General features: G+C 42.9%; 1 protein-coding gene across 1 annotated transcript; it reads left to right on the top strand.

Annotated features, from left to right (window-relative positions):
• The first annotated feature begins 29579 nt into the window (after positions 1-29579).
• On the top strand, positions 29580-70213 carry rtn4r (reticulon 4 receptor). Its single transcript, XM_047592308.1, has 2 exons — positions 29580-30169; positions 68124-70213. Exons 1-2 carry the CDS (start codon positions 30148-30150, stop codon positions 69506-69508), a joined length of 1407 nt encoding a protein of 468 aa, XP_047448264.1. The 5' UTR covers positions 29580-30147; the 3' UTR covers positions 69509-70213.
• Positions 70214-72089: the final 1876 nt, after the last annotated feature.

Below are 72089 nucleotides of genomic sequence, written 5' to 3'. Positions count from 1 at the left end.
TATTCCACGCTCCCTGTCCTCCTCCCTCCGCTTTCTGACAGATTGATGAAGTTTTTCCCCGCCGTACTTATCTCCTCCATCCTTATCTCCATCCTTCCATTCCTGCTCACCGTTCCAACCCCGTATCCCCGCGGATTCCTTCACACGCATTAGACAGCCTCTTAGTCATCCACGCATTGTGTCCCCTCTTCAAATGTCTCTACGCCGTGGACTTTGAACTGCGGATGCCCCGGGCACCCAGCAGAGACCTGAGAGGGCCTGTGGTTTGGCCTACAATCCATCATATCTCGCCTGCAGCCATGAAGAGACAGACTCCCTCCATCCAGCATCAAATGTTAGATTTGCTGCACACTAACACACATCACAAATATTGATCCCATCAACGGGCCACTGAAGCCCAGCGCTTCTCAGATTGCAGTCAGATCGAGCTTATGCGTGTGTGGCAGCATTAATAAGAATCCAAACAAGATGTAGTTAAAAACTTGACAAAGTTGAATTTATTCATCTTATATAAAACCACAGATGACTAATTAAAATCTCTTGAGTTAAAGTTATGCTGAGGAATACTTCTCTGTAACCAAGCATTTGCTTTTCTTGTCTAGGATTATTACAATAAATAAATTCACTGAATGAGGACACAACAGACTTTGTCAGACAAAGATGGCAAATAGAAGTGGACATTGAAACAGCTGAAGGCACATGGCAGACTGCCTGGACAATGCAGTCTTCTTCCACCAACTCTTGGAACTGGAGAGATGTCTGTTGGAAAAACCTGATCCGTTAATTCGTAACCCCTGATACAGAAACTGAAACAAACTGGCACGCGATGCGGCGGCCGGAGGGAATGTGGAGGAATCTTGGCTGATCATGGACATGGATTTTTTCTGGTCATGTCCATTTATTCATTTTTTTTTTTTTTTTGGAAACCTTGGGTTGTAGCATTAGCATTCACATCTCACCGTCTTCAAATATCTGACAGGTTCAGAGGGTGCTTATGTCTTGCGTGTGATCACAGCTTAATGAAATTCGACTTTCTGAGTGTGGTCCTTGTCCGGGTTTACATGCAAAGGAGGAAATCAAATAACTGAATGGAACATGTCCTCCTCCTCCTCAACGCTAGATGGCGATATGTGACTTTTCAGTGGTTTAATACCACATTTATATGGCCCCCTTTCTGGTTGACCTGTTATGTCATATAACATGTTTACATGCACTTTCAGTTGTCCAGTTAAAGTCAGATTAAGGCAATAATTTTTTTTTTTTTTCATGTGCATGTAAACATGCTGTGCGTTGGTCCTGAGATAGACTGAAGACCCCGCCTCTTGCCCAGTGACAGCTGGGATAGATTTCAGCCTCCCTGCGAGCCTCCAGAGGACAAAAGGTTACAGAAAATGCACTGGAACGAATGACCTACTCCCATACAAAAGAATAAGCTGGGGAAAGCTAATAGGACACATGCTGACTATGGAATATTTGGTATGTACCACGTACAGTCCTTTGTTTTCTTTGGAAGTTGCAGCTTTGACTGGTGCACCAACCTGTGACCCTGGGGTGATTCTAGGGTCCCAGGGTGCTGAGTACCCCCCACCCTTAAAGACTTAAACATATGTAGGTCAATAAAGATAGACGACCCTGCCAAAGAGACAACAGCATTTTATCTTTGTCTCTCTGTCTGGACTGAACAGATCCTGCAGACTCCAATCTATGCCGTCTCACCTTGAGAGAAGCAAATCTGTCAGTTACTTTTTTTGTGCTTGACTCTCTCAATCGCCTCCTTCTCAATGGACACCACAGATACGTGCTGGAGTCTGGTTTGGCCTGTGGTCCTTCTCAGCCAAGCGTGTTTAGCTTACAGGCAGCATTAGTGCATTTCCATATTAAAATGTTATGTATAAACCACATACTTTCTGCTATTGTGGAGATTTTTTTTTTTTGTGATTTAATCATAGACAATTTTTTTTTTTTTTTTGGAATAAACAAAAACAACTCGTATATTTAGAGGTGCTCTGACAAAGTGTGGGGATGTTTGAGCCCCCCATAAAAATGAGCTAAACACACCAATGCTGCTTAGATTTTTGTGTGATATTTTGTGTTGTTTGTTTTGTATCTTTTTGCACATGCTGGCTCGCACATTTAATTATAAAAAAGCTAATGCACCAAAACGCTAACATGAAGACCAATGGACTGTTAAGTAATTAATTCAGTGCACAGTTTTGATTTGGTTTCTGTTGCTGTGCTTTGAGTCAATAACAAAAAAAACAACAAAAAAAAAACAACTTAGTTTTGCAAGAGTTTTGTATTAAATGATTTAAAAGGTTTACCTTTGTGAGCAAAATAAACAATCATATTCAGCTAGCGTATATCAGAACGGATTAGGGAGCAGATTGTGGACTGGGGTGGTGGGTTTGAATTACTCAACAATATGCCACGATGTAACGCAATGTAATGCTCACAGTGTAAACATTCACATAACTGTAGCTTGTTTTGATATTGATGTGTTTCTAGTCAGTCGGCATGAAGCTCAAACTGTGTCCATACTCTGTGACCGTGAAACATCTACAAGGAAACAGCACAGAGGAATTACAATAAAGATGAAATGAGCTCTTACAAACAATCTGGATAAAGATCATTGTTACATTCTATGGATTTATATTTATTTAATTCTCTCACCGTATTAACATACTGCTGTCAAAACCACTCCTCCTGTTCAGCTCACATTAATTAATGTATTCATCTGTGTCCTCTAGAGGGTCATGGGTGGGGGACTGGAGCCTATCACAGCTGTCATTGGTCCGGAGGTGGAGTCCAGCCTGGCTCTCAATGAGCATGTGTTTGGACGGTGGGAGGAAGCTGGAGAGAACCCACGCAGACACAGGGAGAACATGCAAACTTCACACAAAGAGGAACCAGTCGGCCAATGGATTCAAATCAGAACATTTGCTGTGAGGCATTATTGCCACCTTCAAGTGAAAACTTTGTCACAAACAGAAACCCAGCCCTGCCAGGCCACTGTCTAACTGACCACTGTGCTCTCAGTTAAGAAAACAAGTCCTTCATAAGCATCCTTCCTCCTTCCCCATCCTGCCAAAGAAGAATTACAAATGGTCCATTTAGCCTGGGAAGACTTCCATGCTCAGGTCTAATATGGCCTTAATATAGCCACAATATAATGGGTCGATCCAACTACACAGAGCAGCAGACATAATCTGCAGAAAACCCCACAGATTAACGTGCAAAAGAAGAAATTAGTGTCAGGAAAGAAATCCAAGCCAATAAGCAACAATGTTATATAAAATTATAATTGAATTTTAAACTATGTTTTTAGTTATTAAAATGTCACCTTGACATTTTGCGGCCCACACGCTAATTAACATAATGCACCAGATTTATGCCTGAGTGAAGGTTGGCCTGCCCTCCTCACAAACTTCCACAACTCCACCACTTATCTGATCATCCATTCTGGATGCAGTGCTGGGCGTTTAAACATCAACTGCCTGTAAACCTCCCTGACAGGAGAATGAAGACATATTTCCCTCATCTGTCCATGTATCCCTGGCGATTGTCTGGGAGGATGAGAACATCATCAATAACGTGACGGTGGGAAGCGTGGAGGGTGGAGGGCGGCAGTCGCAATAGCTACACAAACCTCCCACTGACACCTCAGAGGGATGAAGTGGCATTATGATGCTGGTGCACACACACACACACACACACACAGGCATGCATTCACAAAGAAAATGTTACACGCGCAAAAACAAAGTCTGGAAATGCTCCATCCCAATCGCAAAAACGGAGCGTCCTCGAATTCTGTGAATTCATTAGCACGAGAGGAGCGTCCATCTGTCTCCCAGCCTCCGCACGTGGCCAAGTGTACGTTTACCTTTTGAAGACGTGCGCCGAGTCAATGCCGGCGAATTACAAAGAAAGGGAGAGAGAGGCAGGAATTGAAGGCTCAAACCATTAATTTCCCTGGAGAAAGAGTGCACTCTGCTTGGAGGGCCAGAGTGACCTTTCGCTGACAAGACTGGAGCGGCAGAGACAGGAGCAGTGGACAAATGAGATATTAGAATACACCGGCAAGAGGGCATGGAGGAGAACACCGACGGCTGGGGCTGGAGAAACACTGCGAGCGTGGCTTTTTGACTCAGAGGAGAATTAGAATAAGCAGTTCGAGGACGGTTTGTGTGATGAGAACCATTAGAGGATATAGAAAAAAGAGTCATACATAGTGGGGGGGGGGGGTGGTGTAAAGTAATAATGTTTCAAAAATGGAAGTGTTAACAAAATGCAGTGAATGAAGTGAAGAGAAATCTAAATGAAATCAGTATCTGGTGTGACCACCCTGTGTCTTCCAGGCAGCATCAGTTCTTCTACTTGGACACAGTTCTTGAAGGAACTCGGCTGGTAGGTTGTTCCAAACATCTTGGAGAACTAACCACAGATCTTCCTCAGATCCTTCTGTCTCTTCATATAATCCCAGACTCACTCCATGATGTTGGGCTCAGGGCTCTGTGGGGTTCATGCCATCACTTCCAGGACTTCTTGTTCTTCTTTCCTCTGAAGATAGCTCTTAATGACCTTGGCTGGATGTTTGGGCTCTTTGTCCTGCTGCAGAATAAATGTGGGGCCAGTCCTCCTCCTCCCTGATGGTGTTGATGATGGATCAGTATCTGCCTGTATTTCTCAGCATTGAGGACCATTAATCCTGAACCAAACTTTCCAGGAGCCTCCACCATGCTTCACTGTTGCCTGCAGACACTCATTATTGTAGCTCTCTCCAGTTCTTCAGTGAACAAACTGTCTTCTGCTACAGACACATGTTTCTGAGCCCAGTTCCTTTGTTTTGGTGCATAGCTGAGTCTCTTGGCCTTGTTTCCATGTCAGAGGGATGGATTTTTGGAACCTGGGTCCCACTGGTTTCTACCAGCTCTGAGCTGGTGTCTCTGCTGGACGTCTTCAGATTTAAAAGGGAAATAAACTAGATGTGTTTTCTTGGCCGACCACTGCATCTACGATCCTAGAAAATCCCTGACTTAGTTCAAGTGAACCTCTAATGATTGATGCTGGTTTGAAGGCAAAGTGTAGTAACATCAAATATTGATGTGACTTCGATCTTTCTTTTGTTGCTCACTTTGCATTTTGTAAATTGATACTGTAAATAAACGACAAGACAGAAAAGAGAAAAAAAAAAATATATATATAGCATAGGGCCACTAGCAAAAAGCCATACTGTCCCTGACATTCATATCCTCTATCAAATGGTTACAAATGGTTGCCATACAACATAACACCTGTCAGCGCCGCCTCGTGCAGAACAGTGGATTGCCTCCAGTTTCAGATGATGTGTACAGTCTTTAATCCACAGCTTAAAAGTTGGAGGTGGTTGTTTTTTGTTCCAGTTTAACAATGTACGTCACCTCGTTAAGAGAGATGTGAAGGCTGTCGTGTTTTTTTAGCTGGTGGCTCAAACGTGCGTCTTTTGGGGCTGCTCCTCCAAATACTGCTGTTAAAGCTGAGGGCTGTTTGGGCACCTTTCATGATACACGATAAGGTTTTAAATATTGACACCCAGAGGAGATCTAGTTTGAACAAAACCAGAATATGTGTGAATGCATGGCTGTGTCAATCACACATGGGGTCCACATTAGGGATTTGACTGGATTTACTTTATACCAGTGCAGCCGATGCACAGCATTATTAGCTGTAAATACCTTCTTGCCCGGCCATTCATTCAGCAGCATTAGAATAAAAACATGCCTGTACAGTGTCACTCTATAAAACAAATATGACTTTTTCTCCCTGCATCTTAGAGCATACTATGTGTCAGTCACAAAGCTACTGAAGGCACTCCGACTACTTTACAGCTTTAGTTAGTTCAATTTAAAATAGCAGCAGACTGAGTGTGCTCTTGCATCTTGTTGTTGTTATGCACTATTTTTCCAGGTGCAGAGAACGAGGTTTTTATGAAAACTCACTTAAAAGTGTACCCAGTCGTGCTGATGGCCTGTCACTCAGCGTGACGCACATGAAGCTGGCAGCACAGATGTTGCTTCACTTTTCACCATGAATAAAAATGAAACCGCAGCAGTTGTGCCCTGTTAGATTCATTTTTCAGGTTCTGCTTCTACATATGATTGTCAGGGAATAACTTGACTGAATCAGAATGTATATAATGTGCTTTAAACGTAGAATTCACTTTAAATATATTGACTTCTTTCCAGAAGGAAGGAATCCATTTCCCCAACTTGCAGAGTGAATCCCCATCTTCACCTCATGCTCACAAGGAAATGGCTGTTTTAGTCAGGAAGGGGAAGGTTGTAGGTGAGGACCCAGATGCAGGACTATAGATGAGGCACAAAGTCCAAACAAAAAGTATTTAATAACAAACAAAAGGCGCTGCAAGCATGGCAGGAAAAATACAAAATCCAAAAATCAAAAGAAATCATCAACATGACATGGAAACATGGAAGGTGGAACAAGATGTGAAAACATGAAACATGGCATAAAGACCTAAGCTAACATTAATGACGCGACAAGGAACAAAGGGAAAGGCAGGGCTATATAAATGACAAGACACAGGTGAGACACATGAGGACAATCGACACAGGTGAGACAAATAACCAATCAAGAGACAAGGAGGCACAGGACAGGAAATCCACAACTTAACAAAATAAAACAGGAAACTTCAAAACCAGATCACAAAATAAAAGACAGACATAGAACCTTGACAGTTTTGTCCCAGTCCTGGTCAACTTTAGTTGTAGTTTAACTGTAGTTCTACGTGCAGCTCTCCCGTATGTTAAGAATTAATATGTTATATACGTGTGCATGTGGAAGAAGATAAAACAGAAAAGGAATAAAAGAACGTATTATGCAGAAGAGATAAAAAGAAACACACGGGAGGCTATAAAATGCCTCAAAATAAATAAAGACACACACAAGTTGGGGGGAAAAACTTGACAATAAATAAAAAGTGTTTGAAATGCAATGTGTCTCAAGCTAGAAAAATATTAAAAGTAATAGAGCTGTATAGTTGAAACCCAAGCCCATAACTGTTCCTCGGACCATGACCATGAGGCACTTTTATGGCTGTGGAGCATGTGTCATTTTGATGGACAAGGTTACCCTAAACAGGGTTGCCAGTCTGTCGGAAGTTTCCTTCATTTTTCCTCACGCGGAGCTCTCCTGTGAAATTTATGTGTGTTGTTTGCTTTGAGACCGTACTTACCTGGGCAGGGCTGAAGCTGAGAAAAGTAATAAAAGTAAGAGGCATGGAGCCGACGTGGAAGTTATAACCAATCTGTGAGTGGAGGCCGGGCTGTGGAGGCTCGGCGCCTCTGGAGCCTGGTCTCAAAGCCACTGAAGTGGCATGTTAGAAGCCTGATTTCACTCAGACATGTCCTCATTTCAGTGAGCTTTGTTTACACGGTCCTGTGTATGCACGATAAATGAAAACTCTGGCTCAGTTCAACTTGCAAAAAAAAAAAGAAAAAGAAATTTATAGGACTCAACGCGAATCGGAGGGTCCCAAGATGATAAAAATGAATCAAGAATAAGCATGTTTTTTTTTCCATGTCTTCATATTTTCATCTATTTTTCCAATGAAAGTCTGGGTTTGGTTGAACAGCTCATAATAATGTCCAAATAAGACTGTGGAGATGTTTTATGAACCAAATAACGTGGCACTAACATTCTCATATCCAAAAAAAAAAAAAAAAAAAAAACTAAAGAACTGCACTTGTACAGTTTCTTGATTTTATCCAAGTAGCTTCTTCAGGTCTAAAGGACTAGTGGAGGAGATTTGGCTTTAAATAGGAACATCTGGGGGTGTTGCCCATCAGAAACTTGCATAGTGTGTGTTAAAGACTCTTTTGAGGAGAATGTTTGACCCTGTGCTCTTTCTCCAATGAATGGAGCCCTAGTGCTTCAGAGACACTGTTTTTTTTTACGTTTTTTTTTAATAAACCATAACCTGGACCATGACATTACCGTAGTTCCTCTAAGTACTGGAGGAAGTTCCTCTTTAAATGTGTGTCTGTGCTGAAGTATCGTAGTGTTTTATCTCTCACACATGGAGCACAGACATAAGTGTACGATGTGAGGCTGCAAAGAAAAGCTTATAACTTTGCTTTGAATAATGAAACCAAACAGAGAAATGTTCCGAGATTTTATTAACTTTGTGTGTTGTACAGTTATAACCTGCCTGTTCATAACTTGAATAGACAAAAAATTATGGAAGAAAACGGTTGTAGTAGTGCAGTTTTCAGCAGAGCTCCTCAGCTGGTAGTTTTAAAAGTGCCTGCCTGTGCAGCTTGGTTTGTTTTCATCCTGTATTTTTTCAGTTTGACTGAATTCCTAAATGTCAATCCTCATAACAACACAACCTGGCCTCGAAGTCAGTCCAACATCCACAAATGTTGGCAGCAGAAAGGAGGTCTGGAGTTGCTCTGTTGGGAACCGACTACACTCTGGCAGATCAATCTCTTAGGTGAGCTTAATGGGATGATGGACAGAAGAGTAACCGTGGGTTGAACTAGTTTACAACAAACTGTCTCTGACTAGTTGTTGTGTTTGTGTACCTTGTGTAGTCCAGTTTGGTTTCCTGTTTTATTTCGTGTTCTGATCTGTTGTTGAGTTTTTACTTATTATCTTTATCTTTTCCTGCATGTGATTATACTCACCTGTTCGTTTATCCATCAGTGTGTGTGTATATACACTCTCTTGCCACTTTATTAGGTACACCTGTTTAATTGCTTGTTAACACAAATAGCTAATCAGCCAATCACATGGCTGCACTTCAATGCATTTATTCATGTAGAGGTGATCAAGAGAACTTGCTGAAGTTCAAACCGAGCATCAGAATGAAGAAGAAAGGGGATTTAAGTGACTTTGAACGTGGTCTGGTTGTTGGTTGTTGGTCTGAGTATTTCACAAACTGATGATCTACTGGGATTTTCACGCACAACCATCTCTAGGGTTTACAGAGAATGGTCTGGAAAAAGAGAAAACATCCAGTGAGTGGCAGTTGTGTGGACGAAAATGAGGTCAGAGGAGAATGGGCAGACTGGTTCGCAAATAATCACTCACCACAACCAAGGATTGCAGAATACCATCTCTGAATGCACAACCTTGAAGAAGATGGGCTACAGCAGCAGAAGACCACACCAGGGGCCACTCCTGTCAGCTAAGAACAGGAAACTGAACTGAACTACAGTTCACACAGACTAAGAGATATATAAAAATGTTGCCTGTTCTGACAAGTCTCAAAGGCAAAAGGGGGTCCAACGTTTTACTAGCAAGGTGTACCTAATAAAGTGGCGGTGAGTGTATAGTTCTGCTTTACCCTTTGTCAAATCCTCAGTTGAATTACCTGCATGTTGTGCTCATTAATCTAATCAAGGAGGATTACCTCCTTGTGTTTCTGTTCAGCCCCCCACGTTTCCCTGTTTTCTGAGTTTTGTCTTGCTTGTATTTATTTTTTTATGTATTTTATTTCATTTTATCACCCTGCCTCCCAAGTCAAGTCTGCATTCAACAAGACATATCATCCCTTGCTTGTTTTGTTTTTTTTTTTTTTTTTTTTTTGTTTCTTGTTTTTCCTGCACTTTCTGTGTCTGGTTCATATCATCTTGCAACACATCATAAGAGTGACTATAAATTTGCACGCAGAGGTATTCTTTCTCTGTAGCACCCATAATCAAATCTGCACAAAGCTAAAATTATCCCCCACGTTGGGCCTTAATCATCCTGAATGCTATCATAAATCTGACCAAAATGTTATATTTTGTGTCATGATGGTGAGTTGAAGTGAAGTATTATGATGGAATGCATTTAAGTCTACTTCCATTCTCGATGCTCATATGTGGATTTGTATTTTAAGATATCAAATCACCTACAAAGGCTCATGGCACTGTGCAGAAAATATGATTGGAACACAATGAGCTAAGCCCTGACACTGTCCAGGAGACCACTGCATCAGAGATCAAATAAAAAACCTCCACATGGCTTATCAGAGAGAGAACAAGCACCTTGTTGGAGGTTACTCTAGAGAGTTTTCATGGACTAAAACCCAGCAAGCTTTCAGGCAACCTGCGGTCGTGCATTAATTATAACTGTAAGGATGTGAGGATCAGTGCAGTAATCTCATAATATACATCCCCTACCCACACAGAGAGAAAAATCAACAGCAATCCCAGCAGTGACTAATGACTAACACCCACTTGCTTGGTCTAAAGAACCCAGTAGCCACTTCAATTCAGTGGATATAGAGCACTAATGCACACTGCTTTGTTCTCTGTTGAAATGAAATGACAGGCAAGGAAAATGTGAGGAGGTATTTAGACTGGAAATCTAAGGCTTTATAATAAAAAATAAATCAGAAAGCTAAAGCTACAGTCGGTAACGGTCACCACAGACCTGCAGCAGCAGTCACTCACATTTCTACCATTACATTGATTTTTCCAAGCATTTTAACCACACAATCACTAGGAACAACACAGGGTGTGATGTTGGATCAAGGCCAAGGGTCAAACTTTGGACTCCAGTGGATTGAAAAAGTCACGACTGATACAGACCATCTGCATTTGTTAATTAAAATATGCCACAGTGCTCAGCCTCCGGCTCCAGCGCAGGATCAGGAAAACACGGAGGAAACTCCACCGTTTCCCCAGTGAACAAAAACAGAGGAAGTTATGGAAGCAGAAGATTAAAAGGAAGAACTGGATGTCAACTGATTTCTCCCTATTATGTGATGAGGTAAATGAAGTCTGAAGTTAACCTAGCCTTATGCTAGCCTTAATACTACAACTAAAGGCTTAGAAAAAGCAGCTACTATCATATATACTGTGAAACCCATGTGTGCATATAATTTATGTCCATGTAGACAAATTTAATTGACACGAAACTTTGCCTCAGTTACTACTAAGTTATCATGGCTAGCATGCTAATGCTATAATGATAATACTAAATAACAGTGAGACTAGTTAAATTTTCACTATTTCTGACAGGTTCACTCACAGCGCTAGACTAGCCTGGACCCGTCCCTCCAATCCTCCTCAGGCCAATCACCATGCTGCATGTTACACACTGATCCTTGTGCAATCCTTTTTGAGGTACAGTGGGGGAAATAAGTATTTGATCCCCTGCTGAATTTGTAAGTTTGCCCACTTCCATAGAAATGATCAGACTCTGGTTTTTATGGTTGTTTACTGGTTATGGGTATAGACAGAATATCAATCGAAAATGCATAAAAAACACACAATCTAAAAGTTATAAATTGTTATGTATTTTATTAAGGGAAATAAGTATTTGATCCCCAACAATTCACTTAGAATTCAGGCTCCTACAGATTGGCTGGTGCGCATGTGGCACACAGCTATGCTCAGTCAACTATTTACCAATACTCCTGATCTTAACTCGTCATGTATATAAAGCACACCTGCTCTAAGAATCAGTTTCTTACATTCCAACTTCTACAGCACCATGGGCAAGACCAAAGAGCTGTCAAAAGATGTCAGGGACAAGATTGTAGACCTGCGCAAGGCTGGTATAGGTTACAAAACCATCAGCAAAAGGCTTGGTGAGAAGGTGACAACTATTGGTGCCATTATTCGCAAGTGGAAGACCCATAAAAGGACCATCAACTGTCCTCGGTCTGGAGCTCCCCGCAAAATCTCGCCTCATGGAGTGAGGATGATGATGAGAAAGGTGAGGGAGCAGCCTAAAACAACACAGCAGGAGCTTGTTAATGATCTGGAAGCAGTTGGGACCTCCGTCACCAAGAAAACAGTTGGCAACACACTGCGCCGTTATGGATTGAACTCTTGCAGTGCCCGCAAGGTCCCCCTGCTCAAGAAGGCACATGTACAGGCCCGCCTTAAGTTTGCCAGTGAACATCTAAATGACTCAGAGAAGGCTTGGGAGAAAGTGCTGTGGTCTGACGAAACCAAAGTTTAGCTATTTGGCATTAACTCGACCCGCCGTGTTTGGAGGATGAAAAAACGTGAGTATAACCCAAAGAACACCATACCCACGGTTAAGCATGGAGGTGGAAACATCATGTTTTGGGGCTGTTTTTCAGCAAGGGTACAGGGCAACTTCACCGCATTATGGGGCCAATGAATGCAGCCATGTACTGTAACATCTTGGACAAAAACCTTCTTTCCTCAGCAAGAACACTGAAGATGCCTCGTGGGTGGGTTTTCCAACATGACAATGACCCAAAACATACTGCCAGGACAACAAAGGAGTGGCTCAAGAAGAAGCATATTAAGGTCATGGAGTGGCCTAGTCAGTCTCCAGACCTTAACCCGATCGAAAACCTGTGGAGGGAGCTGAAGCTCCGAGTTTCCAAGAGGCAGCCAAGAAACTTGAAGGATTTAGAGACTGTCTGTAAAGATGAATGGGCCAAAATCCCTCCTGCGCTGTGTGCAAACCTGGTGACCAACTACAAGAAACGTCTCATCGCTGTGCTTGCCAACAAAGGTTTCTCTACAAAGTACTGACTTGTGTTGTGCTTGGGGATCAAATACTTATTTCCCTTAATAAAATACATAACAATTTATAACTTTTAGATTGTGTGTTTTTTATGCATTTTCGATTGATATTCTGTCTATACCCATAACCAGTAAACAACCATAAAAACCAGAGTCTGATCATTTCTATGGAAGTGGGCAAACTTACAAATTCAGCAGGGGATCAAATACTTATTTCCCCCACTGTATATTCCTGGCTAAAACACAGCAGCTCCTACACACAGTAGCCCAGTACTGAGGCCAGTATATTACTATGGCAGGTGGACGGACATTGTTACGTATGTTAATGCATGGTACTCATAGGCCATCACTCATCTTTTATGCTTAAAATAAAAATGTCCATTTGAATAGCTTGACTTTGGCCCTGTTATCACTTGACCAGGTATAAATGGCAGAGCCACGGCCTCCATATTCACTGAACCTCACACAGATTTAAAATAAAAACTAGAATATGTGAACCTGCCTATTATACGAACGGCTCAGTGCTGAATTCACGGTAACAAGGTGCGTTCACACATGGCACAGAGCCCGGTTCTATATAATATGCTCCATGTCTCTATTAGTTTGGGGATCCTTGGCCTGAGTTAGAGGTTAGAGAAGCGAGCTTGTAGCTGAAAAGATTACCAGCTCGGTCAGGCTGTTTGCAGAGTTACTTGGTGGGTGAAAGTGAAAAAAACAATGCTCTCTATTAGACAAATATGCACCTCATGAGCTCCTCCACGTTTTGCTCATTACCATGTGCCAGCGGTACACTCCAGCAAGGCTCTTAGACCTCTACTGTTCCGGTGGATTCGTGCAGTGATTTTTTAGTCTGTGTTTTCCACCTATTTTCTGGAGCTCCGTCCTCTGTACATGAATTTTCTTTTTTTTTTTGGTTGGTTTAATTTTAAGATTTGGCCATAACCCAGATTTTTTTCCTTCTTTGGTTATTGGAAAAACTCATTTACTCATTTTCAGGAAATTTCTCCCAATCAAATCTTGCTGGAGGAGCCAGCTGTTACGAGTGCTTTGATAATAATAAAGAGCATCTTAAGTGGCGAGAGTATTGCTTGCCCATCTATTTTCATTTCCCTACCATGACTCATTAGTATTGGAGAGGAATCGCTTCAGCGAGGAGGAAATAATTCAGTCAAGTTTATTGTTTTACTTTACATTACTGTGCAAGGAAGGGAAAAGGGGGTTTCTCTGCCTATCAATAAAAAAATAAAATCACACAAAAATAACATTAATGCAGTAGTTTGTGTGCTCCATACCAAGGATCTTCAGTATTGTGATAATCCTTGTCATTATTGAGATGTGTACTTAGTTTTTTGTTTTTTGCTCTGTATGAAAATCTGTATGTCAGGTTACATGTAAGTTGTACATGGTGTTCACATAATTATACATTAACAGATCGACTTCAAAGCATATTAAAATCACTCTACGTACTCTTGCTCAGAATAACTGACACACAAAGGCATCTCTTTATTGCTTCCTGTTTGATTCTCCACACTCTGCTTCTCTTATTCAGATGTCACTTTTACATAGTCGTTCGTTTTGTTTGCTTTTCTGTAACGCAAAGATGCGTTGGCCCGGCGCTGCTTCCTTCTTCTCACAGCTTGTTTAGCATTTCCATTACTTGTCATGACTACATTTCTTAAAACCCACTGAATATCTGTGGAAAATCCACACCTGTTCTCTCTCTCCCTCTTTTTTTTTTCTCTCATTCCTCCAGTCACAGAGTTGCTGATCACGGTTTTCTTGTGAGAACGTAACCTAGCCAATGACCACAGGTGCGAACCATCATCATGGATGATTGAACGCAGCTATTGTAGTCACAGTTGATCTTGGATCTCTTTTAAGTGAGGTGCAGAGAATGGGCCCCAGGTGTGGACATGTGGCAACTAAATGATGCACCTGCAAAAGAGCAGCAGGCTCTTAGTGACACTGTCCCAGATAAAAAAAAAAATAAGAAAGAATATGTAAGAATATATACTGCTAGATTTCGGTGCTTAGATGGATAGCGTCACACCCCTCCCCACCTCCACTGGCCCTGCAGTGACAGTGCATGAGCTTAATTACCTTAACCAGCCACATCTGAGGTGTTTGAATCAGCTGCAGCCCATCACATCTCCTTTTAGGGAAATAAACCTTCCATCATGTGTCTCCATGTCGTTGTGTTGCAGCCCTTGAGCTTGGGTCAGTGACAAAAGGCTGAACAAGAAAGTGACGTGTGGATCGATACTGAAATATCAATACTTCCGATACCAGGTCTTTATGCCCCAAAGTCGATTCTCAAATCCAAGTATCGATAGTTTCGATACTTCAGTCATTGGAGGTAATGTAGGAACAAAGTGAAAAGTAACCAAACTATTGAGTTGTGGCAACACAACAAACCTTGTGAAACAAAAACTCAGGTTAAACCACAACACAGAATATTTATGATGAGGAGGAAAGAAGAGGAGAGAACAGGGTCACAATTAAGATGCAAGTTTTTATTTTATAGTAGTTCTTAATAGTTAAACAATCATTTATTTTAATTTACTTATTATTTTACTTCTTTTAGTGTTTGAGACAGCATTTTCACTTATTTTGTACGACTGTGTCTGTTTAAATTAAATAAATAAATTACTCTGATGTCTTGAATTCTTTATGAAGCTGTGATTTGAAATACACTTATCATTTTTTTAGGTTTACCAGGCACATTAGGGCGTATTTACACAAAATATTGGATTGGTATCGCTGATACCAGCCTGAATTTTACTCGCCATCAGATTGGAAAGGAAATCTGTGATATCAAACATCATGTGCTGTAGAAAGTATTGATCTAATATTTTGGGCAGTTCAGTGCATTTTGAAATCATTTACTATAAACGTACAAGACATTCAAGGTAGAGCCCTTTATGTAATGTTCAGTACAGCTGTTTGTTGTTGTTTGTTGTTAATTACTATAAAAAGTTTTTTTTTTTTTTTTCTGGAAAGATGGGGATAAAGAAAATGTATCTGTCCCATACTCGCTGAGAAGCCTGAGGTCTCTGTGAAGATGACACGAGTATTAGTAATTCGTTCCTGACATTGTGTTCACATTTACAGGTAGAGCCAACTTTACCATTAACGTACATTATACAGTCCATCAAGGCACTTAAATAAAAACCTTGGTTCATTTCGGTTTGTGAACTTGACTCTTGACTGTCCTAGTTGATTTTCCACAGAAATTAACAACTAAAAGCTTCCATAGACAAATTTAGGGGGGAAAAAGTGTGAGTCAGTGTTACATTTTTATTTACTTTGCCTTTTTCCAAGGTGCTTGGAAAAAACATCCACTGCCAAGTGAAGTGAAAATGAAGCGGCAGAATGAGAAGACTTGTGCCAAAAAAAAGGTGTTGGTTGTTTGGGTTTGGGGACAGTCCCTGTTGTGGATGACATGTCCCCCGGGTAAAGCTGTCCCCAAAAATGTCCCCAGTTTTAGCTTTTTATGAATGAAAAGAAAAAAATGTTACACACAGACTACAATAATTATGGTAGCTGGGTGCACTGCAATTGACATCACAGACATAGCAGTTTAAATATGAATAAATATGTCAAAAATAATTGAAACTCTTCATCATGATTTTTTTTTTCCTCTGAACTGCAAAAATGTCTCCAGATTTCTGCATCAGCAGTCAGTGCTAACACGGAGCCATGACAACCTGCTATACTACTAGTGTGGGATTATTCTACAATATTTACTCATCATCACAGTCAATCTACTGCATTAATTCCTCTCTCAACCAGTAGAATATGTTGTGAACACATGATTATGCATGAAAAAATTTAATTTTGAAAAATACCATAATATAAATGTTTGGTCATGCAGTCCCCTCTCCTCTCTAGTTTGTTTATTGCTCTGCTGAAGCAAACTGTATCACATACACCGGCTTTGATGCATCTGGTCAATAGATGGAAATGATTATGTTTTACATCATGGGGGGAAAAAACAAATGAAAAGAAAATATCTGTTCTTTGTCAAGGTGGGAAACTGCTGGAAGCGATCATCCCGATATTGTGACATTTCGTTTATTCCTGACACCTTTGCAATGATTTAGCAGCCACTTAGTGCAGCTTTGTAACCAGCCACATTATCACCACTGACATTATTAATATACACAATGCAATATATAATATAACCTCAGACGGCAAGAAATGTACTGTGGATGATAAACGCCGCAAAGTATGCGAAGTATGCTGGTACTGTGAGTCTATACATACAGAACCTGTTAGTGGTGTGTTATACTCTATAAATGTCAATGAAATTACACCTGCCGTGTTCAGGCAGGAGCTTTTAATTTTAATTGGATCTGCGTGTATTGACCACTGTTGCATTATGGGCGGTCAATACAGCGGGGGTAGTGGGTGTAGCAGTCGTAGGCGAGGGACCCTGCCCTCCCGCCTACATCCTCATTCATGGTTCTGCTCAGAGGTCTGTCGTGACCAAATTAACGACCTTTTCTGATTTGCTTTGTTTTCCAGATTTACAATCAGTGTTTGCAAATCTCAAAAAATTATATTCACTATGTACAATTCATTAAAATAAGTAAAAGTAACAGTAGCGAGTTTAAAATTAAAATGCTCCAACAAACTCCAGCTAAGAATCCACTGCTGCATCACAAATTAGATCATCGAGGGAATCGCCGCACGTGGTGAATTTATCTATTCATTTATTTTTGCAAACCCCTGAGCACGCCTGAGATGCTGCAGACATGCCTGTGAAAAATCTCAACATGTGTTAACACAGTTCCGCCTTCCACGAGATGAAAACGGATCACGACGCTGAGACAGCTGTTTACTAGCCCCGACAATTAGACGGAAGTGTGTCTTCTCCGAGTGTTCAAAGGAGAGGTGAATTGCCATTTTGCATAACTTCACACCAATTAAACGGCGTGCGTGAATATAAAGTAAGCAGATTAGTTTACATAAAACATGTATGCAATGTGGGAGTTGGCAAAAAACATTTCCCACGCAGGGGTGGGGAAGATAAAAGGACGTGCAGTGAGTGGTCGAAGACGGCAGCTAGAACATCTCACCGTTGTGTCACCGTGTGTGTGTGTGTACATGCACCGCTGAGCTGTACTTTACTATGTCCACATGGTGTGAATAACGCTTGGTTATCGCAGCCTAATTGCAGTCAACAACACGGATTAATCAAAGTGTTTTTCCGGACCAGCTGGAATTGCCTCTGTCTCTCATCCAATCATGACATCACAGGAACATCACAACAAATTAGCCGGGGCGGTTTCCATCTAGTGTTGTTTATCACTTGATGTGTAGATGCGGGGACTTAATCACATTTCCTTCTCTTGGTGTGAAACTAAGTGTTTATCCTTGAGCCGGGCTAACGCGCTTGCGCTTAGCGACGCTGTGAGTGTTGGAAATTTATCTGCACGGGACGTTCAATTACGTCCTGACAGGTAGGGGAGGTTTCTCAAACTCCACGCAGATGCTTCTCCTCTTTAAGCCAATTAAGGGATTTTGACGAAAGCACTTCTTTCATTATTCATGATGAAGCGTGTCGGCCCTTGTCAGGCAGGTCCGCTCTCGTCCCGATCCGAGTGTCGTTAAACACGACACCAATGCGAATGGCGAAAAGTGTCAGAAACACAAATACTCGCTCGGGGCGGCCGGCTTCCGCCAGCTGCTGCCAAAGATTTAGTCCTGTGAAAATGGCCCTGCCGAGCTGACGGTAATTAAACTCCACATTTCCATTGATCTCCTTCATCTCTTCCTCCATCCTGCCTTCCTGCGCCCTCATTCCAATTCTCGTCCTAAGGAGGGATCCTGAATAAGTAATGCACATTTCCGAGTGCGGCTGTGTTAATTGGCCTGTCTTTAGGAGCGCCGAGAGTTCCTGCTGACCTCTCGCCGAGCTAGCCAGTAGCCCAGAGCCAGATGCCTGCAGAGAGACAAAGTGCGAGCTGTTAGCCATGGGATCGTGAGGAGACAGCTGCCCAGATCGCCTCCTCCAGCGGGACCCAGCCAGGCCTTCGAGCTCATCACATCAAAACAACCAACAGTGCTTTAGTTTCGCGAATGGCTCGATCAATGAGCGGTACTCTTTGCAAGCGCGGTCGTGTTTTTGATTAATGCAAATGGTCAGAAACATAATCCCAAGGTTCTTTAACATTCCCTTGAATCGTGCAGCGCTCCATCAGATCTTGCCACTGGTGAATAATACAAAAGTGTTAACAAACGCTCCGTCGCCGTGTGAAGCCCGGCTCTGCAGATGGCCGGTTCAGAAGTAAAATCTGTGGGAAAAATCTGCATGTGTTGAGTGTCACATGTTGGCATGTGAGCAATCACTCGCGTGGTTTTATTTTGGACACAAAGAGACGGTTTTAGATTAAGAGTTGACGTCGGCCGGTTTGGACCATTTGTCAGTGAATATTTTTGTGTTTACATCGTGGCGCTGTTCACAGATTTGTCCATGCATACTCCATCTGTGCACATGAATTGAAAAATTAGTCAAACGTCAGTGTTTACACGTCGCTCTGAGCATATACATCACTGATCATCCACAACATTATGACCACTGACAGGAGAAGTGAATAACATTGAACCATTTTGAGGCAAATTCAGAGTTCTGCTGGGAAACTTTCAACCTGGCATTCATTGCATGGATGTTATTTAGGCATGTAGCACCCATCTAGACCAGACCAGGGACCCCCACCCCATCCTAAGCTCCCTACACAGTATTGGGGAGGTGGTCATAATGTTACGCCTTTGGTTCAGATGATCAAACACAGAATCCTCCGTCCAACATCGTAAGCGTGACTAGGAGCCATAATTCCTCTTGGAAGTGATTATTATTTATTTTCATGTAAATAATGGCAGTCGTGTGTATCTTTGTGTAGATGTTTTCGGCCTCTAGGAAAGACATTAGTTCTGCCTGTTGGGTTATGAAAACTGGAGACACGAACAGCCTAAGCCTACGCTTCATAAGCAAACAAAATCTTTTTTTTTTTTACTCTTCACCTTCCTGTTTCTTGGACATCTTTAAAGAGATTCCCAAGGCTAAACCCCATGTGGTTTTCTATCATTCAGAGGCAAAGTTGGCACAAGTAAGCAGATGCTTCCTGACAGGCTCAGGGTTACACAGCCCCCCCACCCCCCAAACACTCACACAGGTTCCCTTAAAATGAGCTGAATTTTTTGGCAGAGTACCTGTGAAAAGGATAAAATGTACACAGTGTCTCTGGGGAGACGATGTATATTTATGTGTTCCGCTAACAGGCCTTTAGGTTTTTTTTTTGTTTGTTTTTTTTTCCATTCCAGAGAAATTTGAATAAAACGAACAGGTTTGACTTCGCTTTCCGACTCCAGATGATCTGAGGAACATGTCACGTTTGTTTTTGTGGTTAATCATGGAGCACGGGTCGGTCATTTCCTGGCCATGGGGCTGCAATCTCGACGCTCGTGTCTTATCGTCTTTCGTGAGCTTAAAGGAGGAAGATTTAGCTTTTATGCAAGATTGATTACATGCGCTCACACACTCCCGCTATCTCAAAAGGAAACCATATTATTAAGAAAGATTTAAGAGCAGATTGAAGAGACATACGAATCCAAACATGGATGCGTCACCAGACTCTATCAAACTGCGTCTATCACTGTGCAAAAGTTGTACCCCAAACATTATTGATGTTGTAGCATGATACCATCGGCGCATATCAAGGGAGTAAAAAGATCCTATTATATGATTTCACATCATAAACTCGGTTGCATTTGAATTTTAATATCAGACTGAGAAGGATGGGGTTGATAAAGCCGTCTCAAAATAACTTTGTGTTGTATCGAGTTACATGCACTGAAAAGGAATGACTTTAGACGGTAATTGTCTCGAGGAATACAACAAATCTGATTGGGGAGGCGGGCGGGGGTGCACGCTGCATCACTGCATCACTGCGCTCCTTGCGATGCTTTTCCCGAGACTAATACAATGAGAGAACAGAGGAAAAAAAAAAATAGTCTTAAGCTCATAATCCAATCTGATTCAAAACTACAATGAGATCTCTGCTTGTGAATCACAGAAGTCCCGAAGCAGCCCCGGAGTCTAGAGGCAAATCCTAGGCTCCCTTAATAATATGACAGGTGCAGCTAAGGTAACCCTCGTGTTTAAAACCGTTCTCTTCACGCCAGCTGCATTTACAAGACGGATAAAGATACTGAGTCCCAACTTGTGTCTAAATTTAATTTCAAGGACAGAGATCAAGTCGATTTGATCTGAGTGAAGCGAGGGAAATTACCTGATTCCATTTAGAGATGCGAGTAATCGACTTTATCTATCTGGAGATGGAATTAGACCCCTAAATAATCTGGGATGAGAGGGACTAAGTAAAGCCACAGCTGGTGCTTGTCACCTAACTTTGCAGATTTTTCATCAGAACCTGCACCAACCTGGAATCCAAGGGAGAGGAATGGGTTTTGTTGTTGTTGTTGTTGTTGTTGTTGTTGTTGTTGTTTTAATGCAACACACCGTTGGTTTGTTCTGGACAAGTCATGACAAACTGTTCTGGTCTGTGTGGAGAAACATTTAGCCTCACAGGTGGTTTTTAAAATGCAACTCCTGAATATGAGGAATACATCCTCGTTCATTACAAAATCTGTTAAAATGAAAGTCTGGGACAGAGATACGGGATGAGGTTGATAGTAGTTTGACAGTAGTGCTATACACCTGTAAGGGAGTCTGGACGTCAGCTCCATCCTGGGCTGAACTCTGGACTCAGTGAAGCAGGTGGATGAGAGGAGGACGTCGGTCAAACTGTCAAACATCCTCTCACCTTCTGTGTGAGACACTGCACCCTCGATTCAAGAAGAAACTCTTCTGGAGGTCCTTCCAGTCGAACTCTCCAGCATCAGCGAATCTTTCTGTTTTCTGCTGCTGAGTTTCCTCCAAAACCAGAGGACAGTTGCTTGACTTCATCCTGTGTAATTCAGTTTGTTTTTGTGGAATACCCATCCCAACATATTCATGATATTTTATAGATGTCAACACATATATTAAACCTCCACCTCTCAGTCTTTACTTAACCCTTAATGGGCTGAGGAACCTTGACGTTGAGAAGCCTGTGGTTTTCATTCAGCCAATCAGAGAAGATCAAGGAAACAATCTCAGGTCAAATGTGGTCTTCAAGGTCCACCTCTTATTATGTTAGCCGCCTATTGTGATAAGTTCTGATTCTGGCACTTGTCAACATATGTTTTAATGTCCTAAACACATGTTTACCACTTAAGGATAAGGAACCATATATAGTAACGTTACCTTTAAGTAACGTTAAAAAAAATTGAAAAGAAACCTTAAAAGTAAAGTCTTATGTCCTACAATAACATATTTGAAAATTTGAATTTCCCAGTATATTTCCCTGTAAAGTCTTAACCTTGTTTTTTTTTCACTAACTATAGGTAGAAGGACCAGTAGTAGGTAGTTTGTCACTTGATAAACTTGATATAGTCTGTAACTATATATCCTGAACTGTTCAGCTTTAATTGACTTCAATGCAATGGCTCAGAGTACAGCAGGAATACTAAATAGAAACAGTATATACAGGCAAATACAAATATCAATTTAAAACATTTCTATAAACATATAAATATGGGATAAAGGATAAATATATTGCACGGCAACAGCACAGAGGTGGAAGTGGAGCAGTCCTGTTCTCTCACCTCATTCTGTTTTGTATACAACTTGTATTCTTGCACCGTCTTGTCCTGCCGCTGTTACACCTACATTTCCCCAGGGGGATCAATAAAGTCTCATCTTACCTTATCAATCATCACCATTTAGATCAGCTCCAATTTCAACAATTCATTTTCTGCCACCGCTCTGGGATTGATTTCATACAAACATTCAGAGTGCACAGAGGATAACTCTTTGGACATTTTGGATTTTGAGTGACATTCCTCAGAGATGTTTTACCATGACATTAGTTTCAGACATTCTGAATAAATCCTTCTCCACGAGCATCATCAACAGTTCCCAGTGAACATTCACACCTACTACTTTCATTCATGACTAAATTCCTGCCAAGGTAATGTCACCAGACTTGCCTGTGCCTTGGAACTATTGAGCAAATGCTGTCATGCTAACATGCTAAATTAAGAAGGTTAACTATACCTTCAAAACATCCGCATGTTGGCACTGTCGGTGTGCATTTGTTGGCATAGTGACATCAGCATTTAGCACAGAGGAGCTGTACACGTTAGGAGCCTGAGGCAGACTCCAGCATGGCTGTACGCTCCTGAGATATCTCTTAAATTCACACTCCACACTGATGCTACAGTATTCCTCACGGTGAACTGAATCACAGTTAAGACACACAGATGCACAACATCTGCAACTCTCAACTTAGACTTAAAATAGTCATAAAAATAGTCATTGTTAAATTGATCCATTGCATCTCGGGAGAGTTGTGTCCGTGAATATGACGTTCAAACAACGTCCATAATTAGTCAGTTTTTCAGTATGAACCATAGACTGTATATAAATACGGACAATGTGTCTCCACTTCGTTGCATTGGCCAAACTGATGCTATTTTCCTGGAGATGCAGGCGGCACCATCTTGCAACTTTGGAATTAATCCTGCGTTCGGCTCTACCTCCACCAGTAATAAAGAAATGTCGGATTATACACTGTAGTTGTTGGCATGGCAACTGGTAGCCACTATTATGGTTTATTAGTATAACTACCTAAAATGACAGAAACCATCCGTTGGGGGGAAAAAATATTTGTGTATGTTTGACCCAAGTCCCACCCACTAACATGGAAGGGGTGGGGCTTATGACCTATACTTCATCCAGACCCCTAGGGGGAGCTCTGCTTGCTTTGGCTTCACTATTGAGGAGCAGTTTCGCCGTCCATCTTTATAGAGTCTGTTGTGTTATGTTATGACCGCACAACCCATACCAAAATCTGCCTAAATAAAGTGTGTAATAGCAGGACGTGCAATCCTGCTCGTTCAATTACACAATCATGTTGGAAAACATTACCTCGTAAACGGATGCTGTGCAGTTTCCGAAGTCCGTTCAAGCCCCTCGAGGGAGTAACTTTGGGTTTTTAATGACCACGCGTCATCGGAGCTCGTACCCTGAAGAAAATCTTCTTATTTTTAGCCTTTAGTCGAGGTAAGATACCAAAATAATGAATGTGTTTTTCCAATATTCCAACTCCTCTGCATGAGATGTTAAAAAAAATACTGTACACTCTGGGAGCTGCTAGACCGTAAGTCTTTTTAATCTATTAAATATATGAAAGTTTGCCAACTGCTTCCCACAAGTTTTAAAAAGTTCACTTCAGGAGCACAATTATATCACGTACAGTGAATTGTTGTGTTGTTGAATAATGATATCTTGATACGTTTTAATAACTCCACTCTCAGCTGTTCTTATTTCATCTGCTCTAGAGTCAAAACACTTCATTTCCAAGTCCTGTGGCTCAGACGAGCAAATCCACGAGTTAAAACTCAATCGTCTTACTCCTGGCGCCAAGTCGCCATCAAACCGTGTTTCACGTACAAACTATGGACTCACACATCCATGAACTCATTGGAAAGTAAGCTGGGGATTTCTTCCTACATGATTTTTAAAGACTCTTTCACGTCCCGAGGAGATTATATACGGTTACAGGGCTGCAGACTGAAAAAAGGCAGCAGAGAGACGTCACGGCTGACATCTGCTATCTGTGCTCATCTCAACCAGTAGACGAGACCAAATCAAATCCACATGAGACAGATGCACAAAGCTTGTGTTCATCCAAGCATCCCTCTTTTCTTTCTGTCTCTCTATCACTCTTTGTCCTCCCCCCTCTCCCACCCAGCCCCCCACCCACACCCACCCTTGCAACTCTCACTTGAAAAGAAAGAGAGCGAAAATCAAGGTCAGGCAGCTGAGCATGTGAAGTTGCAGGAGAATAAATTTCCACATGCTTGTCCTCTCCGACCCACTGACAGTCTCGAGGAATGTAGCCTTGTCAAGACAGGTAATATATGACTAGTGAAGATGCATGGCATGTTTGCATGCCCCCCCCACACACACACTCCTGTCTGCCTTCCTTTACTCTCTGCTTTCATTTCCTCACATATGACACTCAAATCCATATAGGAAGTGACGGCCAGGTGGGTGTCTAATTTATGATCCAAAAGCGAATCCATGCAGCCAATGTTTGAGTGGACCAGAATCTAATTAAAATGGCAATTGGAAAAAGCGACGAGAGGGAGGAAGTGAGTGAATCAGCATAATTACAGCTTAATGCAAACAAGTCCACATTGTCTTTATTCCAATGAGTTAATGAGGTTACAGACTGGAAAAAAAAAGAAAAAACAATTCCATCACTGCTATTGTCTACTGCAGGCCACCAAGGAGAATGAGCTGTCACCCGATCTTAATGGCGACAGGGTTTTCACCCAGACCAGAATTAATATCTGACTCCCAGGCCTAATGAGCGGGAGCTGGGAGAGCAGAGCGAACTCTTTGTCCTGCAAAGCTTGGAGAAGAAAAGAAGAGAGCTAGTGCAAAAAAAAAAAAAAAAAATACAAATAGGAAATAGATGGCGCACAGCAGACTAATGGCACTTGTGAGGGAATACGTCGCTGTGATTGGATTCTGTTTCTCAAGGGCAATTTCAATTCAAAGACGCCTCATCAGTGAGATGATCGGGAAATTAACGGCGTTCTCCGAGTGTCTCACTTTACACTACAAAAACTGCATAAATATGCACGATTAAGGAGCAGCGCTGATATGGTTCACTACAGCAACTTCCACCGCCTAATCATATACTTAATAGTTAAAACTTTGTCTTTGTGCGCATAACAAAACATTTACATAAGAGCACAATTCTAGAATTATGAGCAGCTGCTGCAAAAACACATGCATTGTGCACCGATTTCTAATATTGTGTAGGTCTCCCTTACCCCTCCTAAACAGAGAATGGACATTCTGAGGGTGTCCTGTGGTGTCTGGCAACATAATGTTGTCAGTGGGGGGGCCTTAGAGGGGAGGGGCCTCTGTGGATCATCCCACAGATACTTGATCAGTTTGGGATCTAGTGAATCTGGAGGCCAGGTCAACGTCAATGTTTTCCTGTTCCTAAAGTGTTTTTGTGTGTCTGGGTGTGTGGGGACGACTGCTCCCATCAAGGAGTGTCATTGCTATGGGGTGGGGGTGTCTGGTCTGGTCTAGGTGGGTGCTACATGTCTAAGTAACATCCACGTGAATAAATGCCAGGTCCAAAAGTTTCCCAGCAGAACAATGAACTGTCGCAAGATGGTTCAATGTTATTTACTTCTCCTGTCAGCGGTCATAATGTTGTGGCTGATTGGTGCATATCCGTGGATATGGTTTTGGAGAGGTATCATTAGACAGCTGTTTTATCTCTGGGAAGTAAACTACACACGTCTGATTGTTTTTTCCTCTATTCTCATTACCAGACACAGACTTACCTCCGCAGTTTTGTTCGTGCATTTTCTCTTCTTTCTTTGTTTACTGCTAATTTTGCTGAATGTATTTCGTTGCACACTAAAAAAATATGATTAGTTCACAGCGAAATAGCTTCAGCAAAATATACATTTTTATGAGCTACACACGGGGCACGAACAAAAAACAAGCGCCATAATGTTTTCCGTGAGCCCTGCGTGTAGCTCATAAAGAATTCATCACATTTTTTCGTGGCTGCAGAAAATGACACGTTGCATCTGTTTGGGCTTTTGTCACAGCTGTGAAACACGGTTAAATCCAGTGGATTTGCTCGTATTCTATAGTGTGTTTGCCAACAGTCCATCAGGATTTGATATTGAAATTTTACAAAAAAAAAGGTCTAACAGGAAGTCTATCCACAAGTAATCCCCAAAATAATAATGAAAGAAACTGAGCAAACACACAGAACTATTTGTTGGATTAGACTCGGGAACCTTATACCAGAATGTGTGCACTGATTTTACATCGTTGAAATAACAAGTGCAAAAAAAACAGCAGCTTATTATATTATTTTTTATAAATCCTTTTATCGTATACATCCTTATTCTTTAGCTTTCATTTTATTATTTGCACCAGTTTATTTATTATACGCGGAATTATGAGACCACTAAAATAAAACCACCGTGGCCTTAAATTGTTTTTTCCTATAATTTTTCCACACATACTGTGAAACTCAAACATTTCATCTCAGCCTTCCCGTACTGTGGGTTTTTCAGGGGAAAGCAGAAAAAAGGCAAAGTGACAAATACACTATTCCAGCTCAGTTACAGACGAGCATTGGCCGTGTGCTGCAGAGAATGTCATGAAAGTATTTTTGTACCATTCTTGAATATATGTATATATATGTATATACAGTATATATTCATAGTTTGGAGGAGTGCACAGGATGGAAGCAGCACAGTTCAGTAAGTGAAGGGAAACTTGAGGATTCCACGTTCTTTATGTATGAGCGGCCCTGAGGAACCTCTACGACCTCGGACATACGCACATCATGAACCCAAAGCGCTCGGCTCTACCTGCTCATTCCACAAATTCAAATTGAGCGGGAGCTCTAAGTCTTAGCTCTCGCTCGTTGCCTGCTTCCATGGTCCTGTTGCAGTTCCTGTGGCGGTGGGACACAGTTAACTTTCCCATTACCAAAGGAAGTCATTTATGCCCCTGTTCTCCTTTTGATCTGTCAGACTTATGATGAAAAGAATAGTAGAGTCTCAGCCTTGGGATCCGCTGCCTTTGAGACTCAACAGCTTGACTCATTTCATTACTGTCATGAATTAAAGATCCCCGATCTCCTTTTTTTCCCATTCGCATGGCAATGATCCGCCCTTACTTAATTTACAGTCGCTCGTTGCGCAAGGCCTCCAGCCTCAAAGCTCCCATGACAATTTACCTGTGTCCTTTTCACTTGCCGGCGCATATCATTGTGATATACTATAATGGAATGAGTGGAGGATTCAGTAGTGAGTGGGCCTGTTGTATAATGAGCAGGGGGAGGTATAATCAGCAGCAGCAGCAGTGCACCTCTCACTTCCTGGCACACAGAGACGTCTTAACCACTGAGCCAAATGAGTTTTCTGTTTTTTTGCCGGGGATATATTTAGGAGGGGAGGACGTCTTGTTGTGGCAGATTTTTGTGATCATGTCAACACTGTACGCTGTGACTTAATTAAGATCCTTTTTTTGTGTGTGTGCGACTTGCGTTCTTATCAGTTTAATGATGTTTTGTTCTAAGAAAGACTTGCCACGCTCACAAAAAAAAAAGTATCACAGCATATATGCAAACATGTCTGAGAACTGGGTTACTGTGAGATGCGGTTTGTGTGGCGTTTAATGCTGCAGGATGAAGATGCAGTTGGTGAGACGTTCGAGTGGGAAAATGCAGTTATCGCAACAACTCCCGGTTGCTGTGATAACTGCTCATCATTATTTTATTGAGGCCTCCTTCTTGTTACTGCAGGTCACACAAACATGTATTGCATAGAAAAGTGACACGCGGGCGCGCCGGGCTTAAAGCGGGAGCGACGGAGGCGACTGTGAGAGGTGACAGCATTTCCTTTCTCGCGGGGTGACCTCGTTCTCAGCGGGTTGCTGCGGCAGCTTTGGACTGCGTCTCTACTGGCCATCTGGCCCCGCCGCTTCTCCACTGTGAGCAAATACCATGCGAGCGGCTCGCTGACATATTCTGACGGTGTGATTCAATATTGGTGGTAGTTGTAAGCTTGGGATTAGCCTACTACATCCTCCATTTCACTCAAATATGCCACCCACCTGGCTCCGGTTTCCGTTCACCTGCTCCCCATGGTAATCTCCTGGCTTCTTTTTCCATCTTAATTTATGCACTTTTCTATTCTAATTAATGCATGCATTTGATCTTGAGCCAGTAAGCCTTACAATACACACGGGCTAGTGGTGTTTGCACGTCTTACGTTTAACATTTGCGCTGCTGCTCAAAATTCCGGGCGCACAATTGCATCCTTCCAGACGTTCGTATAGAAAATGACATCCCCAGTCGTGTCTTTGCCAGAGCTTACAAAACCCATTCACAGTATGTCCCCTTGTTATCTCCAGGAGAGGTGGGAATCACATCTTCTGTGTCTGTGGCCGTGGTGCTGAATGGTCTAGTTTTATATCAGCCGGTAGGGGGCGCATGGAACCTACAGATATATTAGTCCGCTGTTTTGACTTCGATCTTGACGAGTTTCAGTAAATAAATAAATAAATAAATAAAGAGCCACAGTGACTTGCTCTTCGGCCCAATCAGCAGTGGCCCGACGTGTGTGTGTGCTGCTCAATAGTCCAGTTGCTTTGTAAAAACGGGAGTATGTGTGTTACTGGACAATCTCATAACATGTTTTTTTTATTCCCTTTAACGAGGGGAATAAAAGGTCACACAGTCTTTGTTCAGCTGATGAAAAGTCTTAAATTATTTATTTTTTTAACTGAGAAGGAAACATTTTAACAACAGTCTCGTGTCTCAGGTGAGTCTCCATCTCTCTCTGTCCTGATAACCAGGCAGACCTGAGATCGGTCCAGTCCTGGGGAGGGAGCGCGGGTCCCACCGCCAGGCCCGCATGGCTCCCCGCCCGCCTGCCTCTTTTTTCGGGGTGTTTTTGTATGCATGTGCGTGCCTGGCCGTGTCCGATCCAAACACATTCGCCTCACGTCACCTTCCTACCCACCCACCGCCCACCACCCTGCACATAAAACATTCATTAGGGCGCAGCACAGCGCTGCAAGAAATGTCTGTCTGAATAAGTCATTAAGTCTCAGATTCACTCTTAAAAGCTTGAAATTGCCACCAGTTATGTAAAATGTTTTCTTTCTTTTTTTTTTTTTTGGAGGGGGGGTATTTTTCCAATTCAATTGTGTCTGTATCAGGGATTTTCTCAAAGAAACGATGCGGTTCCCATTTCATTTGCCACGGTTACATCTTGACAATCACACTTTCACAATTAAGAGGAATGTGTTGTGCAGCATAATAAAGAGCCATGAAATATTCATCTTGGAATTTTCTCTCTCTCCCTCTCTCCCTCTTTCTGCCTCTTTCCGCCAAACGCACCTCGCCGCCCCGCCCTCTCCTTCCACCTCTCCGTGGTGAACGCACACTGACGCGCACCAGTGCGGCCGACATCCACTCTCATGCACCACACACTTTTTTTTTCCTCCTCCGTGTACTTGGGAAATATACCGCGGGGCAAGTGATCGGACGTCGGATATGTGCTGCGATTCCAAAACATGGATCCAATACTCTTTTTTCGCCTGTGCCGTTGATTCTCCACTCCTGCGCTGACACTTTGAGCCATTTGCGCGTCCTACATTTTGGGGAGGTGTCGGCAGGCGTGTCGAGTCTTCTTATCCCAATTTGGATGTTTATCGCTGACTGCTTTTGAGTCCCTCGTCCACATGACTGAGCAAGGGTGCAGCCGGAGACGTGGCTCCCCACTTGGGAAGACCTACGGCTAAAGTTTGAAGGGTGCTGGGTTGCTTTGGTCTGCCCGTTTCCCACTAAGCGTTTTTTTGGATTTGCAATCACCCAGAAATTGCAACGCGCGGCGGATATCGTATCTATCTCCCCACTCAGTGGGATTCGTTCGACTTGGATTTATACAGCTGCTGGATTTCACCCCCGCCATCCAAATCATGAAGACCGTTATTATTGATGGTGAGTACGCGTCAGACAGCAGGGCATCTTTTTTGCAAAGTTTCCCCATAAAGCAGACAGGATGATCCTGCTGTGTTACTGCGCACTGATAAAATCCACATCGGGCGCAGTGTCACCGCTCCACGGAGAACAGACACAGCCAAAGATAAATCAGGTGTCCTAATTGGAGTTTACTCCGCTGGCACCCCTGCGGTTTGGTTAAACTAATGCATGTCTGACAATCACACACACACACACACACACACACACACACATACAGACACACACACACACACACATATACACACACACAAGCCGTAACATGTTCTGTAACACAATTTGAACAAGAAGCGCCAATACCAGTTATGGATATTGCGGCTGTAAACGACCTTGACTCAGTGGCTCTTAATTGAGTCATAATTCAGAGCAGATTTGGAGCGTGTCTCTCTCTCCCTCTCTCTCTCTCTCTCTCTCTCTCTCGCTCTCTTTTTGCGCGTGCGTGTCAGTGCGTGTGCATGTGAGAGAGCCAGGGTCCGTGTAGTGTTTGTGCTCGTCAATATGCTCTGAATGATATTGCAACTTAACCCGGGCATTTGCTTCAGCCCGTCTGGACGCTGTGTGTTGAGCTTTTGATGAAGTCTGCAGATGGTCCGCTTGGCGGCCCAATAATACTGATTCACTCTCCGGCTCCTTGGCTTGTAATTGGTGTTTTTCTTTTTTCTTCTTCTTTTTTTTTTTTTTTTTTTTTTTTTAGTAAGTGGTAACGTCCCACTCAGGGTGCCGCCAAAGTGACAGGAAATTGGGCCTCGTGGCTCTCACTGCCTGGACTCGGAGCTGTTCTAATGAGGGCAGGAATTCTCTCTCATTCCCTCCAGAAATAGCGAAGAATTTCATTTCTTGGCAGGCGGTTTGCTGTAGCCTCACACGCAGATAGGTGGAGGGAGGGGCATGCAGGGAAACTAAGGAGGGAGGGAGGATGTAGCACCTGGTATGTCAGTGCGTGTGTTCCTGCTCCTGATTGTACCTAAGCCTTTTTTTTTTTTTTAATTATTTCTGTAAATAGCTCGTTAAATGCGTTGCAGAAAGAACAAGACTCACGTATGATGAGCAGCAGCAGGAGCAGCATTAGATAAGTGCAGGCATGTGACATCTAGTTTTTTTTTTTTTTTCCCATCAAGACCTTGTGGAAAACCCCCGTTTCCATCCGGCCCCGCCCGCCCACCCACCCGCCTGTGCACACACACACACACACACACACACACACACACACACACACACACACACACACACACACACACATACTGCCACAAACACACAAACACTCACGCTGCTTATGCAACATGCTGTACACACTGCCTCTTCCTCACGTTGTTCATTACTTGGCTAAAACGGCAGGATTATGGTAAGAAAGCCGCAGATTATTGTGAGCCCGCCGAATAACTTTGCATTTCACAACTATCATAATCAAAGGGGCACATCTGCTTGTGCATTCCCTTTGATATGTCACAGGGTGATGCAAATTCAAGTGCACGCGCCTTCCTAGGAACCGCAACGGCTCCGGGTGCCTCAGAGTCTAAGGGCAAGTTTTCTTCATCCAACTATTTGTGTGATTCAGCACCAGGCTCCTGACACTTACCTGTGTCTGATAAATATATATTTATTTATATATATCTTCCTGCAATTATAATTGGTATCCATCTCTCAGGCTCCTGATTTGGCTGAGAAAATATGGCCTGTCTTGTCTTGTGTTTAAAGTGTCAGAGTGAGGAGGGACTTTAATTTACACTCCCTTTCACCCAGTCAGCATATGATCAAATGCCTCTGTGGGAAAGCTGTTGCTCGGGGGTGCTGTTGCTCCCTGTCTACTGCCAAGCAAAGCCAATAAAGTCCAAATGAATGGATAAAACCATTATGGTGGAACTGAAAGCTTTCTCTTCAAGAGTTTTACACCGAGACACAATGAGGGGAGATTCGCTTTTTCTTTTTTTGTTTTGTTTTTCAATTAAAGTTAACTCCGATATGTCTTTTGGCAGCTCTTTGCCAAATACTCTGCCCTATTTTCAAAAATAGGCCACAAGATGCAGCATCTGAGGTGGGGAGATAATTGTTTGGAGCGCATTAAGCCGTAAAGAAAAGGAGGGAAAAAAAAAAAGATGGTGCACGCGAAAAGAAGAATAACAATAGCTGATTTGCATAACTGCATTATCCTGGATCAGACATCATGCCACGAACTGACAATGAGACAAGGCATCTTCCGCATCCTGAAAGGGAATGTGAAATTGATCCATCTTTGTGTTTGGATGGATGTTTATACAAGCACAGAGGGAGGGCTGGGAGGAATAATGTGTGTGTGTGTGTGGGTGTAGAGCGGAGAGGACAGGAGAGGCAGTGAATGGAAAGAAAGATGTTTCCTACTTCTATTTGGTCAACAAGGTCACTAATAAAACCCACAGAATCCTACATGTTGAATACCTCGTGAGAAAGCTGACATCCTTACAGTACAATGCACTAAACCGTATTATATCTGCAGCTAGGACGGCTGTTAATCAATACCACCGACTCCTCTAACAAATGTCCATTTCTGCTTTTCATTTCCACTCTTTTTTAATCTTAATTTCAGCATTTATATCAGTATATAGCCGCATTTCTTTATGTCTTTAACAGTCGTAGACGGCGCTATGAGCCAGACCTGTGGCCTCTGAAGACTAATAAGTGTCGTTACCTAGGCTAGAGGCCTGCATGGCTCCTTAAAGAGGATATCAAACCCTCTAATGCCGTTGCAGTTCTTTCTGGTCGCCAATAGAGGCCAATAAAGGTCACAGATTGGTTATTGCATCTTTGTGGTGAAAGTTTGAGGGTCAGATGGAGTGAGGCTGCACCAGATCACACTGAAGGACTTGCTTGGAGGTTCAGCCGTTGGACACAGTTGAACTTTGAGGATGAACCTCGTCAGCTCCAAACAGAGCAGACACTCGGTCTTTGTCTTTGTCTTTTCTGCACGACGCAGCATCTCTTTGTTTCTGCTGAGGTTCCCCTTGAATTCCTCCTTCACCTTCCGTCTCCAGACTTGGATCTCAGCATTTTTGAGGAACAGATAATGGAATGACTATTTGATATTTAAATCTTGCTGGAAAGCCTTTTAATCCCCTTAATTATGTCCAAAAAATATATAATTGTCTTCCTCATGTAACGCTCTGTCAGGTGATGTAATAACGTCTTTTGGGAGTTCTCATTAAATGGAAATATGAAGATCTAGATCTCATTATTCATTTCTTTAGTTTTATGTAAAGCACGGCAGCTCATTTGAAAACAGTGCACATTACTCAAAAGTAATTTCACATCTGGCCTTAATCGTTCATTTTATGGACATGCTATTAGGATTTTGCGTTCAATTAGTCATCTCGTAATACTGTTTCAAATTTGGGTTTTAATGAGGACTCTGTATCTGGTTCTTGCAGGACTAATTGAATTATCAGTCAAAGCACATACAATCAACCAAAGCAGCGTCCGGTGTGTTGTTTTGGTGTGGTGCTGTGTTTCTTGTCGGTTTCTCCGCGTGTAAATGGGAAAGATGACGATGCCTCGTGCTACGGAGCCCCGTGCCATCAGCGCCTCGGTTACAGTGACGGACTGCAGCAGCCAGATCCGAGAGTGGATCTTCCACATCCTCTGCATCCCGATGAGCGCGCTCCTTCGGGGGCTTCTTTTAATTGGCCGCGCCCTTCGAGTAGCACTGCGTTTGTTCACAGAAACGAACGCAGATTCCCACTGATCCACACGCGGGCCGCAGATATCCTTGGAACCATCCGCTATAGGTCAACCAAGTCCCCCCAACCCACCACCTCCACCACCACTGCTAATCAGCAAGACAGAGGAACTAAGTGGATAAATGAGTAAAACTCTTATTTGTTTATCCAGACGATGCTAGGGGGAACAAATACACAGAAAGCAGTCAAAATGAAATACACTATTCCCTCAGATTACCCGGCCTTAATCCTCTCTGTGGGTTATTATTGCACTGTCAGAACATTTGGAGAGAGGACCAGCAGAAAACATGCTGCTGGTTCTAAGCCCCGACTCCCTACACTCCTTTTCTGAAATTAAAAAATAAAACCACGTCTTGGCTCTCGTCTTGAGGAGGGTGTGGGAGCAGAGGGAGGGCCAGATGAATCGCTGTTATGCAACTTTTGGAGTGGAGTGGTGAGCCGGGCGGAGTCTTTATGGAGGGATTTATTTATGCCTTTATTTATTTATTTTTTTTTTTCCCACAAAAATCCTCTCTGACTCTGTATCATAATCCATTAAAGGTGCCTACGTATAACAGAGCAGCTCAAATCCTCCAATATGCCTAAACCCGGCCCTGTAAAAGACAAGTGACACACAAATGTGAAGCTAGCCAGGGAGGACACAAAAGCCCCACCCTCACCTTAGTGGCCAAACATTTGTTGATTCCTTTAAAGGGCTGCAGCCCCTAGCGTGCACCGACACTCTGTGCGCCGGCTAATTTGTCGAACGCGCTGCTCAGCTCATTCCCCCTGCACAGTGTCATCTTTCACCCTGCGGTTTCACGGCCGCGCTCGCCGCGTCCTTGGAACTCACAGTGCCTGCTTCTGCTGCCGCGCATCCGTGAAAGTTGCACTGCCGTTCCCCGGCTCCGCTGGAGACGCAGTGAAAGCGCGCGGCGAGCGTCAGGCGGCGCTGATTGCACCACAATGTGGCGGCTGACTGATGGCCTAGTAAATTGTTAATTAGACAGAGCAGAAGCTGGTCTTAAATTAGACGCATGAATGGAGCCGTTGTCGGCCACCTTATAAGTCAGCCCTCGCTGCCCTGCTCTTCTTGCAGACTACAGTGGCTCTCAGTTAAAGCGGCGGGCCGATGTGCTCGGCGTTGGGCCTCCATTGCGCTCGCTTGCAGACGCACGCATGCAAACCTGCACGCGGTCGGCGTAACAGATCGGCAACAATACACACACGGACGCAGAGGGAAAGAGTTTCCATGTTAAATCTGTTGTATCAGTCCCGTTTCAAGCAATAAAAACACCTAAAAGGGCCATAAAGGTAATGAAATTCAGCTCTGGTACATGGAGAACCGAGAGCACAGCAGGCGGCCCCGCCGTGCTCCTCTTCAGAGAACACCAAATACATTTTGACAGGATTGTCAACATGTTCCTGACTTCACCTGAAATCTGCATTTACAGCCCGGCTGCATAATGTTCAGCTGAGGATATCCTGAGGAAGAACCTTCTATTTCCTTCCTTCCTTCCTCCTCCGTAAATAAATAAATAAATATTCCCTGGTATTTTTAGCCATCTTGGTCTCATTAGTGTTAGAGATGCGAAATGAACTCCTCTCCAATCCTTCTGATCATCCTGAGTGAGTCTGCCTGTCGTCATGGCTAGTTTGCAGACTCGGCAGATGGGAGCCTGTGTTCCCGTGCAGTCGAACTGTCGAGGCGCTTAAACCAACGGGGTCACCTTTCTTTACTGGATGCGTCGCGGGATCTCGTTCTTGGCGTTTTATCTCTGTTCAAAGCATCAGTAGATGGTGTTTTATGTGAAGGACACAGCCTTTGAAAGCTTGCTAATATATGCAGTCTTCAGCATCCCATACTCTAATTTGATAGATAGATTCAGAAATTCTGCATTGTTACCCTTCTTACCAAATTGCAACACATTCACAATAGCAACATGTCTTCCTGTGAGCTTGGTAGTTCACAGCTGAAATACGCAAGAGGAGCCCTTCAGAGGAAATAGGTCCTCCTTCCTCAAGGGCTCAAGGGAAATTGATCAGTTATAGATGTGAAACCTCTTTCTGTAAGCGCTGAAACATGTAATATGTAACAGTTCTGGTGGTTTCCTTCAAGATTTCAACGTGTTCTTGGCGGCTTTCATACACAAATGCGTGTCCTCGGCGGCAGGTGCGAGTGAAAGGATTTGGAGAGCAGGAAAATGCATAATCCTGGAGCCGCTTCTTCCGTAGAAGAGCGAGAGTCTCTGAACATACTTGAGTGCCGAAGTGGAAGTCAATGAAGATCCCACTCGTCTGCTACAATGGGAGCGCCCTGTAACCTTCGCTTTGAAAAGAACAACACTCCTGTTTATCTGCATGTAATTGGACAGGTCTGCCCTCGCGGAACAAAGCGAATGGGAATGAAAGGCAACTCCCTCCAAGCGGAGATGTTAAGGTCTGTGTTTTGGGATGTCCAAGTGAATCAGGGTTGGCTCTCAGTCATCTCAGGGGCTTAAAGCAGGTTATTCTTATTAAAATGCAAATCTGACAAGTGTGCTACATCAGTGCTCTCCTTTTGTCCCTGAGGAGTGGGTGCTGAATACATAGCGCGAGTGATTCTTTCCCATCTTTCCTTTACTCCTGCTTTCAAACCATCCTCCCGCCGAGCGTTGGTCATTCTTCTGCCTCTAATTCCATTATTGTCTTACCCACACTCACTGTCACTCATCTCTCCGCCTTCACCCTCAGGTGTAAATGCTGATTATCTTGTGTAGATATCAGGCCACAGCAAATTAAATGTGACCGCAGCTAGCCTGCTAGGACATCCGCTATAATGATATCTGTAATCTGCTGGGCTCGAGGGAAGCAGCCGGGAGGGGATAGGGGGCGGGAAGATGGAGCGAGGAGGAGGATGATGATGGAGGGGGATTCAGTATAGATCCGGTGTCTGGCAGGAATGTAGGAAACAGGGATTTTAGCTGCTTATGACGTTCACATGGACCATATGGCATCCATCGGTTCAAGCCTTGAGAACCAGAGAATCATCATCATCATCATTATCAAGACTGTACCCACACTGAACATCCTGGACTGAGGCGATGAGCGCTATATCAAGTTCCCCTTTATTCTCGTCTCCATTTTTCCCGTTGTTCACTGTTCCTGCTCCGTGAATTGTAGTTTCACAGCTTAATCCGTTTCCAGTTGTTTCACTGATGATCTTTGTCTGTTCAACCATACGGCGGCAATCTGTCACCCTGATAACTACCACGATTTGTGCCTTCGTTGTAACCGAAAAAAAGAAATGCATCGCTTCCTTATCCAAAGAAGATCTACACCTGGTGTCAAGGCAGCAAATACATGCTCTGTCTGCGTATATGTTAAAAATGTGGCGATGGCGTCCCAGGATGACAGACTGTGGTTGATTAGAACCGGGCGCTGTGCCTTTACTGAAAACATTTACATCCTGCAGTGCCGCAGTTTAACATGACTCTCTGGGAAGTAGATTTGTGTGTGTGTGTGTGTGAAAAGAAAAAAAAAAAGAAGTCATGTATGAAATCACTTCACGCCCGAGGATCGGAGTGCACAAATGAAAAATTGATCCGATGTGTATGGAGGATGGTACCGGGGGATGCGCCTGCACTGTCGCCTTGGCTCGCTTTCCCACCATCTAAAACGGTGCTTGTTGTCACATGCCCGCGCGTGCTCCCAGCAAAGCCCATCATCACAGCAATTATTCCTGGGAGAAGGAGGAGGAACTGCCAACGCTTCCTTCTTTCCGAGCTGTAAACACATTATGCGGAGGGGGTCTTGTCTTAGCGGCGTCTGCGTGAGAAACAAAATAGTCTGAAACCAATTCCGGGGGTCCCACTGCGCCGTCTCGGGTCCCTGACCAGCAGATACGATGCTCATGGGAGGGGGAACTGAGTCATCACTGGAAACAAACGATTCATTGGACGCATGATGCATCTGGGATGTGATGTGTCGTCCCACGCTTTATTTACGCTAATGAATTTTGAGATCAGGTCTTTTCTTGTCTACTCCACCTGCTACTTTCAGAGGTAACTGAGGGAGATACAGTTGTGATGTCTTCCCTAATTATTATTATTATGTAATTCAAACTGAATGCACTGAAGTCACGAGGTTCGTTTTACCGACACCCTTTTTCATAATTAGTGAAACGCGCGGCGGTTTGTGTTTTGATCCGTCTCTTTTGTCTCGAGGACATTTCTGGTGGTTTTTATAAGTTGCCCCAGGTAATTGACGGGTTATGTTTTCTCCCACCAGTTTTCGCTCCCTTGGAACGCATTAGCATATTGAGTTTCGTGCCCAACCGTGAAGCGATTCCCACCATGCCTTTAAAAGGCATCGCATGAATAGGCGGCACATTACACCGCAGAGAAATATGAGACAGATGGGAGAGCACACTCTTCCTCCACTTTTCCTCTCGGCTCATACGCACTTCAGCGGGACAGGCTTGACATCCGCACCGTTATAGGTACACGCACACACACACACAGGCTGCGTGAACCCTTGCTGACACACACAATACTTACACATCAGGACGTATTTTCAGGGGGCTACATATTGCATTTCCCACACTTTAACTTGGGCGTAGAAAGCGAACTATTTCATGGCTGTTTCTCCAAAGTTTAAGACATCCGGGTCTCTTTCCTGCGCTTATTGTTGCTTACTCTGCCGTGACACTGAAATTGGCGCTGGAAGCTCTGCACAATCTGATCAGCAGCTCAAAGTCACACCAAGAAATTCAACTGTGGGAGAAACACAGGAATCGAAGCGCTTCTATTCCCAATGTCGATAAAACAGAGAATATCTAATATCATCATCATCATCATCATCATCGTCAGCCCAGTGTATTATACTTTCTGAGTAGGCTAATGCATTATTTGTGATCCCATGCAGTGTTTATTTCTTTGAGAAACATTGATTTCCAGGGTTTTCCTCTCATAGATTAACACCAGAATGAGACAGAAAAAAAAGAAGCTGTATTGATGGTCTCGATTGAACTGGCCTCTCTTTGCTCTTCTTCTGCATGGGGGAAAAAATTAAACCTTTCTTTTACACCATAAAACAAAAAGAGAAAGTAATTTAATTTCTGCTTTAAGGAATAAAACTGTAACAAGACAAAAGTGCCGTATTTTCCTTTGAGAATACTTCTTCCTCTTCATCTACAAATTGAATCAAAGCAACAAAATTAATCAAATAACGACAGTTTAGTTCTCTTCTTGTTTTTTCACATGATAAAGGGTGAAAGGTAAAATGTGTTTGTTTGGCTTTTCAAATCGAAAATCAAATAAACTCTTAATTTAGTTTTTGTTTTAGACAACATCAATGATGGAATCATCCAAATCAGTTAAAGTAAGAGACGGATACATGGAAAACATAGAGCGAAGCTGAGATTTGTTGTCATGTACGTTACACTGAGAGTTCAACTTACACAACTAAAGTAAAAGAACTAAACTAAATGAATGAAATGAACTTATTATCTTACTTAAATAAATAAAATAAGAGTGTAAAGTGCAACTGTCACAATGGTAAATATTCAGAATGTGCAAATATTGCTTGGGTTGTTCAAATGTGCAAAAAAGATTGTGTGTAGATGTCGACATCACTGCTGATCCGCGCAGATGAGAAAAAATACATCTAATGTGTGTTTGTCTACATTAGCTACGACCCAACGGTCAACGAGAAACCCTTAAACATGAATTAAACGCCAACATTTATGTAACTAAAAACCATCTGAGCCACATCTCGGTCTGTTTAAAATGCTGATACGCTCCTAGGATTATATATATTCATGAGTTTAGCAGAAAACTGATTACACTGCAGCGCTAATCACAAGCAAACACACAACGTTATTTCCACTGACACTGCATCCCTTTTCGGTGCCGAGCAGAAAATATCCGCCGCGGTGACTTTTGAGACGGAGGACGTGAACGCCTGGAATTTATTTTTTGTTCTCCAAAGAATCCAACAATTACAGCTGAGAAGCAGCGCGACACCCCGGAGAATGTCCCCGTTGTTTAAGTGACCGAGGCTAATCCAAAAACCACACTATCTATCTAAAACCACACAAGACGTAGAGCACGAGGAGGTTTTAATCATTTTTTTTTCTCCACTCCGGAATGTTCTGTTTTGTCTAAACTTCAGAATCTGAAAAGGCTCAGACAAAAGCAAGGCTTTAAATTGGATTCTTCTTTCCGTCTCCACAGATCAGTTGTAGTCAGCTATAGATGGTCTTAATTGTTTTAATCATTTCATCCATTCCCAGAGGGCCTTCTCAGCCTAGCCACACAAATGAAACACAAATATTATGCTTTTGTGTTTGTTTATTCAAGAAAATAAATCATCTCTGAGGTGGAAAAATGAACATTTGTTTCCGGTATCTGCTGTGACCTCCGTGTGCAGCAATAACAGCAGCTGAACGTTTCCAGTAACTGCTGATCAGTGGTTTACAGGAGGACTTTGATCCCATTCCTCAGAACAGAACCACTTCAGTTGTGAGATGTTGGTGGTTTTCTCTCATGAACCGATGCTTCAGGTCCTGCAGACCGTTCTCTTTGTCTCAAATCATCTGACGGTGAGAGTTTTTACCGAAATCTGGACAGCACTGAGGTGGTGTCCGTACTTTTAAGCGGCAGCCCTGCAGATGTGCTGTTCCATTATGAGGCATAAATAGGTCAAGGCATATAGATTTAGAAACTCTAAGGGGTCACTTGTGGTATTGCTGTACTTCCTGTCAGTGGATTCTAGCCACGCACAGCGTTGTAATAGAGACCCGTTCTTTCAGAAGCTATAACATCATGCATTAGAAACCATAAACAGCCATTAGCTTCCTCCAGAATGAGAGCACTGAACCTCAGCACTGGCACTACTCAGCAAATGGAGTGACTGGAGACTGGAAACTTTAGTGCACACGAGCGAATGAAAGGAGATATAGTTTACTGACATGGACTTCATCTCCTCAGAGCTGCATCGTTTACTGAATCTTCAGGAGTTTCTTTCTTTCTTTTTTTAAGTGGATGAGCTTTTATCTGGAAGAATTTGGCAACTAAAACTGAAAGATTATCATTTCAGACGTCTTTCACTTCTGACGGGCTGAAAAGGCCGACTATTATTAGCCTTTGTTGTTTACAACTCTGCTCCATCCCATATTCTTTCACGCCGTCCCAACGATATATTTGTTCTGTAATGATAAGACGATGGTTCTCTTTCATTCTCCTGATAATAGGCCCTGCTGATTTTTTCATCAGCCCCAGTGAAAACTCTTTTGACATTATGTAACTGACACCGAACCAGCTCATCTATGGGGATCGCTCTGTCAGTACAGCGCACTAATGATGTCCTTTTTCATATCAGGGCAGTGTGTGAATATGGCAGCTACGTGATACCGTCTTTATCCCTGAATGAGTTTATGCAGCCTGCCTTCTGCCATTTCTGTGCAAGCCATCCTCCCGTGCGCCACCTTCTCAATGGGAGCTGTGCATATTGGGACTGTATTACAGTATCGACTCCTCGCCCACTTAACAGGAGAATCAGCTCAGTTTACGACTAATTAAAGCCATTAAAGGGGGCACGGGCTAATGCATTTTTGCACAGATAACAGAAACATGGGTGGCAGTGGCAGCCGGGCTCATTTTACCGGCAGGTCAAGATGAGAGTAATTAACTGCGTATTAAAGTCGCAGCGTGACGTGTTTGAGACTAGTCAAGATGGTGGCCTGGGTGCAGAGTGCTGATACGGGTGTCACCAAGACTGTAGTGGATTGCTTCTCATGCCTGGCACTTTTTCAGCTCCAAAGCACTGCTGGTGAATACAGAGACGAAGAAGAAGAAGAAAAGAATCATGTCTATAATGAAACGGAGACGTCTGTCAAATGTTTTCCTAATGAGAGTATTAGACGAGTGTCTTCAGCGGTGAACCAGTTTCCATGCATCTGCAATCGTTCGGTATTTTTTCTTCATTCCAGGCCAGTAATGACAAGAAAAGATTTCAATATAAATACACAGCTTGCACCAAGAAAAGGCAAAATAATACGCTTGAAGAAGAGACGAGAAAGCTGATTGAAAATGTATTCTAAACTCATAAGCTACTGTTGCTTTTGTAGACACTCGTTGGTATTGCATTATCTCCTGGAACTCTGCTCCACTCTGGAGCAATTGTCAAGAGAAACTCTTTCGGAAAAAATTACAGGTTACATCATCAACATTTACATAAAATTGTCTGGTGAGTATTGCGCCACAGTGCAAAATGTTTCTACTTCATAACACTTTCATTATCTGCAATTCTAATGGAAGATTATGCAAGTTAAGTGCATGAACGACAATGCCTTTCACTGTGCACAGTCGCCGCGGTCGTCCGCGCAGGCGTTCAATCAGCCTGCAGCCCGCGAGCACACAAAGTGTTTTATTTCCTCTACTTGATATACACACATTGCCTTACAAACCGTGGAGGAGGTTAATCTAGACCTCTGAAAATCCAGCCAGACAGGTGTCGCCTTGCAGGACAGGATGTACAAATACGCTGGAATTACACAGATAAATATTCAGCGTCCATATGTCGATTAAAAAACAAAGCAAAGCCCCGTTTCTGCCACAAGGAGCGAGATGAAAGGAGAGGGCTCTCAGAGTTTCTCCACCTAAGGTAAGCTGTTGCTGAGCTGAGTCTGCAGTTATCTCTTATATCCACTGTGCTGAATACAGGAAGGGAGGAAAGGGAAGGGAAAATAGGGGCTAGGCATTCTGTTGCCAGATTGACTCCATCTTCAAAGAGATATTAACATAGCACCAGTTTCCCTTTTATCTTCCTTTAATTTCAAGGATGCCAGCCCAAATTAAAACGCAATGTGACTGAAATAAACCTAAAACATCAGAGACACAAAGGAAGGGGAGAGGGATGGAAAATTCAAAAAATAAATTTAAAAACGTGCAGGTTGGAAGCAGCGATCTGCTCGATATATCTCTCATTAACTGCACCATCTCCAGCTCTCGGTCCACTATTCCATTATTTATGTCACTTCAGATCATATTCTCCTAATCTGAATATAAAATACTAAATGCTGAATCATTTACTTATCGAAGTCCCGGGTACATTCATCAACAATAAAAAATGTGATGCCAATACTAAATAGGAAGCTATTAAGACTATGCTCACACAGAATTATAATATTTAAATTCACTGGATTCCTGGGTGACAGTGCTATCTCATCGGTACGCAAAATAAGCTCCACACTCTTTAAAGAGAAAACTGCTTTAAGGTCTGTTTTCAGAGTCATCAAAACAAAAAAAAACAAAACAAAAAAAAAAACTCCACACTTGCAGCTGTTTTCCACTCAGTTTGTTAAAAAATGAGCTTCTGATGAGGCAACGCTTCCTCCCAAATGTGGTATGGAAATTAAAAAGGAGTCAAAAAACTTGGTTTGAATACCAAATAGAGCTTTTAAATAAAGTTCATGTCTGGAAGTGCATGCTTCCTACAGGCTGCTGAGATCAGCGGAGGAAAGGAAACAAAACAAAACATACATCTAGCAGTGTGACGGCAAGACAAAACCCTCATTCCCTCTGTCACCCCTGCCACACATACATATTTCATCTGCCTTGCGTTGCTGTGAGAGTCTTCCTTTAAAGTTTCTTTGCCTGCTGTGTTTGCATCTCAAAACTTAAATTTTAACCTCGTCCCCTTGGCAGGAGTGTACGCGCATCCTTCTTCCTTCTCTGCGGAGCCAGCCAGCAGCGTAATGTTAGAGATCGAGTGTCACAACAGCTTCCTGAGCTTCTCAAAAGAAGATTTCAGCTGCTTCTTCCCCGTGCGACATCGCTGTCACAGACATTGCGTGTTTAAGATAAAACGGGGGATAGAGGATCTTGGAAGATGATGTAGCAGGGCTGGCGATGGCACAGAAGATCAGACTGCAGCAGAAAACTCTGGGAACTGAGGAAGACGGTGAAAGAGAGGAAAGCATGCATACTAATGCTGCCCTCTGCATTCCCTTTCGTGACTTTGCATAGGGATCTTTACTTCAGTGTTTGACGATGCCTCCTACACAATATTCCTGCTTCCATATAACTCCCATAATGACTCTTATTTGAGTGAACGAGCTGAAGTTGTTTCTGTGCATCTGTCTGCCACACTAGATCCAATACAATCGCCTTTACCTGGGTGTCAACCTGAAAAGGGGTGTCTGCACTACATTTACCTATGGTATGAAGTGGATAATAACTGACACAACATATTGACTGGGTTAATTGACTTAGAAATGATGGCAGTGAGAAGATAAATGCCTGGGTGTCTGTAGTGTATTTGTGTCATTAGGCACATGCTGTACCAGAGTGACTACCTGAGGAGGTGCCTCGATGGGTTATCTGTCTGGGAAAAGGTGATGAAAACAGATGAAAGTGACAAGGACTATCTCTCTTGGTGGAGAGGCAGAGAGAACAGGTGATTTGCAAAGGCCCCAGTGGCCTCACGCATTCCTGGTATGTTGAAATACACGGTAATTGAGGCCATCAATCTTGCCTTTAATGATATTATTAATGCATATTATATTGATGAATAGTTGGTCTGTTAAGTGGAACCAAAAAAAAAAAAGCTGAAGAGCTGAACAGAGCTCAGAAAAGACCTAATGCACCTCTGATATTAAAGGACCACTGTGTATGATGTAGTGGCATCTAGTGGTGAGAGTGCAGATTGCAACCTCACTGCTCCTAAATTTGTTTAAGGCGAGATACGGTAGCAAAAACAAAAAAATGCACATTTATGTGTTCATTTAACTAAATTCTCTAAAGTCGTCTTTCTACTGTAGCCTTGTCTCTATCCAGTATATGAGCTACTGTTGTGAAGCTCTTTATCTCCTGCATTAGTCTGTCAGGTCCAAATGTGGTCATATCCTTTGTATTGGAAACCAACTGTGAAAGTAGAAATTACGATCTGAAGCTAAACTCGATTTCTGACGTGATTCGTCACGTGAGCAGATATTCTGCTGTTTCTAAGAACAAAATTATAACTCAGATTAGCAAGAAAAGTCAAAGAAAAGACAGATGAAGGAGAGGAGAGGAGAATTCAGTCTCATCTAAGTTCATCCAGCCGTAAACTGAGACGATCAGCAGTGGATCATCATTCATGTTTCACAATGGAATGAATTTATTGAAAATTGAATCTGATATTTTGATATTATACATGTGGATATGATTATTTGACATGTTTTAAGGATTTGAGTAGATTTGGTTTTGGTTCATGGTGGTTTTCAATTGTAATCATGTATAAAAATATACATGATTTTGCAATGGAAAACCTTAAAGGTTGTTTACTCAAAATCTGAGCCACTTCAGCAGCTCTTACACAAACCAAACCTTACAGATTTATTCGTAACTACATTCTGCAGGTATTTACAGAGGGGGATTTATCATATTTCATTCAGAGCCTGATTTATAGAACATTTATATAATTCCTAAAAACATGTTTCCTTCTTGTATTTGTGGCGCTGATTAGTTTTTTTGTTTTGTTTTTTTGAAACCATGTCATTGACACCATCTGAATTTTGCTTTGAATTGTTGTTTTTCAATTGTGAGTGACTCAACCACAAAAAGCAGCTTGTTGGCAGAAGCTGGAGCTCTTACCGTCAAGAGTCGGAGGGGAGGTCACAGTTTTACAATTCCCAGACTGGGAAACAGGATGCAGAAGAAATAAAAAGGGCATCGATTAACACAGAACATTCTATCAGATGAACATTCTGAACATCTGGTGGATGCAAAAGGTTAATAGTGACCAGAAAGAAATGAGATTTACAGAACATTTATATAACTCCTAAAAACATGTCAAAAACATTTTTTTGGACTGTTGACAGTGATCCATGGAGTGATAAAAGGAGATATCCAAAATTCCCTCTGTAAACACCTGGAAATCTAATATGTTAACATAATTAAACAAGATTTTGAACAAATTAGCCAACAGTTGCGCAGACTCAGACAAGATGAGCCATGACTGCCCTTTAGGATGAATATAAGTGACTTGACAGCAAATTTGTGAATGAGTAGAACACACAGTGGTCAGCGTAAAAACTGGTTTGATGTGGTCTGTCATTAGTTAGTGAACAAACATGGCCTTTTAGAAGACACGAAGGCTTCATGTGTTTTCAAAAACACAAGAAATCATAGCTACGAGCGATTCTACACTAATGGAAATAACATATTTAATTTCTGCTCACATGGCCCTTTAAATCCTACACACTGAAACTAGCAAATAATGACCCATACACCCTGACTTAAAACTCTACACCTGCAGCTTGTAAGATGGGATTTCTGTCATAATTCTGCCGTCTCGAAGCACAAACAGAAATAACTCTGCTGGCATGTTTCTACAGGCTTTTGAGGCACAGAACACATCATTATAGTATCTTCTCATGCTGAGAGTAAATGCCTTGTGGATTTTATTCCTTGTATTCGCCAACTTTTTGTCCACCTCAGAATCCTTTGACTTTGTGAAAGCTGGAAAGAATGCACGCCTGCCACAGTCGGGTGGCATTTCCTAAAACGAGTGCGCTGTGAAAATGATTCGACCTGACTCGTGTTAAAAATACCAAATGGCACTGGTTAACCGCGGGGCTGGACGCCGCACCCGAAAATGTCAAAATACGGTTCAGACAAAGAAAAGCAAGCAGGACGCTGGCACGGGACCTCTGTCTAAATACATTCACAAGCTCCAAATGTAAAACGTCCGTGTGTTTCTAAGACGATCACAGACACGTGTTCTTATTGTGGGTGACGTCCGTCGTCAACAGGTGCCAAAACACGGCAGCTGCTGCGCACTTGCTCTGAAGTTGCTCCGGGGATTTTAACACCAGCGAAGGTTTAGGCTCCTACGATTATTTTTATGCTATAAATGAGACGTGACAATGAAAAGTCTGAGGGAATGTAGAAGTTACATTAGAGGCGGTGAATGCGTCGTTTTATTCAGGTCTTTTTTTTATGAGCTTCAGCTTCACAGAAATCTGCTTGACGTTAAGGTGGAAATGAAAATGGGAATTCAGGAAGCGTTTGGTTTTCAGCGGCAGTGAAGGGTTCAACTCTCCTTGCTCAAATAAAGACCCTTTGACCTCTCCAAATAGCAGAGATGAAGTTGGTCTCCAGTTGGCTCCTCCGGGTGCCTATTTAAGGAGCCGCCAGTCTGCACTCCTTATTTTATCCGAGCCAAAGAGCGGCTATTGGAGTCCGCATGATTGATGCGGTCTCATCTCTCAGGCTGTCACGCTCTCCTGATGAGCAGATACTTTATCGACTTCGTTTTTTTTTGGCGAGAGTGTGTCGAGTCTCCTCCGCTTACAAGAAAAGCGTAAGCTCTTTTAGGGAATGGACTCTGAACGGCGACCTCGGCCCTGATCCTCGATGTGTCGATTCGAGTGTACGGTTCCATCAGATAAGTCCTCCTGGTGGGATATTAGTCTCGAAGAGAAGGCAGAAACCAGCTGTGACAGTTCGTTGTCTGTGCCAGATCCTATTGACAGAAGGAGAAAAACTGAGAGATCGAATAATGACGTTCGCTAAGGTGACAAATTTCCATTAGAGCTCTCTCTTGATGCGTAGTATTTATTCCTTCATCCGGACTACTGGCCCCATTCTGCTACTAGTTTTATCCAGCCCGTCATCAATGCACCAGCCGCCAATCCCTTTTCATGTAAATAACCTTTTTTCTTTTTTTTTTCATACACACATATGGCAATCCTAAACAAGAAACCATGTTAAACACAAACAGGACGGATAATACATTTAAACGTACAAGCGGATTTCCTGCTGTCGTTTGCTTATCCCTCCTCTGTGCTTCAGTTGAGGAAAAAAATAAAATAAAATAAAATAAAACTGTAATCCACAAACTCTATCCTTCCTTGCAGTAAGGTGGTGGTTTTTGCATTTTCCACTCCTAAGCTCTCCCAGCTGCATCGGAGAGCAGCGTTCACAGGGGAGATTGTAAAGCCCCTGTGTAATAGGCCTTTACACTTATAAAGGGCAGCCACTTATCTTGTCCATATAAGATCCTTTGGTCAGGCTGATCTGGTGTGCAGACATTAGGTCATAACCCTAATGTGCAGTTCAGAGCCGACCAACTATATCTCCGCAGATGTAGAGAGGATACTGTGCAAAGATCTCTCGGTGAGGTGCTTTCTTCTTGTGAGAGTCTTGTTTTTCTCCCAGTGCCCTCTTCCCCTTTTGTATCTTGCTTTGCGTAATGGAGTCGTAGTTTTAGACAAGAAATGTGTTCCACTGAGGAGAGCAAAAGCGCTTAGGCTTAGGTAATAGGTCCAAATATCATGGGTGGTTGTCAGCATTGTTTTTTTTGTTCTTACAACAAAATGCAAATATCAGCAACTTTGCATCCAGAGTTACGTGGACACGGTCTTCTGTCACTTTGTGCCACCAAGACTGTCTGTTTTGTGCCGTTGCCATGGCAGCCTCTCGTATTTGTGGCGCTGATTTGTTTTTTGTTTTCATTTTTTGAAACCATGTCATTGAAACCATCTGAATTTTGCTTTCAATAGTTGTTTTTCACTTGTGAGTGACCCAAACACAAAAAGCAGCTTGTTGGCAGAAGCTGGAGCTCTTACCGTAAACTGTTGGAGGGGAGGTCACAGTTTTCTGATTCCCGGACTGCAGACGCCACAGAAACAGGATGCAGAAGAAATGAAAAGGGCACTGATTAACACAGAACGTTCTGTCAGATGAACGGTCTGAACATCTGGTGGATGTGAAATGTTAACAGTGACGGGAAAGAAGCGAGTGCAGACAAAGAGCACTGCAGATGCTGCTCTGCAGTAGAAGCCATCACAGTCCATGCAGATTTTTTTTTTTATATGACACTAGTTCAATTAAAATTCAGTCTTTCAATGCAGCGTCGGGCCTTTGAATCATACAGCGTCTCCGTCCAATATTCATTAAACAACTTTATGTCTTTTTTTTTATTATTAATTTATATAGTGTATGCATGTTCAGCGTGAATGAGTGTGTGTGTGTGTTTTCTTCATTTGGCTTGCCTGGTGCTGGCATTTCACTGTTGAATCATCAGACACTATTAAATCAAATCCGCTGCTGGCAGTACAAAACGGAAATATTTTCCAAAAGTCGAGCGGAAGAAGGTCTCGTTAATGGAATGCATTCTTTTTTATCTTTCGAAATAATGAATCTTTCTATTAATGTAGTGTCAACTTTGATGTCGATCTGCAGGCACATACGCCGCTAGTCATGAAGCTGTCGACTTCTCACCGTATTTGGTCCCCCCTCCCCCACTCTGTCATCAAAGGCCACGGAAAAGAAACTATGTGCCAGACGCCTTTAATATTCATCAGCATATGTGACATCCAGATTGACATACATATGAATCTATCTATCTATCTATCTATCTATCTATCTATCTATCTATCTATCTATCTATCTATCTATCTATCTATCTGTCTAAGGCACAGCAATAATAGAATGACACAATTCTATCACACAAAAAGAGAATGAATTCTCTGAAGATGTTTTATGTGTTTGTTCTTAGTAAATTACATTTTAGGACATAATACGAGTCATATATGTACATTATATTTCAGATGAACAGTACTTTGCACTGTGTTGTTCTGATGCCATGAGGTAGTGGGATGAACACTAGGGGGCAAGCTTAAGCCTTTCTCATCCATCCATAGCATATTTAAGCATTTGGTTCTCCTCTTCCCCCTTCCCGTCTTTTAACACTTCAGATTCTGTGTGTGTTTCCCACACAGTGCCGTGCGCCCGTGACAGACTGCGAGCTCGCGCGCTCTACTCGTATTTGTTTGGGTGTCGGCTTGCATGTGGCGAGCCACCCACCCACATCCGCCGTAATCTAACAATAATATTCATGAGTAGTAATGAGGAGCGCTTAGTATTCTGATTGAGGCGTGTTGTTTGGACTTCTGGCGTTCTGGATTAAAAATGGATCGCATCCACAAATCCTCCCGTTTTCTTTTGTCCCCGCGCCCTCTTTCCTTCCCTCTCGCTGTGCCCCCCCCCCACCTCCCTGCAAACACTGTCAAGCCTGCGTCGTTGCAAACTGTCTCTTCAGATACACAAGCCTTTCTCTCATTACTCGGCTTCTCCTCTCGCCGTTGAAGCTTCCAGATTGCACGGTGGCTGTTTTCTCCCTCCCTTCCTCCTCTCCCGTCTCAACACCTCGGCTCCCCTCTCCTCCCGCTCCTCCGCTATCACGAGTCTCTCTCGTTGCGCGGCGGCTCCTTTGCAGTGTCCGCATCAATTTGCATCACTCCTGGGCGTGCGGTGTCAGCTCGCGCCTCCTGATCAAATCAGAGCTGCTGATGACCGCTTTCATCCCGCATTCAGCTGCTCCTGCGTTTGTGCAGGAGCAGCAGGAGCAGCGGCGGCAGCAGTCTCCCTGTTTCCCACAATTCTTTGCTGGTGCGAGTGTGGTGGCCCCGTGTGTCTTCTGGTCTGTCTGCTGCGCCGGTCTGTCTGTTGTTTGTTGCCTGGGATTGGGGAACAGATGGCGCGCTACGTTTCCCCCTGCAGAGGGTGAGCGCTGCAAAGTGCAGCATCATGCAAGATGGGTTTTACTGCAGAAATCTCCTCTACTTTGCGTGTCATATCAGCACAAATACATACTAGCAGATTATGTTTTGTGCTCTCTCTGTACTTCCTCGCGTACTGTAGCATCAGTTCTCTGAAAGTTACCAAAAAAAGAAAAAAAATCTGTAAGATTGAAATGATTGTCCCTCGACTGTTTAAACACACGACCGGTGAATTATTAAACGCTTTGTTTGGGACGTCTTTGTGCACTCTGAGATGCGCAGTCGTTTGACAGTTGCCGAGTTGTGTGGAGATCACGGGCTCCAGCAGATCTCCCTGGGCACCGCTGCTGCAGCTAGAAATATATTTGTAGGAAACCAGCATCTCTTCAAGCATGTAGGCACGACATCAGACTGGGAGGATGAGTGGGCTCAGCACGGATGGTACCTCTCAGGAGACAGCTCTTGCTAAAATATTAACAAGGTGGATGAATTTATTTCACTAAAAAAAAAAAAAAAGGCTTAATTTAATTTCCCCGCCAGTGGATGTTGCCACTGATATGTCGGAGTTCGGGTGGATGGGGGTGATTTCGCGTCCACCGTCGCGCTGTGTGGGACAGTAGCGCTCACAGCACAGAAGTGCATTTTTAACTGCTAATGAATCAGTTGCGTCTGGGCCACAGCCAGACGCTCAGAAGCCGAGATTAAAATTTGTGCTCTTGCTAATCATAACAAAAGCCACGGGATTAGTCATTGGAGATGGAGTCAAGGTCCTTGCCCACACAGCTAATTGAGCTCTTATCTCGGCCCTGCCGCTAACGCCATTAATCATAAATGGCGTGTCGTGTTCATGATGAAGTGTGGAAGCTCCACACGGTTCCCGATGAGCTCCGAATCTGCGCAGGGCTTTGTTTTCAAAAGCCCAGGCAGACCTTCTTGGATGCTGTGTGGAGACCGGCTCTGATGTCTCGTTAATTACCTTAAAGTCGAGCTCAAAGCTAAAGAAAAATCGTCCTTGTTTGTTCGCTTCATAACATCACGAGACTCTTGTCTTGCGTTTGCTGGCTGGTGACTAATGATTATCTGTGGGAGCATGGTTTGTTGTTCAGAGCAGACACAGAGAATGAATTTTCTTGTTTACTCTTCTTTACCAGAGGCAGTTTACCATCGATATAGCCGCAAAAAGTGGAAGAGTAAACATGATCTATTGTTAACCACTGCAGTTGCTGCTATTTCTAGATGCCCTGTAGGAAGAGGCGCCAGTATACCTGTGAAGCTACATATGCGCCAGCTCCCTGCTTCCCGTCTCATCAAAGCAATTTTCCTCCTTGGAAAACGTATCTGTAACCGCACTGTTGTCTTATGACCTTTGATTTAGCAGATTTTCCCCAGGAGAGAGCCACATGATTGCCTTTTGTGCTCCCGTTTCAAACCGTGCGTAACTTTAATTGCCAGCCAATGATGGGGTCTGTGAGAAAGCCCTAAAATATGAGTGCTCGCATCAGTGTGGACTTGTAAATTAGCATGACAGTGGCAGTTGGCTGCGTCGGGAGTAAGGCGGGAGGTGGCGGAGGAGACAGGGATACGAGCTCAGCACAATGATTGAAAACCCTGCCGCTCCCGTGATCTCTCGGCAGAATGCAGACGGGGCAGGAGAAGGCCCGAGATGTTTTCACATGAGAGGGGATCAGGAGGGATTTCGTCCGGTGGCGTGTGTTTCTTTTTCACCGCGCTGCACCTGTGCACGCTGCCACCACGAACAAATGTATCTCCAGGACAGAAGGGCACATATCCTTCCATATGTGTTGACATAAACAATCGAATTATGTTAAAGGGAAAAGAGGATTAACTTGAAAGACGTCACGGCTTCTTAAAACCGTGGACGTGTTCATGCCGAGTGAGCAGCATTAATGGTATTAGCTCAGACCAAGATATGTGAATAGTTGAGATAACGGCAGGTGTCTCAAATGTCCGTGGACCTTTGGATCTTCATTTTCACACATGTCATATTGATTTAAAGATCTAAATATTCTCCCGATGGGCTTATTGACTTAGTATTTTGAGCATCTGCTCAGATACAGTATCATGCATGTGCATTTCTCCAACATTACCAGTTTGTATAATTTCATACCCATATATATATATATTTTTTTTTAATCCACAACAATTTTATCATGGCTGTTGTGATAAACATTTATAGATTTCATACTGGTGAAAAAAGAACAACAACAACAAAAAAAGGCAACAATAATTGAGATGATTTAAAGATTTTCGTGATTTGATGTTGCATGTGCAACAATGCATTACCTGGTTGTTAGTGTCGGTGGCCTGTAGGGGGCAACTGTTGCCTAGCAACAGTGCTCCCATTTCAAGGCAATTGAAATTTAGTTTCTGCAGTTTTTACCTTGGAAATCGTAGAATCCGTCTACATATCAAACATAAAACATTTATGTAACTGTTAAATGTGAGTCAGTCAAGTAAACAATTAAAGAAATGGTACGTAACATTTTTGCATTAAATTAATAATGTGCTATTTATTTATTTTGTTGACATAAATGTCTGCAAAAAAGAAAAAACAAGAAAATTTAGATTTTATTGAAGGTTTATAAGATAACGTCACTAAACTGGAGTGAATAAAACTTGGTGGAAGAGAGAAAAAAAACTCTCTCTTCTCTCAACTCAATTTACAAAGTCCTCAAACTGAGCAGAACGGCGAGCAGTATTTATTTCCCATGATGTAATATGTTATTTGATCACATCTTCAGACTATCCATTAACTGTAGCCTGGAGTCATTTCTAATGAGAGGATGAGTCGGTAACGCTCAACACATCTAGATTTTATTATGAGGCTTGTTTCCGCTGGTGCAGAGAAAAGAAAAAGACTCTTTAAAAGGTTTGGATTGTCCTACAACCAGGGAGGGGTACAGTATTCGGTACCTTAATGGTGCCGGTGTCGACGCAAACGGGAGTAACCAAACCGAAAAGCAACGCAGATTTTGGTGCATCATTTCAGTGCCACTGAATGTTTAATTTTCATTCCAGTTCATTTTGGCAGTAACATGGGTCGGTCATCAACAGAAGCCCGCCCCCTTAGCTCTGTTGTTGTTTCACCTGCCTGGATGGAAGTGAACCTTCAAAATGTCTAAGACCAAACGTTTGTCTGGACTTCACCTCTAAAGATTCAGACTGGTCAATCTGAAAACGACCTGGAATTAGATTCAACATCTGACCACGCAGAGCATTTTAATAAAAGACCAGAAATGTCTTTGACAGGATTCCAGTAAGGCCCCACGCCACGCACTTCTCCTGCCACCAGCGCAGTCGGCAGCATCGCCGGAGACGAGAGCAGTTGATACGCTGCTGTTTTTATTACGATCATTATGACTGTTTATTTTATATTGGTTCATTTATTTCTTAGTTGTATTTACATTATTTAAATTAAAGTTTGGTTCAACTGGCACGTCACAAAATGCCTTAAGAATAAAAAGGTACCATTTTTGGATAAAGTTTTTATGTTTCCATTCTTTAAAATCTTAACAGAACCCATCCCTACCTACCTACAACCAGTCAGAGCAAAGTTAAACAGAAGTTAGTCTCAGTTTAGCCTGAATCGCTGTCAATACTTTGACTTCTTGAAGGTTCTGGGTTTGAATCCATCGGACGACCTTTGGGGTCTTTCTGTGAGCAGTTTGCATGTTCTCCCTGTGTCTACATGGGTTCCCTCAGGTACTCCGGCTTCCTCCCACCCTCCAGACATGCTGGCCAGGCTGATTGGTGTGAGTGTGAATGGTTGTCTGTCTGTCTGTCTGTGTTAGCCCTGAGATGGACATTTGAAGAAGCTTAACTGTCTTGTAATCGTACGAGCCTTGAACCTTCAGTTGCCGCTGCTGCTGCTTTGTAACAGTAACAGGGACAGAATGTCTTTAGGTGATTTCCTCTCGTTTCTCCCAACACTTGCTATGAATCAATATTCACATGCTTGTTGAGTGGTAGCTCCTGAGACTGAGACTCTTGTGCGGATGGGAAGGATGCTTTCTCGTGCTCGAATAATACACTCAGCGTTTCCCTCTCGTTTAACATTCAAAACACAACAGCTCACCGAAAGCAGCAGTCTGCTGGTTAGTGCTTGAACTCACACGTCGAGGGTGTTTTGTTGCATTGTGCTGAGCATTAAGTCTTAATCAGCGGGGTATGGATGGACCAAGAGCACCATTAAAAGCTCTGTAATGCATTTATATTATTCAGACATATCAGGCCCATTAGCACAAGCGCTGGAAATGGCATTCGTATAACCAGCCACCAAGAGCTCACGAGCTGGAGCTCCAGGGAGAAAGGAACAGCTGAAAGATGCAGTTTAAAAATACCAGATTGTTTTTCTCCAGGGCTGAAATGACTCATTACCCGGGCAGCAAAGCGGGAAGTCTTGTCAGTTGGGTCGTCCCACAGTACGGTGACACGCAAATTACGCCAGCTCATCATTTACAATACCACAGTAATGTTCGGCAATGATGCGCACACATATTTGTTCATGACTTGGCGTAAACACACACACATGGATTGCAGACGGTGGGAGGTTTTTTGTTTTCTGGGAGTCTCAGGTGGCGGCCACATGCTGGGCTGTTTATCCCATCTCCTAATCGAGCGACTTGTTCAGAAGTGAGGGATGCTGGGAGATAGCCTCACCAACCCATCACTCAGACGCTGAAGCCAGCGCCGCCGTGAGACTGCCCCTCCTGGATCTTCACTCCAGCCTTATCTGATAGCCACCGCTGCTGTGAGCTGTTCTCAATCTCTTCTCCCTCTCTCTCTCTATCTGGCTGCATCCCAGTCAGGTTTAAGGGTGACGCCAAAAAGGGTTAGAGGGCATATTGGGAGCCAGGCTGCCGTGACACTCGGCCTCGGATCACGCCTCACCTGGGAGATAAAGTGCAGGAATGATGACTTCTCTGCATGATCTGAGCTTTGGGCCAGCACTCGACCTTTCCGGTAAAAAAAAAAGAAAAAGGTGACTGATCCGTGGAGGCCTCTGATGTAAAGAGCTGCCCTTATCAGGTCAACGGGGAGGGAGGAGGCAGAGCAGGAGGTGGTTGACAGTTCTGATGGGAAGAAATTTAACTGATTCTTGGCTAATGTCTCTCCAGCCCCCCCCCCCACCTCCTCCTTCTAAATCCTTTTCTGTTTTCTATCCTTTCTTCCCTTTATACTCCTTATCATAGCTCCTCTGCAGAAAAATCCATTTTCCTGCTGCAGACCGCTTTGTCTGCGCAGGGTGCGGTGGTGCTTAGGCGGCTGGTAAATAATGCACAAGTCTTTCTCCTTTCATTCTTCCGAAGGAGGGAGCGCTCACTTTAAGACACTCTCTCTGAAGTGAGCTTATTAAACCGAGCGGGCTGCAGTCATTTATTTCCATTTTCGGGGGGTCAAGGTGAGGAAAAAGGAAGAATGTCCATTTAAAATAAATAAATAAATGCAACACAGTATCTATCTCCACCCTCATCCGCCGGCTCTGAAGGAGTGGGAGAGAGACCGAAGTCACTAAGTGCCTTTGCTGTGGTGCACTGCAGATTTCCTACAGTGGTGTTCCTGTACCTGCTCTTTGGTAATAAGAAATGAAGGCTTGTGACTTCTCGTAGAGTGTTTTATATTGTTAGTTGTAGCATTTATTTAAAAAAGTTTTAAGAAATTCATGTTTGCAAAGCTTCGTCGCTCCCAAGCAGAGTTGTACCCTCGACATTAAACCATCAAACTGCATATAATATAAGCATTATTATACTATTTTTTTACAGTGTCTGCGCCACCTTTAAATGAAGATGTTTGCATTCTTCACCTCTTATTCTGATCCATTTCTTTAACTCCGCTTAACCTCCATTTACAGACAAGATGCCACAATCGCTGCCATTCCGCCGGAGAATGGAAACCCTGTGCTGTGCTTGAAAGTCGTTCTCTGTGAGTCGACAGATGCTGGCCAAATTCAGTTTCAAAGCTCCTGTTCACTCATGCTCGGGGTTTAAGTGGAAGGTCTAGGATAGAGAATGAATCAGATGCCTGCGGAGGCTGGGGAAGATATGAGATCCTATACGGCGCTAATGTCAAAAAATCCACCTACATGTGCTCACAAAGAGTATGGCAGCCCCCGCAAATATTTACCGGATTTTCAATAGTTTTCATTGCGCAACACGCTCCCAGTGCATCCCTCTGACAACACTCTTTTAGAAATGGGGATCTGTAAAATATTCAATGCGATAGGAGCGAAACAGCACCGAGAACGGTGCTCCTGTTACAGGGCAGAGCGGCAGAAGTAGGCCTCGTGATATCGGCCCTAATACATTTGCTTGCAGGAACTGACTCAAAAGATGAAAGGAAGGAAGAGGTTTGTCTTTTTCAGGTCAACATGCCTCCAGGGCCGCCTGCACATCCAAAATAGATGGATCTACAAGAAAGCTGGGCAGAATTAGTTGACGCTTGCACAATATCCACCAAATGTATTTATTCTTTTCATATTCTGCTAGTCTGAGGACATCTTTCTTCCTCTGGCCTTTTCTTTTTTTTGTTTTTTTTAGATTTTTGTGGGCATGTCTCTGTATTCCTTCCACTGTGTGTCTGATGACTCATTCAGTGAAGCTAAAACTGAATTAAACAGCCGTCGTTTGAAATAAAGGAGGCCTAATGGCTTCCTTATAAGGGACACCTATATGTCTCTTAGGGAGTTGACACATGTGAAATGTAGTAATGGAGCTGCTGTAGATATAAATTGAGAGATTAATCCTGCTGATATTCTAATGTGATGGAATGGACCATGTAAATACCAGCGTTGCACCACCTGTCCGTCTCATCCCTGTTGTCTCATTCATCTTCCTCCTCTTGAGCTCTCATTGATTTCTCTTTCTTAGGTGGTAGTCCAGTCACTCACTGTCTGTCACCGACACGTCATTAAATTTGTCCCGGTCCTTAGAAAAAGCACAGGCCGTACATGTTCCCTCGTCCTGGCCTTCTAAAGGAGTCCTCGCCCGGATGCCGTGGCGTAGCTAAACTGTGTGGCTAGCATCACAGATAGCAGCTGGATTAGCGCCGCTCTGTGTGACACGTCTGCCTGCCTTTATACTGCAGTTTGCAACAGCATATGAAGGGGCAGAATAATGACAAATAATAATATAAAATAAACAATATACAAGCATTGGCATATATACAAAAAGTGGAAGAAATGGACAGATGAAAAAATACCTGAGGGAAGATTATGCACCTCATTCAAGCAGCGTCTTTCAGAACACAGTGTTATAAGAAATGGGTAAAATAATATTAATAAATAAAAAAAATCCGGACACTTCTACACTTAGATCAGACATGTAAGCGTTCAGCATCCCGAACCCACAACACAATGTTACGTAAATGTTTGCAACAAGAATAAGAATAGTTTAGGTCCATTAAAACCTACCACATAAGTGCACACCTACTAAAGGTTTGCTTTAAATAAGAAGTACATTGACCTGGCTTTCAAATTCTCTAGATCCCAAAGTGATCAGTGGGATGATCCATAAAGGGCCCTCCTCTCAATCTATAGGACCTAAAGGCCTCCCAGAAGACCCATGTCCATTCTCTGATGAGTCACAACTGTTTTGGAGGCACAAGGGAGACCTACACTGGTCATAATGTTATGCCTGATCTGTATAGATCCTAACTGATGCTTTTTTTTGTTTTTGTTTTTTCCCCCTTTTCCACCCGGATGTTTAAAGCCTTGCTAAACTTCTTGGTTTGTGCACATTCAACAGAGACATTAGGTATCATTTGTGTGTCTGTGAGTCCGGTTATTGTGCTTCCCTTTATCTCTGCTTTGCTCTGCACAATCTCCTGATGAAGAAAGAAGCCGGTCTCCTTAACTGATCGATGCTCTGTAGCGTTCCCCGGGCTGCCTGCAGTGGCTGAAAACAATGCTGATGAGTGCGGTGACACTGAACAAAAACCCTTGATTTTCACACTGTAAAACCAGAACAAGTGGAATCTGAGGAGGAGAGAAAAATGCTGCAGTGCCCTGTAGAGCCGAGGGACCTGTGTAGTCACCAATAACTGGCTGACTTGTGTACCGAATATTTTAATTAAAAAAAAAACATGCATGCACAGTTTTTGATTGTGCAGGTAACAGATGCACCACATGAATCTTTTTATTATTTTTAAATTTTCTTTTGTTTTAATACATTCATACAGGTATATAGTATTCGTTGCATCCAGTTGAGTGAGTGATGAGTTCACTGACGAGTTTGAAGCCGGTTCAAGCGTGCCCCTCCCTCGGCTCGCCTCGTCTCAGTCAGTCAGAAGTGATTGCAGATGACATATTTGCAGCCAGTCTGCATAGTCAGCTGGCCAAACCGACAGAGTGCAATACTGCAAAACCGGAGAAGACCGAGGAAGGTTAGATGACACATTATGGCACTAAAAAGGGTGTCAATAATGGTTTGCCTTGTGAAAGTCTCCTTGGGCTCATTTCCACCCCTTCTCATCCTCAGGCACAGAAAAAAATACTTGTGCCATTCATTGCATTTCCATGAGAATGAGAAATCGGTGAAAACGGCACATCTGTGCGGCACATCCACCTGTGCATAACGTCGGAGTGAGTAATGCGTGTGCTTGATACCGTTTCTATCCTGGGTGCAAGGGCTTCCCAAGGTGATATTGAGTGGCCAATTCAAGAACAATGCAGAAAATAGGTTCGCAAATTAGAAATGCTTGTTGGTCTCCCCCTGCAGCTAATCATTCCTCCGCAGAAATTCTCCCAAACAACTAAATGGATTACTCAGTGAATGACTTTGGTTTAGTGTTGACTGGTCAAAGATTAAGTGCTCGTTTGATCCTTTTCTTTTTTTTTTAACTCAACACAAACACAACACTTCATCTGCGAGCTGGTTTGTCTACGACAAGCACAACGAGTGCCAGTCTAAGAGGGCTGCTGCCAAACACAGGAATTTTGTCGTAATGAAGCTGTCAGAAAGATTTGGAGTGGATAATGTTTGCAGCCACTTTACTTCCAGGCCTGGAAACGAGATTATACTACTCTTAGAGAGCTCGACACTGCGCCCGGAGCAAAGTCAGGCTGCAATAACATTAAAACTAGCATCAAACTGTTTAAGCGCTTATTACATTATGCTCGGACCACCTCGCCGTGTTTTCTCATCGGCGCGTCCACAAATATCCGGGGCCGCCTGTGGGGGCCAACGCTGTTCTCTCAGTCTCCGGTTGACACTTAACACGAAGAGGAGTTAACATTATCCGAAAGCTTTCATCCAATGTTTACCGTCGCTGTTATCCTTTTCAAATAACAAAGCGGTTATTCATTAGGCTTCAGCTGCTTCCATGCCACCGCCACGTATTCACGGTGAGGCCTCGCTGTTCTCGCTGGCTTCAAATTCAATTGACATGAGAGCTCCGGAGCGGCATGAAATCCATGACTCAGACTTTTTTTAGAGATGTAACGACCTCATGCAGAATATGATACAACCCACTTGACGCACACACTCGGATCAACATCGTTTGATTCCAGAGACGCAAATTTATGTTGACAATAAACTCATATTTCAGTCTATAGCGTCACAGCCTGAGTGTAGACATGTATATTGGAGGGAAAACAGGCCTCAGGAAAAGTCCACGCCTCTGACTCTGACTCTGAAGGTCACATTCATCTCTTATTCTACTACCGCTTATCCCCACAAGGGTCAGGGGGGGACGCTGGAGCATATCCCAGCTGTTATTGGTCCAGAGGCGGCGTCCACCCTGGACAGGTCTCTAGTCTGTCTCAGGGCTAACACACACACACACACACACACACACACACACACACACACACACACACACACACACACACACACACACACACACACACACACAGATAAAAAAGCATTCACACTCACACCTACAGGCAAATTAGAATCAACAATGAACCTAACGAGTACATGCAAACCAAGTGCTGTGAGGCATCAGTGCTTCCAAGGAAACATGAATCCTTTATATGTTAGAAACTTTTGTCATCAAAGTGACAAAACTAAAGAAAAAGAAAGGAAAATAGAAAGTATTAACCATAAATAAATATATAACTGTCATTAATTAATGATTTTAGGAAAAAGGATGGGATTTTTTTTTTACTTCCGTCCACGCCTCATTCATTGACATTACTGTCCATTCATATGCAGGTAACTGGGTTATCGAAAGCTTTTTTGTGGAAATAATTCCAGCTTCCTCATATGTGGACATTATGTCATAGGTTTGTTGCAGCTTCTTCTTCTGCTTCATTTAGACCTGCTGTCCTCATAAGGAGACACTTTTGTCTGACGTGTACTGGTAGTCATGGGTCAGTACACTTGTTTATTTATTCTTATTAACTTTTCTAGTTTAAAATGACATGCAGATTTAACAAATTCACAAGTACTCATTTGAGGACATCGGGACTTCATTGTTTCCAATTCTGTTTTTGCATTAAAATAAACAGTTTTATATTTTGGTGCACATTTGTGATGTAAATTGTAATATACAGTGAAATGATCGCTGTATCCTTCCAGTTCAAAGATGATTTATATTTTTCAGATCCTACTAATCTCAAATACCTAAATATCTCAATCTTATCTTAAAGGAATTAAAATGCATTCCAAACAAATGCTTGGGTCTCAGGAGGTTAAAAGTACCTCTCACAGGCCAGAACTACTGATGCAGGAAATGGCACAACTTCCCAAATTGTAAACTGACATATATATTCTGTATGACATGCTCTGTTTCCATTTAAAAAAAAGAGAAAGAAACTAAAGAAAACACAAGGATGCCTCTGAAAATGTCATTAACACCTGTGCACCTCTGTCTGCCTGAGAGCGTAGCAGCTCTGAGACACACAGGGCATGTATTGTGGCAGCTACCCTCATTTATTTCCTTCCCAGCCACGTGTAGATAAGATAAAGTCCCGTACGCCGTGTTAAGCAGAAATGCTCGGCTGCACCACTGGCAGCCGAGCGCCGCACCTAAAGTAGGGCATTCCACATTTACGGCCTTCTGTAGCTCAGGGTGTGCATCTGGACCCCTCCTTGCACTCACGCTCGGGAGAAGCCGGCATTATTTTCAGCTTACGCTACTTGCATTATGCATTGTACATGGTTTCGCATGTGAAAATGGCCCCATGTCTGTGACATGTGGAGGCGGGAGCGTGAAGCTGGATTTGAGCCACTCCGCTAAAAAAACCTCACAACTCCTTCTCCGAAACGTTTTCCCAGTGAGCTGTAGCAGCGCTCCGGACCACTTGGTTTGCTGCCAACTACACAATAGAGTTGTGAGGAATATGCCATTTTTGTCCCCCTATCCAGTGGCACCATGCCACCGCACTACAATTAATCCACTTTAGTGGCCTTTAAGCCTACCTAACTCTATTTCAGCTAACATTAACGCATCTTGGAAGAAAAATCACTGCAATTTTAGGAGCTAAACAGATTGATTGTTGTGGTAGGGCTGCCCTATACGCACTCCATCATTTATAGTGCATGGGACACTAAACCGACTGCGTATTCACGAGCACAATACAGCATGAAATAAAACAAAAAAACACACAAGGAACCTGTCTTATGCCTCCGGGGCTTTGTCTAGTCCCACATTAGGCTGTATTTTTAGATCATTTAATCACCAGTCATGATCAAACCGTGTGTTCGCTTCGTGAGGTGTTTGTACGTCTGTTTGAAAACCAGGTGTGAAACATTCAGTCACGGAGGTGAGGGCGCAGGTGTGATCGCGTCCCAAAATCACACTCATTAAGCTGGTGAGGCCAAGTGTGTAAAATACAGACAGCTGTTTTTGTTTTGTTTTTTTGCTGTTCAAAGCAAAATATACAATACCTGGCGTCCGGAGGTTGAAGTGGAAATCTAAAATGACACACAATAAACGTACCACAGAGGCCAATTTGTGAATCTTTAGGATACCAGCGTCGAATGGTGTCCCGCTGAGCAGCGGTTTGATCTCGGGGAGGACAAAGCAACATCAATGGCAATTTTGAGGGCGTTTGACGGAGACAACCGTTCACATCCTCCTCTCCTAATCCTCGCCAGTCGAGCGGGGATTCGATCCGACAGCCCTCTGATTGCAGGCTCATTCTCTCCCTGTCAGTACATCGCCGCCTCACACCCTATTGTTATTGCCGCCACTTCTCGGAAGCGTGACACGACCACCTTTCTGCCTGCCGCAGTTATGCACAGCAGGACGTCTCCGTCGCATCCACGTCGCTATTGATTATATTCCTCGTCGCAGGTTTACATGTATGAACACGTACGGACATGCATGTAAATCTGTGCAGGAATCTTTGCAGACCCCTTAGTTCTGCTCCATGCCTCTGCTCCGCCTGCCGACCTCCGCTTCCCTCAGTTATTCATGAACCATCTGCTGCCGCAACTCCTGTGTCAGATGTGTGTCAAACAGGACCTCATCTGTCCTCCCCCGCTCGTCTTCTAATTGTGTCCTCGTCTGCACGCCGAAGCCAGCGCCGATGCCCCTGCACCGCTCCACTCTTAGCCGAGGGACCCCGGTTCAACTCTCCGCTCCTTCATGTCTTGAATAACCTGTTTGATCTGATGTGTGCATCTTTATTTAAGATCTTAACATCTGGTTCATGAATATTGCACGGACAACAGCAAATCTGTCTTTGTCCGTTTGTCAGCGTATCTGTTCCGTGTGTGCATGTGCAACCTTTCTTCTGGGGAACAAAACTCATTGAGAAGCGGAGAGGGAGTCGCATTTTTCAATTAGAAAAAAAACAAAAAAACAACAACACAAAATCAGTTTATCATTCAGGACAAAAGTAAATGTCAGTCTTCATTTTACTCCAAGGTTAACTATTGAAATGCTCCAAAACGACATCAAGTAAGTTTTGTTGGAGAAAAATGTTGCACGACTTTAAAGTGAGATTGATTGCTGTGAAAACCAAGGGAGAGACGAAGAAGAAAGGATGAACTTTTGATAACTACACTCTCAATAACAGGGTAAATGCAGCACAAAAAGGTCAATGTGGCCTTCTGATTACAACCTTTCCCACATGAATATCGCCTGCCAACCAATCCCTCTGCGATTCAGTGTGTCCGATTCTTCTCTGTAATAAAACTTTTCACAGGCTTATGAAGGGAAAAGAGGTTCAAAGCAAACTTAAATGAAATATCCTCCTGGTCAACCATGACGGTGTGGCTCCAGGCCACGCTGTAATACCTTATCCAAAAAAACCTTGTGTGAGTGAAAGAAGTACAAATTTTGGAATATATAAAAAAGTTTAAGGGTGAATTACTTTGCTTTTTACATGAAACATATGCCAAGTTTGCCCATGTTTGTTAAAAAGTGTTTCATTGTGTCAGTTTCTATACATCAGATGAAGTCTCGTATAGCTAAGAAAGTAGTGTAGAAACCTTAGGGTCATACCCCATCATCGTATAACTGATCCAGCCCTTTGGTTTGTTCAAACCTTGATGCAAGTACTTGTATTCTTGGTGAATGTGATTGAGGAACTCTTTTAAAAGATAGGATATCAGTAAAAAGGCAGCCACTGATGGTAAACTGAACACAATAAGAAATATTGCTATATAATTTGTAGTCTAAGAAGATTTAAAAAGTGGACCTCTCTAAAAATCAGAAAGTCATAACCTCGTCTTAGTTGTGAAATTGAAACTTTATGTGTTCACTACTTTGTGTTTGTGACTTTGCGAGTCTTTGATGCAGCAAGTTATTGCCCCTTTATCGCTCTCAGCCCTAAAAGTCTTTTATGGCTGCACTGGCCGCGCTAAAACTGGCCTTTGTGCAACTGTCCTGTCCCTGTACGCCTCTCTCAGATATATTCATTTCAGCCAGATATGAAAGCAATTTATGTATGCATGGATGCATTCACACAAGATGCATGACCTTACAGGGAGGAATCATGACTATATTAAACGCAGGCTGGCCTCTGAGCAACACAATAATGTATAATTTCTGAAGGAGGCCAGGAGGTCCCTCTAGAGAACCACTGTGATTCATCTCTGACAGAGACATCACTTCCACTCTGGGCCAAGGGGATAAGACTGTCATGTTAGCTGTCCCTACCCAATCCCCAGCCCTTCAAAGTAAAGCCACCGTGATGAATTGGAGGCCCGCTAAATGTGCTGTCCCAGCGTGCCCTCTGTGTTCTCGGGCACGAGAAAGCATCTAAATGCGTGTTGTATTTTTCACCATAAGACAAAAAGAGTGCACGGATGACAGGGGCATGTGCAAATAAAAGAGGGATCTAGGAAATTGATTCACCAATGCTAAAGTAAAATAACTTCTCTGCATCAGCCCGTACCACTCCCGCGAACATATTTCGGTTTTTGCAAGTAAATGTAGCGTCCTTGAGTGTCCTCCTGCACCTCCGGTACCAGTGTTTTTGAGCAGAAGCTGCTCTTTTCTAACATGACACGTATTGATGTAATGCCTTTTTCCCTTCTGACTTTTACATTTTCCATTCCTCTCGCCTACTTGTGGTTCCCAGAGTTTCAAAAAGTAGGATGGGAGGTAGAGCCTTCAGCTATGAGGCTGTTCTCCTGTGGAACCAGCTCCCAGTTTGGGTTCAGGAGGCAGATGCCCTCTCTAGGTTTCAGACTTTCCTTTTTGATCAAGCTCATAGTTAGAGCTGGACTGAACCATCCCTTAGTTATGCTGCTACAGGCCTATGCTGCTGAACACATGTACTCTCTTTTTCTTTTCTCTGGCACTGAGCTTCTGTCTTCTAATTTCTTATATAATTTATAAAATTTCCTCTCTCTCACTAGTCATGCAATTATGTGGTACTACTGCACAGCATGTTAACCACTGTCCCACTCCCCTTCTAGGCAGATGGTTTTCTGCTCAAGGTTTCTTCCTGTTAAAAGGGGTTTTTCTTGCCACCATTGCCTTCATGCCCACTCTGGGGGTTTCAGACTGGATTTTGTAAAGTATCTTGAGACAGTATGTGTTGTTATTGACGCTAAATAAATAAAATATAATTAAATTAATGTTTTAACTTCTTATGTTTGTAAAAGCAGCACAGAAGCAGTACAGATTTTAATAGAAGATTACATCCTGCACGAGCGGTTGAAATGAAATTATAATAATGGCAAACACGTTGTATTAAATGGGTCATAAACAGTATGCGACAGCCTCAGGTGTGTTACATCTTTTCATTTCTTGAATGCAGACGCCTGTGACTGCATATGCCATGCCTATTTAATCCCTACAGTTCATGCACAGTATTGTAAACTGTGCTATAGCGCCTCAAAAAACTGGACGGGTCAAAAAAAAGTTGTATCTTCCTTTCCAAGATATTTTGAAGAACTATATTAGGCCACTGCTGTCCTAAACAGGAAGCTCTCACGTGGAAATTTTATTACGACAGTTTAATTAGTGGCTGTGTCGCCTGCTGGTCATCCGGAATGTGTTGTATTTTGCCAGGCTCCTGTCGCTGGTACAAGGGCTTGTCTAGGAGGAGAGGCAGGAGGTGAAATCATGTTCTTTACTCAAAGCTAAAGGGACAAGCAGTGTCACTCAGGAGAAGACAAAGAAGCTTGTCTGCTCTTTAACGGAGTGAAGATTGCCATTGTGCAACACTGTAGCTCTCAGGAAGGAGGATGCTGGCAGAGTCTGAAGGCAGCAAAGCAGCGCTCTGAGCCATGTTTTGACACAGGAGATAGGGGAAGATTAAGTGTTGAAACCAAAGCTGGCAGAAGATGATAAGGAATGGATTTTTTTTTCCCTCCATAACCTTGTGGTATTTTGTTTGTGTCAACAACTCATCAGCAACTATCAGGATAAACTGTGGAGCTTTAGTTTCTTTTTTTTCTTTTTTTTTGAGAGTGTAATCTTTGCAACGGCTTAGATTTGAAGAGGAGACAACAAAACAGTGATAAAAATTGAGAGGGGAAGGACGAGCATTGTTGACCGATCAATAGTGTGAACATGACTCTTACATCGGCATCAACCGAGCTGCACATGTCTCCGGAGGGAAAGGTGAGACGTCTGTGACGTTAAGCCGAGATTTGATTATGAAAGTGTGAAATAATGTGAGTGCGCTGTGGCTGCCAGATGTGGATGACAATGCAATTAGTGTGATGCAGATGTAAAGATGGTGTTGGCAAGAAACACTGCCTTGTAGTTGATGACATTGTGGGTCTTATGCTGTCATTCACCAGATGCTAACAAAGACAAGACGTATTATGCCGAGAGCCGAGGAAACCAGGCTTTGACACCAAATGCGTGGGTGGAAATAGCCTGTTAATGAATAGACAGCAGAGGGGGGGAATATGAAGACGGCAGAGGAGATACAAGAAGTGTGCGGGGCGATAAAGTATTGCTATTGTTAGGCAGTGCTGAAGGAAAAGTGCTGCGATGCAGAAAGAGTGGAAAGTCTTGACAGCTTTCCGGTGGCAGTCTGACGGCTGAGCAGGGAGATTGGAAGGAAAGTGCAGCAGAGGGCTGCTGTCAGGCCACACCAGAGCTCCGTTTAACAAGGTCCAGAGATGAGCTGCACCACAACACATTGCAGGGGAATGAGAAGAGGGAGAGTGGGGAAGGAGGGAGGGCTGAGCAAGGCTCATGCATTTTTCCAGAGCCTCGCTACCTGTCATGCCTGCAAGCCTGGGACTCCTAACATGTGCATAGGCGCAGAGATTGGAAATCCTCAGCGAGGGCAGGAGCTGAGGAGGATTCAGAGATTTGCTGGTGTAGCCGCCATCATACGAGGAAACTAGATGGGCTCGTGACACCTTGACACCTTCATCTCTACATGAAGGACGCATGAGCCCCAGTAGATACGCTTTATTTTTACCTTAGCTGTACCTACAACTGTTAAATGTCAGATGAGGTTGTTCACATAATGGCAATCCAGCCCATTTCAATTATCTTGGTAGTGTGCAGCGGCTCATATGAACTCTGGCAGAGGACAAGCAGAAATAATTAATGCCAGCAAAAGCGGAATATGCCTTACTTTAAACATGGATGCCTTCAGGGCAAACACATACACTTACACACAAGGATCTTTACATGCCTCGCTCTGAGTGCTACCACACCTCTTTCATATCTCATCTTCAGACTGCAGTCATGACTGTAAAGTCTAGTAAGACCTCTGTGGCCCTCATTCCTCCTTGGCCCCAGGCATCAATCACTTAGGTTGGCATGAAAACTTATCTCCCACTGTCAGGCTAAATGTCAACCCCAGGAATGTTGAAAACACCATTAGTTATGTCCACCCTATTAGAGCAAAGCAGGCTAATTCCATATAAAAGCCACCCACCCGATTTTAACTGAGCCTGCCGCAAGTTCTTAACGTCATCAGAGGAGGGGGGGGACACAACTGTTATAAAGAGGATTAACCATTCTGTAGTAATGTGCCGAACATGATGCTTCATGCAATAGATAGGTCTGTATTTTTGTGTGTTTTGTATTTTGCTGCCCTGCATCAACAAGTCCAAATTATATATTGCACACAGTGGTGTCTTCACTTTTTTCCTCCAAGCATAACAAGCAAAACAAGAAACAACACATTGATTTTTTTCCCCCTCACAGTTTCTGATGCATAATATCAGGCTTGCATTTGCAGTCCAAATGTACACTTCTGTCTCAAGGTTTATTCCTATTTCATCCTGACCCAGATCGCGCTTCTCAAACAGTACTGACGTATATAGTTTATTAATCCTCCGATGTCTTTTCTTTCTCTTCACAGGGGCGCGACTCCTTTTTCTGGTGATGTGGCTGAACCTTGTGCCTCAAACTGACAGCTGCCCTGCCAAGTGTGTGTGCTACAGTGAGCCCAGGCCCACTGTGGCCTGCCAACAACAAGGACTGTTTTCCATCCCTACTGAGATCCCTGTGCGGAGCCAACGGATATTCCTCCAGAACAACAAGCTGACAGTGGTGAGATCCACCAGCTTCAGCTCTTGCCACAACCTCACGGTTCTCTGGCTCTACTCCAACAACATCAGCTACATCGAAGCTGGAGCCTTCTACGGCCTAGAGAAACTGGAGGAACTGGACATTGGAGACAACAGCAATCTCCGAACCATCAGCCCAACAGCCTTCCGGGGCTTAACTAAGCTGCACACCCTCCATCTGCACAGGTGTGGCCTGTCGGAACTCCCTGTTGGAGTTTTCAGAGGAATGTTCTCTCTACAGTACCTTTACCTGCAGGACAATAACATTTTAACCCTCCATGATGACACTTTTCTGGACCTTGCCAACCTCACCTATCTCTACCTACACAATAACAAGATCAAGATAGTAACAGACAACATGTTTCGAGGCTTAGTCAATCTGGACCGGCTGCTGTTGCACCAAAATCGGGTTATCTATGTCCAGCCCAGGGCTTTTAACGATCTTGGTAAACTTAAATCCTTGTTCTTGTTCTTCAACAATCTCACTGTCTTGACAGGGGAGACCATGGACCCACTCGTTTCTCTCCAGTATCTGCGTTTGAATGGAAACCAGTGGATCTGTGACTGCCGTGCAAGGACCTTATGGGATTGGTTCAAACGTTTCAAAGGTTCCAGCTCTGAGCTGGAGTGCCACATTCCTGAGTTCCTGGCAGGGAAGGACCTGAAACGGCTCAAAAGTGAAGACTTGGAGGGATGTGTGGAAACACCTCAAATCCAGACAAGTCTCTTCAGCGCCAAGGCCCAATCAGGGAAATTCCCTTCCACTGAGAGCCCTTTGGGGGACGCCATCCCCAGGTGTTGCCTTGGAGATAATGACAAGTCCTCCATCCTCTCTGGAAAGAGTCGCCAGATCACTAACAACGCCCCCAAGGACAAGGAGAACATGTCCAAAACTAAGTTTAACGAGCCGGAAAGAACAAAAAATGAGACCCAGAACAAGCAAAACGATGGACCACTGGGAACCTTGTCCAACACCCTGGACAAGTCTTTGGAAAACCTAAGCCCTGACCTTCTAGACAATATTGAATCATCTACAGCGTCAAGCAAAAATAAAAAAAAGAAGTGCTCCAAAAAGCCCAAATCAGACACCCACTGCATCAAAGGCGGGGGTTCTGCTCTGCAAGTGCTGCCCTTTCTCTTCATTCCCATGACCTGGATATCTCTAGCCATGTCCTAGGACTCCTGATCCCTCTTCAAACACAGGACTCAAGAATGTTGATGCTCATGACAATGATACAGAAGATGCAGTGACATCTACAACAGGCAGTGACTGAAAAGCGAGGAGTCACGTTGACCATGATGTTGCAGAGGGCAAACAATAATGACGACGACAGAGTACATTTAACAAAATGGATGCCTTTACAGAACACTACAGATCTAATGTAAATAACGAACTGGTGCCCAGAATTGTTTGTTCTCTATGTACTCAACTGTACTGTGTCTAAGCTACACTTTGGAGACTCCTCCCTTTTCCTTCTCAAAAGCTTTTACTGCTTAGACAGACCACCGAACGAGACGAAAAAAAAAAGAAAAAGGAAAGACACAAACAAAAAACAAAACAAACAAAAACTGGGAACCAGAGACAGAACGCACACAAAGAATGTTTGGTCTGTTTAATGAAGATAAACTATCTCCCCTCATTATTTATTCAAAGTCATGCATTTGTTGGGTAATGTTTTGGTTTTTTTATGTTTATAAAATGTTTTACCTCCCCCTGATTTTTAGTTCTATTTTCATGACAGAAAGGATATATGGGCAGCATCGACCAAAAGAATGCTGTCGGTTTGTTCATGGAGATTGCAATGGAACCATAGATATGCATTTTATTTTACTTGTGTACAAGTATGAATATATTATGAATAAAAGTTCTTATTTCGTAGAACCTGTGGATACTGTGTGGTATTTTTAATAAGAACAGAACTTTCTAGCTTGTGAAGATCTGGAGCCTTTTTCTGTTTTAAGGGTTAAAGGTTTAGAGGTAGTTTTAGACTCTCTTTGCACATAGTTTGAAATTAAAAATAAAAATAAATAAATAGGTTGAACAATGAAAAAAATAACTACCCCCTTGAACCATTAAGGTCAAAAATATCAACTCCCAAAAAACTGCTATGACAACTTAAGTGATTAATCTGTTTTTTCTTATTTTTTCCTGCATAAATCTCTAAAACCACTTCAGCATTTTACAAAACTACAAATGTATTTTGAGGATTTCAACCCTTTAAATGCAAGTTTGATTGCTTTAAGCCATGTTGTTTTCTGCAAAACATCATGAAAACATGCCCATAAAGCTAATGTTGGGTGGTTTTCTTTTTCAAATCAGTCTTGGATGTGACAAGATTATCTAAAATATTGATTTGGATGCATTATTAGTTTTTGTGAAGCATCAGATTTAAAACTTGTCCCATTGATTCCCATTATAACCACATTTCTAAATCTCACAGCCATGACACAATTTAATCATTCATTCTCCAATATTATGGTTTCATTATAGAGAAAAATGGTAAAAATTTATCATTTTAAGTGTTCCGCACTAAAGCCAGCCCTTTCCCCATTATAAGGCCTACGCATAAAATGTTTATTAGTTTTCGAAATTTGGAAGAACTTTCCCGTGGTTACTGTAAAATACAGTAGACTTTTTTTTTTGGCTTTTTTATAGACATTGAATTGGCTTAATCATAATAAAAAAATAATGCACATATAAATTACTAATTAATGAAAATTCAGATTTTTGCTGGTCTTACTGCAGGAAGATTACTAATTACTGGACGCTTTGCACTCACAAAGTTCTGTTCTGCTTCATTGCTGCAGTACTGTTTTAATGAGGTGCAGAAAAGCTAAACGAGAAGGGGTTTTATTCAAAAAAAAAAAAGAAACATGTCAGCAAAACGGCTCTAAATGAGAACCAAATGCATTTGAGTTTACAACGTGCACTTGAGGTTAGCAATAACAGCAGCTCATATTATGTCTCACTAACCATTGTGAGAGCCAAACAACACTCCTTCCCCCAAACAGATGGTGGGTCCACTGTGGCATGTTCATTGTTCTCAGGACTGTTGGGAGACTGATGGCTGACTGCTTTTGTCAAATCTGGCCTCATCCCAAACCCCGGGCGTCCAGATTTCGGTTGTTTTCTCCCCCGGCCTCTTAAGGATGTTGGCATTGTGGTGCATGACCACTCGCCAAAGAAAACCTGTAAGAGTTGGAGTGAAACAAAGAAAAGAATTTAAAACAAATAAACCTCCATTTGACTGTTAGACGATATGAACTTTTGATCAGCATAATTTTGTTTTGCTTTGTTAGTGAAATCTTATAGTGGTCAAAGAATAATTAATCTAAAAAGAAGTCTCAGTGGAATGAAATGATCAGGTCACTGTTTGATCTTCATTAGTTACAGCGTCTGTTCTTGGAACTTTTTCTCGAGGCTTGGAGAAAGATCAAATAAATCGATGATTATGCTCTAATTTGCAATTTAAAGCAAGGTCAACATCCAACATCAACATCCACCCATGCAGGATATTTACATGTCTGAAGTGAATGAAGTGCCTCAGGCAGCTTAATAAGATTCTGCATATGATTAAACCCACTTTTGTATATAGAAATCACCGTATATTGCATGGTTTGGGGTGAATTATTAAAAAGCGGATGAAAATGATGTAGAAATATTTGTGGCTCCTTACATCACAGCCTTGAGTTTAAGAGAGTAGGGAGCCCTCAGGGAATCATATTAGGAACTGCTTAGCTTTCTTGACATGGAAAAC

This window comes from Mugil cephalus, chromosome 8 (assembly GCF_022458985.1).
Source record: "Mugil cephalus isolate CIBA_MC_2020 chromosome 8, CIBA_Mcephalus_1.1, whole genome shotgun sequence".
Taxonomy (NCBI): domain Eukaryota; kingdom Metazoa; phylum Chordata; class Actinopteri; order Mugiliformes; family Mugilidae; genus Mugil; species Mugil cephalus.
The sequence above is the reverse complement of the archived record's forward strand: the minus strand, read 5'-3'. Positions and strand labels throughout refer to the sequence as shown.

Excerpts from the sequence above, each read along its gene's own strand:
- rtn4r (XM_047592308.1), top strand. The coding sequence starts at position 30,148 with ATGAAGACCGTTATTATTGATG. Across the intron at positions 30,170-68,123 it reads GAAGACCGTTATTATTGATG|GGGCGCGACTCCTTTTTCTG; the intron begins GTGAGTACGCGT and ends TTCTCTTCACAG.